Genomic DNA, 72,089 nt, shown 5'->3' with positions numbered 1-72,089 from the left:
GTTAAAAAAAAAAAAAATACAAATTACAAAATTAAAAGAAAATAAATATTAACCTACCCAACTTCATAATCCAGATCCCTCTGAACTTCGAATTGATCTTCCTGTCATCATATACGTCATAGAGATTACAAATTTGCTTGTACATCATGAACTTAAGTTAATCATAAATGCAAAACTTACAATTTTTTGGAAATTATCATGATGTGTATAAGTTGATGAATCCCAAGGAAACCCAGGATACTCGGGAGTGTGAAAAAAGTTGAAAAAGCTTTGCTGTTTGGTCAGGAATTCAGCATTCTTTGATCGCTTTCTTGGCTTCTTCAGAAGACTAGGTGTCAAGCTTTTGCCAGGATGCCAGTTGATGTTTGTCCTGCAAGGTCCCCCAGATTAAAAAGGAAAGTATAAAAGGGGAAGACCAGTACATCGATAGAAAATAGAAATTACCCAGTTGTCTTCTCTAACATTTGACTGTCACTACTCATATGATATGCTTTTGTCAGGACAGTGTTTTTAAAATATGGATTTGGATCAAAGAAGAACTCCAGCTTGAACCCCTTCGAATTGTCTATCCTACACCACTTGATCTCTTTGAGATATTTGAGAGCTCCGTCATCAGACTTTGTGACCTATCCAGATAACAGCAGATCATACTTCCATAATAAACCAAAAAAAAAAAAACGGAAAGCTCAGAAAAATGGCTTGTTAAATTTCCTACCTTCTGACCAAGTACTTCATCATTCTTCATTGCAGTAACCCAAAAGTAAGGCACTCCTTTCTCTACAGTACAAGGGATATTTCAACAGCAAACTAGAGTGTAGTACATGAGTAATTAGAATTTGACTTTTGACAGGTACCTTCTGTGGCTTTACCTCCTTCTTGGTCTACTGCAGTTTCACTTTTCGTTTCTTGAACTTCAGTTATACCATTAACAATCTCATATCTCTGCAATCAGCCATCACATTACCCAGAATACATTAAATATTGCACATCAATAGCACAGTAACGACAATTCAAGTGCACCAATTTTGGTCAACCTTTAACAATCAAGATCTAAACTATATGACAATGTGATGTTGTAATAGAGATATTGTAAGAAGTAGCTTCCTTCCTGTTGAGATTGTGCATACCTTTTCGTAGAGAGGTTCGTAAAGTTTCTGATATTTTCCTTCCAACACAGCTCTCTCTCCTAAAAATATTATTTCCAGTGGCTCCTGATGCCCTCCGTAGTTGTATGAATTATGAGAATTCTGGAAAGAAAACTTGATCATCAGGCTAATTTTTCTTGTAAGAATTTATCTCTAATATATTTACCCCAACGATTTAAGTTTATCAGGCAGTAGCTTTTGTACAAACCAAACTGAAATTTTAATCATGTAGTGATGACATCAGAACTAACAAAATATTACAAACAATCTCTCTTCTCGATGCTGGAAAAGTTTAATTGGTGAAAGAAACTTCCTTGAGACAAAAAAATAAAAAATAGCACTACGCCAAAGTATAAATCAGATGCATATATGTATTACCTTTTTCCCATTCACTTGGTGCCACTGCGGGATGATCTTATCTCGAATTGTTGAACTGTACATTGCACCAGAAACATGTCATTGGATTTATATTCGAAAGAGATGATATGTAGCTTCTCATGCATTATCAAATATGAACTACACATGTCATTAACATGACAGAATCTGATTGACATTTGTTTATACTCGATCTATGTTATTCTTATTCAAGCATTCTCTAATCAACGTTGGCCTTTTCATCTCTATAGACTCTAATTATGTTGGAGTACCTTTCCTGCACTCTCAATTACAACTTTACAAGTCCTAGACATAAATAAAGGCTGAATTTAGTGCACTCTAATATGTCTCATGAGTAGTTAGCAGTTCAGACCGTGCAAAATTCACAATTAACCAATACATTGAAATCATTGTTTCAAAAAACTCTACTTCCTTACAAAATGCCATAACTCCGGTGCATCTGACTTTGGACGTCTGCCGCCTGTCAACATACACATCAAAGATCAAGAAACTTGGTTATATCATCGTTGACCAAATTCAACATATGAAACCTCAAACGTACAAAAATTTTATTAAATTCCTTACAGACCTGGAGAGGTTGAAAGAAGTTGAAGAAGCTCCGACAGTTCTCAGCAAAGATTTTCCCTGGATACCACTTGATCTCCGTCCTACAAGTTAACCCAACTTGAGAAAAAACGGAGAGAAATGAAATAAATAAGTACAGCACAGAAGAATTAGAGATACCCAATCGCCTTCTCCAATATAGGCTTATTGTCATTAGTCATGTGGTATGTCTTTTTCAATACAGAATTTTCAAAGTAGGGGTTAGGATTAAAGATAAACTCCATCTTAAATCCATTAGAACTGCCTATCCTACAGCAGTTGATATCACTGAGATACTTGAAAGCCTCTTCATCATGCTCTGTGATCTATTCAAGGAAACAGATGATCATATATCCACAATACATTCAAAAAAGTGAGTACAGATATATGGCATATAATCAGTACCTCCTTAGCAAGCACTTCATTATTTTTCAGTGTATAAAGCCTAAAGTCATGCCCCTCTTCTGCATTAAAGACATAAGTCAACATAATGCTCTCAAGTATGGCTCCTGAGTTATTAAGATTCGACTTTGGAGGAGGTACCTTGGAAACGCTTCTGTTTAGCTTTCAGTGCAGCCCTCTCCTCAAAAAATTTTGTTTCCAGGTCCTTGAGTTGGCGCTGCAAAAAGAACAATGTGAATGGGTACTCCTAAGCTGTATGGATGATTTATTCTCAAAGGTGTTATATAAATTACACTTTTAAATTTAGAATTCAGAATAAACTGAAAGCTAAGAATTGAGAAGACCAACCTGTATTTCTGTCAAAGCCTCAATGCGCTTCTTCAGCTCAGGTGATTCCAATTTGTTAGAATGCTGCCCAACCAAGGTCTGAAGCATATGCGCACACCAAAAAAAAAAACAAAAAACTAAACAATAAAAACATTATCAACAAGAACATACACCAATGAAACATACAACCCGATAAGAAACACTCGTAAGGAACAACAATATAAAATAATGAGAGGCCCTGAAGAACTTCAAAAGCCCCACCGAAATTCCACTACCAAACAGGACCTTATTCATATGATGAAGCCAATCAAAAATAGGAATCATGTCTCCTTTTTACTACTAATTGAGTAACATTGGCATAACAAACTTTACCTCCAGAGCTTTAACAAGAGCAGCACGATCCTCCGCACTGAGAGCTATACACAAACAAAGAGTTCAAATTCAATTTACTTTACAGTAAAAATTCAAAAGTTTGGACTCAAAACAATTCCAAAAAGCCTCCATTTGTAGATAATCAAGTAAAATTAGAACAACAGCAATTGAAACAAAATCGCGAAAAGAAGTCCAGTACACAGGTATTACCAGCGGCTGCCGGAATGAGAGACACACTGCGTTCGAGTTTATCTCTGTAGTTGATCATTTTGCCTAGAAGATGCAAACCCTAGAGAGAGAGAGAGAGAGAGAGAGAGAGAGAGAGAGAGAGAGAGGAGTGTGTTGAAGAAGAAATGGAACGATTAACGAGGACGAGTAGCGTGTGAGAGAAGAGTAGTGGGGTACTGCGTTTTCCCTCCCTCTCCTTCTCTTTGTCAGAGTATTGCGGGTTACTTTACCCGACCCAACAGGTCGTATCTTCTCCTACAAGGAAGATGAAAGGTCACAACCTGAGAGGTCCATCACGATGACCAATCTCACGGCCCAATTTGTGTATTTCTGTTTTCTCGCTCTCAGGCCCAATTTATGTTGGTAACATGTGATGGGAGTTTGACCAAGTTTACATGTAGGAAATTTGTTCATTTTCTTGGGTGTGCAAAACACTGAAAATAATCAACTTTTCTTTCCCAACATTTCCATTCTGTAAACCAAACAAGGCCTGCGTAGACTACATTTGATACAAAAGTAGACTGGCTCCATATATTAATAGATTAGTTTGTGTTGATCTTGAATTAATTAGATTACTTTTATATCGAACTCTGTATCAAATTAGTGAGATACTGGATGAATTAATAAATTGTCATTCAATGATGTCGTGATTATTCTTATGTATATATAAACTATAATTTGTTTCAAAGTAGTTTGAACAAATATGACTTTATCTTTTGTGATGAGTATTTTTCTCCAGGATTAGCTCCTTAGTCGGCCGCTAACTATTGGGCATGGATGAGCTTCATAGCTTAACTTAGAGTCTCATTAATCATCAAATAGATTTCGCTATCGTGTTGAAAGAGCTTAGATTGACCCCCCGTGTTAAGCATTTCAACGAGTGCAGTGGCAATGCATATGATGGTGAGTGGTTTGGGTTTGGATTGGACTTGGCTTAGGCTGCACTGAGAGTACTAATTAGTTTAATTAGCTGCTATAGCTCTCTGCCCTCTAACTTTCAAACCAACCCCAAATTTCCCTTTCATCGCCATCAAGCAACATGGACACCAAGAGTCTCTGAAATATTCACTTTCGAAGGCTACCCTAGTCCCTAAACACAATCAAGGCGCGGCACAGCGAGCACTAGAACATCCCGAGGACTCTTGGCACAAGAATCGATTTTGGAGACAGCACCTCCGAGGACTATGAATGGCTAGAACTTGGGTGGATCATTGAGGAAAGGCACATGCCAGGAAGAAGGATTTACCGGGTAAGTAGATAATTTACCGGGCATGCCCTCACCAAGTATTGCCATCTATCTAAAATGAATTCACTCTAATGTTGATCTTATGCTAGGTGGATACGCAACTCAGAGAAGGAAAGCTAGCTACCTACCAAAGTGGTGGGGCTGGTTCCACTGGGGACGACAACTACCAGGGCGAGAGTAGTTGTCACGCCCCGAATTTTGAATAACTAATTCAAAATCCGAAACATGAATAACAATTACAATACATGCCACTCAAAATTCAAATCTCAAATTAATTGATACAACTCACTTATACAAAGTAAATTTGTAAAGCTCCAAGTGAGCATAACAAACCTCTCAATAGAAAATCAGAGTATCACATGCAGCTACTCTACACAGCTCGATCGCCTTCCTGATTCTTCTGTCCTGTAGGATTACCCGCTACACCGTTTGAATAGTGTACCGGGAATTGCAACAACACAAAACCCGGTAAGCTTTTTGCAAAGCTCGTATGAGTAAACAAGAAGGAACTATTGATTGATTAAATTACAATTCTTACAAATCAAGTAACATTTCAACAGTAATACGTCTGCAAAGAGACATCAAACCACTCATGGAAAATCACAAGGAATACATTTTCACAATCCTCAAATCACAATACACCACACTGGTCCTACAAAACTCAACTCACATAGCACCACTTTGGTCCAACTTGACCCTACGTTAGAGTTCTAACTACATTGTTGTCTGTCATCTCGGTTATTATTTAACCGGCGGTCTTCGGACTCTCCCTGTCCTCAGAGCACTACATCTCGGTTATTATTTAACCGGTGTTCTTCGGACTCTTCCGTCCTCAGAGCACTACATCTCGGTTATTATCTAACCGGCGTTCTTCGGACTCTTCCGTCCTCAGAGCTCTACATCTCGGTTATTATTTAACCGGCGTTCTTCGGACTCTCACGTCCTCAGAGCACTACATTTCTACCCTCTAATCAACTCAGAAGGTCAACATAATTATCACACACATTTATCGGTTAACATTATCATAAATAATCATGGCAATTTCCAAGACAATATCACATCACAACCAAATTATCGTAATTCCACATACACTTCAATGTCACACCATTCCAAATATATATTCACGTAAATATATATATACGTAATCATCCACTCAGGGATAATCACTAATACCAACTATAGTTCACGCATAAAAATCGTGAAATTCATTTTGTATAATAAAAAATCATTTTACTTACTTATGGACCGTAGCTGATCAAGTCCATGTGATTAAAAACAAATATTTATTCCATAAATATTTTTCAAACAATTACGACCAAATAAAGTAATTAAAGTAATCGGTTCGTAATATGAACCACGTGAGGTTTACTCACCTCTAATCCCACTGCGTCTTCAATTTCACAAAACACGCCAAAACCGCTCACCAAGGAAAACTGTCAATCACCTAAATCCAATATGATCATAACTTAGCCAACAACTCATAAATAAAAATAAAGACGATCCAACGGTCGGATCGAAATTATATGATGATCCAACAGTCGGATCCTCACGGATCGCCCTTAGGATCATCCTCCAAAATTATCACGAAGATCCAACGGTCGGGTCTTCCTGGATCGTCCTTATAAACATCTCCACAAAATTTCGTGAAAATCCGACGGTCGGATTTTCACAAATCACATTCATAAACACTGTTTTGAAATTATACGAAGATCCAACGGTCGGATCTTCGCCCGTGACCTCACAAGGTTACCGGGATAGTCATACGATCAATATATCAAAACTACAAGTCTATCAGACGGTCCGATCTTCTAAAATCAATATTTAAAACAAAAATCCATTCACTAATAATTCCCTTGAAGTCCTTAAAGTCCAACGAAAATTCCTTTTAACATAAAAAATCTACTATCCATTCCCAATAATGTCATTCACCACACTAATTTACTTGCCAAATTCATCTGAACCAAGATCAAGCAAACAAGCAATACATATTCTTCTTCTTCCTGATGTTCACTAAACACTATCTCCTTCCAGAGAGTATGTATACTGTGTTGGATCCCGGACACATTGAAACACAAAAACCATAAAAGCACTAACCAATCATAAACCATAAAGGCACTAACCAATTTCAATTGCTTAATTAAAATAGCAAATGAAAATTACCAAATTAATAATTTAAGCATGCATCACAGTTGCTTTATCGACGCCGTACAAGCCACCACTCCGAGTGGGTCGACCGTGCTCTTCCTTCAATTTCTCCGATCAAAACCTTTGGGAGGCTCTAGCTTTTGTGGAGGAGAACTCACACCCTCCAGTGGTGTCAGGACTTAGACTCCCACATCCACTTCCTCTCCCTTCCTTCACTCACCTCGCTGACTCACTCTTACTCTCTTCTCTCACTCACAATGAAGCTCACGAACTCAACCCGAACATTTACACCTCTCTGTGTTTAAAGAAAAGTGATGGTGGATCTTAAGAGGTGGTGGCTGGAGGTCATGATCTCCGTTTCTTGTTGAGTGCAGAGGTGATGGCTTCGCTCAATCGTGGCCCGAGGTACCCTAGCTTTGCAGAAGCCCAGATCGCCGGCGAAGGTGTATACGAAGTTCTCCGGCGTCGGGTCAGAGACGAGGCTTTGGAGTGTTGACGACCAGCTTTCCCTGAGCTCGTTGGTGGCGGCCATGATGATCGATAACGATCTTCTGATGGGTTGAGTTGCAGAGGTGGTGAGTTCACTGGGAACAGAAAGTCAGCTGAGAGCTTCGTGCTTGGACGACAAGAGGGAGTGGTACACCAATGATTCCTATTTTCTTTAAGAAAAAGAAGACCCTTGTTGGCCTTTGCTTTTTGACCGGCATCACCAAACAACAACATCACCAAACAACAACAGAGAAAAAAAAATAGAAAAAGGATAGGAAGGAAAAAGAAAGAAGAAAGAAAGAAAAAAAAAAATTCTTAATTAAAAAGAATCCCAATTTTTGAATAATCAAAACTTAATCATACGAGATTAGAAAATTGCATTCCACATATGCACGAGATCGTATTGACGAGCTCTACAACTTTCATGAAGGAAATTTTCCCAAATTCGGTACGTATAAAAAGTCACTTTTTGAGACCCCCTAAATCACATACGTTTTCGAAATAAAATCGATCGAACTAATTTCACAACTCTTCTAAGTTTCGTACTTTCGCCCATGGCCACAAGATCATTTCCAAAATGTCATCGGAAAATAATATGAATTTTCGGGGTATTACAATCTACCCTCCTTAAAGAAATTTCGTCCTGAAATTTAATTGCGAGTCCATTACTCCCGATTAAAGTTTTCTGTAGTTTATACAGAATAAACTGTAGAAAACTACAAGGATACGGCTCGACGTATAAAAATACATCCGTATACTGAGCGTATACATGATTCAAAAATAATTATAAGAGGTAAGGTTCGAACACCCGACGTCTAACACGAAAGGTTTGCTCCCACCCACTGAAGCAAGAGCTGCCTTCAATAATATATGCTCATGTGTTATATTTATTATGTCAGAAGCGACATAAATAAATAAAACGGGAGGCAAGGTTCGAAACCTTAACCTGTTGTACAAAAGCTTTGCCCCCAACCACTGGAGCACAAGCTGTGCTTAATATAATGTGTACAAATTTTATACTTACTATGTTATAAACGAACATAATAAAAATAAACGAGAGGCGAGAGGCGAGGTTCGAACCTCGGACCTCTTGTACACGAACTCCACACTCAACCACTCGAGCACAAGCTGCTCACGTTATTATCCATACCAATCCTTCTATTTAAACTCAACCGTTTTGGCAATCAGGCCCAAAATACCCAAAACTGTTGCAGAAATCCGGCCCATGAATTTCGCCAAAACTATTTCAGAAACTCGGCCCATCGGGCCTCCACCCACAGCTACAGTGAGGGCCTTGATCCGAGACAAGCCTAAGTACGGCCCACCTGCCGTGGCTTATCCCTTCCGTGAATTACGGAAATTAGAATCGCTTTCGGCTAAAGCTGTCTGCCACAGCGCCTCGAGATTCGTCCTGTCCCCCTACACGCTCTCCAAGCGCCAACAGCTTTTCCATGTTTTCGGGCGACTTTAATCCAACGTGTAGAATGAATCTCAGAGATCGTCCATCCAACGGTGGAGATCTGCTCACCTTGCTCTATAAATAGGTGCATTCTGAGAGGGCAACTGTTCACTCCAAAGGAAAGAAAAATTTCTCTCGAGTTCCAGCCCTTCTCTCCCAACCCTTCAGCCTTTCTTTCAAAACTCAAATCGTTTCTTCTTCGATTTCAATCCTTCTCCTCCCGATCTTCTCTCCCATCTAGTAGATTCAATCTCTTCTTTCCTCTGAACTTTCAGATCTCCAACACCCCTTCATCAACCTCAATCCTTCTAAGATCAATCTGCCAAAAACACTCAATCACGCTGTTCTTCACTTTTCACTTCCTCTCAACCCAACATCATGGAACCACGAACTCTGCAACTAATGGAGCTTCAAACCCAGCAACAAATGGAACTACAAGCCCAGCAACCCACCGAGGAGGGAGGAAGCAACCAAGCAGCCGGGAGTAGTGCCAACACGCCTATCAGGCCGACCAATAACCGGTGGACTCCCACACCAACTCAACTAAGAATCCTCCAGGAGCTTTACTATGACAAGGTGCTTAAAAAGCCAACTCCAGAGCAGATTCAAAAGATTTGCCTTCATTTGCAGCAATATGGGCAGATCGAGGACAAGAACGTCTTCTTTTAGTTCCAGAACCTCAAGGCCCGTGAGAGGCAGAAGTTGAAGGAAATTCGGAACGTTCGGGTTGGTGGATCTCTCAATCTCAAATTTGGATCCACAAGTTCTACAGATGATGGTAGGTCCACTGATCTCAACTTTGATTCCACTGGTTCTACTGATGATGATGGATCAATCGATCTAACTTTTGGGTCATGCGTCGGCTATGGTGTTGACCCATATTCCTCCTCACCCTTCAACACTAATACCCGTACTACCTCTTTTGGCACAACAGGAGGACAATCTCCCATGGAACAACAAGGAGGAGATCACCAGGAGGTCGAGACTCTTCCTCTGTTCCCTGAGCACGGTGAAGACATCCTTGGTAACCCGAAGACTACATCCGAGGAAGGTAGCGCATTTGGTTACTATTCCGGTGGCTCAGGCGGTTACAACAGTGGCTCTCCTGTTTCTCTTGAGCTCAGCCTCAACCCATCCGGAGCTGCTGACCTAGCTTAGAATAGTGTAGTTTCCCTTTTTTTTTTTTTTTTGTAAACTAAATCAATAAAATTGAATGCATGTCGTCTTTTCCTTTAAACAACCAACAACGACACCAAGGGTCGAACCTTGGCCACTCCTTGCTCTTTCAAAACCCTAGCCGACTCTGCTGCACACGTCGTTCATAATGATGTAACACAAACAATCATACAACCTAACAATCAGTTAAATCACACAGAGATCTAGCTAGCATCATCAGAGTCAAACCAAACACAAAAACAATTTCGTCGCTAAAATCAGGAACTAATAAAGCTAAACACTTCTTGAGTCGCTAAAACAATCTCCGTTTCTTGTTGAGTGCAGAGGTGATTTCTTCGCTCAATCGTGGCCGAAGGTACCCTAGCTTTGCAGAAGCCCAGATCGCCGGCGAAGGTGTATACGAAGTTCTCCGGCGTCGGGTTAGAGACGAGGCTTTGGAGTGTTGACGACCAGCTTTCCCTGAGCTCGTTGGTGGCGGCCATGATGATCGATAACGATCTTCTGATGGGTTGAGTTGCAGAGGTGGTGAGTTCACTGGGAATAGAAAGTGAGCTGAGAGCTTCGTGCTTGGACGACAAGAGGGAGTGGTGCACCAATGATTCCTATTTTCTTTAAGAAAAAGAAGACCCTTGTTGGCCTTTGCTTTTTGACCGGCATCACCAAACAACAACAGAGAAAAAAAATAGAAAAAGGATAGGAAGGAAAAAGAAAGAAGAAAGAAAGAAAGAAAAAAGATTCTTAATTAAAAAGAATCCCAATTTTCGAATAATCAAAACTTAATCATACGAGCTCAGAAAATTGCATTCCACATATGCACGAGATCGTATTGACGAGCTCTAAAACTTTCATGAAAGAAATTTTCCCATATTCGGTACGTATAAAAAGTCACTTTTTGAGACCCCCTAAATCGCATACGTTTTCGAAATAAAATCGATCGAACTAATTTCACAACTCTTCTAAGTTTCGTACTTTCGCCCATGGCCACAAGATCATTTCCAAAATGTCATCGGAAAATAATATTAATTTTTGGGGTATTACAGTAGTGTATTCCAGCGTTCTGAGTGGCACCGCGCCGAACTGCGTCGTGTGTAACAGAAAAGATGAAGGCTCTGACTGCTGATAGATCAGGCTGCTCCAACTGTCTGATGAGATTTATTTGGTTGCTGTTGGGGTTTAAACGTAGTAGGAAGAATGTTGCTACTACGTCCGGTTCCTCTTTTCAGCAAAGTTTGCAAATTCGCCTCCTAAAGTCTCTAGTTCTCTTTTACTTGTTATAGTCGAGTTATTTGCATTTCAATGTTTGTTAATGCACACTCCAACTCTAGGTTGTGGTCTTTGATCATGTTAATCGCAGCTCGTAGACGAGTTATCGGTCATCCACAATCCTAACCTAGGAGCAAAAGTACGTAAGCCTTGACAAATATATATATATATATATATATATATATATATCAACATTACGGATGTTTTCGGATTTTAGTATTAAGAAGCACATATGGGATGCTAAGGGATCTTTCTGTTATGTAACTTAATTGGTTTTCTTGTAAGCATTTATGCAACACCTTGTTTGTTCCTCCATGTATTCTTTTAGGAATGGTCTCCCTGGGGGGGGGGGGGGGGGGGGGGGGGGGGGGGGGGGGGGTGGTGGCGCTTGTCAATTAACTTGCAGGTACGAATAAGTTTAACGGCTTCCATCAGCTGCTTCCTTTCAACAAGAGTCCGGATAAACTCTGCTATATGTACGTACAACACAAAATGGAAGGATTCATCAAACTTCTCTAGAGAAGTGGAGTTCGACAATAATAATTCGTATGCTGGAAAGCAAACAACATTCATCAATTGCGTTAACATGCATGAAATTGTAGTTGGAGAGAGGATACTTGTTTCCAACAACCTATATATCAAACCAATCAGAAATTGACTGATCATCCTAGCCACACTTATAGATTGTAAATATGATAAATCCTTATAATTAAATCAGCCTATAACACAATATCTTACCAACTTAACTTCAATTTACATTTTAGTAACAACATTGGGTTACTCAAGCACTGATCGATATTCAACTCATTTGCTAATATTCAACTCAATTGCTAAAAAAATGCATTATATAACCAATACAAAGATAACCATTTCCCATGAAAAATGGACACAATAATGGCATATAGGACACGCATTCATAAGTACAAACAATACAATTTAAAAATCCAGTTGAAAGACAATGTCAAGAACTTACCGCCAATTTTATTTTCAAGACCAAGTGTCTGACATAATTCTAGAGCCTCTTTTTGCTGAGAAATCATCCAAATAAGCTTTAGAATTTTATCTGCATTTAGAGTATAACGCAACCCAAACATAGCTATGAAGTGCAAAAATCCAAAAATTTCCAAGAAATTCTCCATGTCAGCTTTGATATCTACTTTTCCTCAGACTGCCAACTTCACTGCACCATTGTCACGGGCCAACATTATACGTAGCGGAATTAGCCCGTGAGGCGCCAAAGTTCCACTGAACCGAGGCTAGCCTATCTTCCTTACTTCCTTGAAACTCCATTTTTCTTTTTCTTTCTGTGTGCTTCTCTTGTCAACTTGTCCCTTTCGACATCATCCCCTTACTTGTTGGGGCTTACCAACGAAAGCTACTCACACATGAGTCTCACATCTTGTGACTAATCGATCGCTTCCTTGTGTCATAGTTGTCTCCCAGGACACTTGCCCAACCGATAGGCTTTCATGTCATCCCGGCTTGAGCCAGCCCATTACTGACCCGCGTGCATCCCGCACGTCGAAAGCAAGTAGCATGACCGTGTACCGAGACTAAGTTGGCATTCACACTTCTTCCTTGAGTTATTCCTTAGTAGCTCGCACACCTTCCTCACTTCTTAGGCATCTCTCGCACCACACATCCAACTTCAAGACAACACATGTCTTGCATATTTCACCTCGTAGGCATCACTTATGCGACCCACTCAGTCTTCAGCTCAAGGACAACCCATGCCCGCGTACTTTGACCTTGTGCGCAACATTTACGCACCATACTTGACAGCACGTGCCCTCTTACTTCGTCTTGAGCATCACCGTCACAACCCTATGAACTCATAGGCAACACATGTTTTCATCCTGCACCTCATGAGCACCACTAGTGCAACTCACTCGGCTCCTGGACACCGCCTACCGTCTTATCTTGCCTCGTGAGTATCCTTTGTACAACCCACTTGGCTCTTAGGCAACACATGCCCTCATACTTCACCTCATGGACATCACCTAGATAGCCCATTCGGCTCCTGGGTAACACTTGCCTGTATACTCAACCCTTGAGTACCAGCCTGACCAGCCATCGAGGCCATATGGCCTGTTCCATCTAACAAGGCTACCGTGTTCTCTTTTTAATGACTATCTTGGCTCCCAAGCATAATCTAGCCCGTAGGCCAATCCCTAAAGATAGCATACCGTCTTGCTTGTTGGTACGCCACTTGAGTGAGCAACACATCGTTGATGCCCCTCTAAATCTTCCTTCAGTCTAGCACGGGGTCACCCCTCCCGTGCTTGCTGGCATCCCTTTGTTTTGGGTAAGGTCGAACCCTAACACATGCCCACGTCGCTTGCTCCGTGGCCAATGAGTACCACGAGGTCCCGACATATCTTCCGTAAGCCCACATGTTTGTCTAACACTGATGGAATAAGGATCGCCCTCATACGAACCTCGACCCCGACGTCGACCCGCAATATCAGCCTTTCGGCCAATACTGTCCACGAGACTTCCTGACTCGTGGAAACATATGCCGCCCCTTTCTGACGACATATGCCCGGTCTCCTAGGCCCCCACGGGTGCCCGGGAGAAGCTCACTTAGTGCCCCATGAAGGCCAGCACCGGGGGTGGTGGAGAGCTTGACACCATGCCTCCCCCTATAGAGCATATCTGGCTTACATGAAACATTTGGGAGGAAACATCAAAATAGCCGAGGAGACTAATTGTCCATAACTAATTCACAGAAAATCCAAATGACATACCGTCAAGTGCGTTGAACTCTTTTCGACGTTCCGGATATTTCTCGTGTTTTGAGTTTTTCCAAATTCCAAGCCGAAGTACCTCGAACCCGAACTTCCACTTAATTACGACAATGCCATTCATCCTCACTTTAGCTTCAAGCTCGCCCTTGGGCTTTCAAGGCTCGCACCCGCTCGGCATTTCCCTCACAAAGTGTCACGATAGCACTACTCTTAAGTGCGGCTCGTGACATCCTCCCCCACTTATAATGTCAATGCCCTCATTGACATGCGCTCCATCTTTTCTTCCAGATGCTCTATAGGCTTGCAAACACAGATGATTCATTCACTGACTATGTCCCTCCATTCTTGGAATCACATCTCGTGACGACCTTCTCGCGCTCCCACATGAACTTGGCAAATGGATTCTGTCACAACCTTCTCGCGCCCACTCATGAACTTGGCAGATGACACTCCCGTCACAACCTTCTCGCGCCCACTTGTGAACTTGGCAGATGACAGTCTTTCCATAACCTTCTCGCGCCCATTGGTGAACTTGGCCAGAGACAACAAACGCGCCGCTCGCGTGCTTCAACTTTTGCATCAGCCATCTAGAGTAAATATTCCACCACCGCACATGCTCTTACCTTCTTCCCTCATCATGCTGGCTCATCTCTCGGACTCCCAGCTCCTCTTTCTTACTTCTTCCCAAACTCCTCTTTGGCCAGACACCCTGCACTCTCTCGGTTGCATCTTGTGGGTTGTCTACCATCTCGACCCGTCTTCTGTTCCAGACCTCCTTGCACTCCCGCAGTTGCTCAGAGTCTGCTTCACTTCTTCCACACTTATCTTTGGTCAGACACCCTGCACTCTCTCGGTTTCACCTTGGGTTGTCAGCCGTTCCGAACCATCTTATGTTCCAGACCTCCTTGCACTCACGCAGTTGCTCAGAGTCTGCTTCACTTCCTGTCTTGTGGCCCTCGTGGCCTTGGTGGGCTCCCCCACTTTTCTTCGACCATCTCACAAACTTGGCCATCACGGCCTCTGATCCTCGCTTGCCTGACCCACTTTGGTCATTGTATAAGCTCACTGAAACTAGAAGAAAGGTTGCTTAATTCACTTTCTCTTGACTTGATAGCTGACAACTCATGTTAACCGTTGTGGCTTACATGAACTCGAACATCTCCGGAGCAACAATGAACTGCTTTAGCTTCCTTGGCGAAATGCGCTCCTCTCGCGGCTTACGATCTCAAGGATCCTTCGAGAAATGCGCTCATTTCGCGCCTTATAGTCTCGAGGAGAATGACGGCTTATAACTTTCCTTGGAGAAATGCGCTCCTCTTGGCGGCTTATAATCTCAAGGAGAATGCGTCTCTATCAACTGATTTGCTCCTTTGACTCTTCATTGGACACTGCACTAGTCCACCACAAGTGTCAACGACTTGATATGACTCTTCTTTCCTTCTTCCGGCACCCAGCTTGCTTCTTTCCCCAACATTTGGGCACTTCTCGGCCCTTTCTTCAACTTCAATTTAATGGAGCAAGGCTGCAACTCACGCCTGGTTGCTCAATGTATCCGCTTTAACTAGCTTGTTTGGCTTTCTTCACCGTTGTCCAATTGGTATGCACTTTGTAACACTCGGGATGAGATCGGGATCTCTACTCATGTCAAAGAAGGCCATTCTCAATGAATGAACCAGCCCTGCTTTGATACCAACTGTCACGGGCCGACTTTATACGCAGCGGAATTAGCCCGTGAGGCGCCAAAGTTCCACTGAACCGAGGCCAGCCTATCTTCCTTACTTCCTTGAAACTCCATTTTTCTTTTTCTTTATGTGTGCTTCTCTTGTCAACTTGTCCCTTTCGACATCATCCCCTTACTTGTTGGGGCTTACCAACGAAAGCTACTTACACATGAGTCTCACATCTTGTGACTAATCGATCGCTTCCTTGTGTCATGGTTGTCTCCCAGGACACTCACCCAACCGATAGGCTTTCATGTCATCCCGGCTTGAGCCAGCCCATTACTGACCCGCTTGCATCCCGCAGGTCGATAGCAAGTAGGATGACCGTGTACCGAGACTAAGTTGGCATTCATACTTTTTCCTTGAGTTATTCCTTAGTAGCTCGCACACCTTCCTCACTTCGTGGGCATCTCTCGCACCACACATCCAACTTCAAGACAACACATGTCTTGCATATTTCACCTCGTAGGCATCACTTATGCGACCCACTCAGTCTTCAGCTCAAGGACAACTCATGCCCGCGTACTTTGACCTTGTGCGCAACATTTACGCACCATACTTGACAGCACATGCCCGCTTACTTCGTCTTGAGCATCACCGGCACAACCCTATGAACTCATAGGCAACACATGTTTTCATCCTGCACCTCATGAGCACCACTAGTGCAACTCACTCGGCTCCTCGACACCGCCTGCCGTCGTATCTTGCCTCGTGAGTATCCTTTGTACAACCCACTTGGCTCTTAGGCAACACATGCCCTCATACTTCGCCTCATGGACATCACCTAGATAGCCCATTCGGCTCCTGGGTAACACTTGCCTGTATACTCAACCCTTGAGTACCAGCCTGACCAGCCATTGAGGCCATGTGGCCTGTCCCATCAAACAAGGCTACCGTGTTCTCTTCTTAATGACTGTCTTGGCTCCCAAGCATAATCTAGCCCGTAGGCCAATCCCCCAAGATAGCATACCGTCTTGCTTGTTGGCACGCCACTTGAGTGAGCAACACATCGTTGATGCCCCTCTAAATCTTCCTTCAGTCTAGCACGGGATCGCCCCTCCCGTGCTTGCTGGCATCCCTTTGTTTTGGGTAAGGTCGAACCCTAACACATGCCCACGTCGCTTGCTCCGTGGCCAATGAGTACCACGAGGTCCCGACATATCTTCCGTAAGCCCACATGTTTGTCTAACACTGATGGCATAAGGATCGCCCTCATACGAACCTCGACCCCGACGTCGACCCGCAATATCAGCCTTTCGGCCAATACTGTCCACGAGACTTCCTGACTCGTGGAAACATATGCCGCCCCTTTCTGACGACATATGCCCGGTCTCCTAGGCCCCCACGGGTGCCCGGGAGAAGCTCACTTAGTGCCCCATGAAGGCCAGCACCGGGGGTGGTGGAGAGCTTGACACCATGCCTCCCCCTATAGAGCATATCTGGCTTACATGAAACATTTGGGAGGAAACATCAAAATAGCCGAGGAGACTAATTGTCCATAACTAATTCACAGAAAATCCAAATGACATACCGTCAAGTGCGTTGAACTCTTTTCGACGTTCCGGATATTTCTCGTGTTTTGAGTTTTTCCAAATTCCAAGCCGAAGTACCTCGAACCCGAACTTCCACTTAATTACGACAATGCCACTCGTCCTCACTTTAGCTTCAAGCTCGCCCTTGGGCTTTCAAGGCTCGCACCCGCTCGGCATTTCCCTCACAAAGTGTCACGATAGCACTACTCTTAAGTGCGGATCGTGACAACCATCTTTCACCTGTTTTCCAGCATGTGGTGAGAGTCTCATTTACCTCACATTCTCTCTCTATCACACCAATCAACAATCGAGAACCTCTTCTCTAAAATCTCAAGTTCTTCTTCATTTTCTCTTATTAACAACGTGAGCGAATCTAAGTGACTGTTACATTTTATAGGTTATGTTTCTCGAGTCCTAGAAGCTCTGCCACTTTGTTCTCCCTCTTGACCTCCAAAACTTCCAGTTTCTTCATTTGATCACTGACTTGCCACTTATGATCCTCCAACTCTCCACATCGAACCTGGACTGAATTTCAGGTCGACCAAAATTTCTACTCCATGTTCTTCAAGCGTTTAATCAATTGTAGCATGATTTATGACACTTGTTGTTACTCTAATCTATGCTAATCCGATTGTCTCAACTCCGATGGATCATCTCCATTTCGAGCGTACGGACGATGTGGTGGAGGATTTGTTGAACTAAAGGGACGCCCTAAATTGGTAGAGGAGTGGTGGTTGAGGTGTGAATGGAAAATAATTTTGTGAATGAATAAGCGTTACATTGATAGAGAGGTTTGACGGTGTGACAAGATGGTTGAGGTCTAATAGTTAGAAAATCGACTCGTAAGTAGTGATGCCGCAAAGTTGCGCATGTTATCCCATTTCCACCCTTTTACAGCGTGGGCTATTGCAATTGCACATTTGACCAATGTTCCTTGTGTTTTCACTTAGAAATAATAACAATTTTGATTAGGAATTAAAAATGCATGCAACAATTTTTGGATTGAAATTGTGTGAAATACCATCTCATTTTTCTTTTATAATTTCCTTTCATTTGATTTTTATAGTTTACCCTAATATTATTTTTAGATACTTTTTTATGAACTGATTTCATTTTATTCAAAAGATATTTGTGTTAATTTAAAATTTAGTAAAGAATTTAACACCTCTGCATTCTCAGTGATAATTGAGTCGGCACTACACCAATTTTTCAATCAGATGACAGTTTTTCACTGTCGTCTGATTATAGGCATTGCTGTTGTCTATCTCAATGCCGTCTGATACATAATCAGACAATACCAGAAAACTGTCGTCTGATAAAGTTTAGTACAACAGCAACTACTATCATGTCTGTTGTCTGAATACCACGAAGAACAACAGCAGGTTATATACTTACTGTTGTCTAATAAAGTTTAGTACAACAGCAGCTACTATCATGTCTGTTGTCTGAATACCACGAAGAACAACAGCAGCTTATATACTTACTGTTGTCTGAAGGCTGTGGCAGACAACAGGGGCTTATATGCTTGCTGTTGTCTGAAGGCTTGATCAGACAATATGTACTTGCAAATCCCATTGTCTATCTATTATTGATACTATAGATTTCTAAAAAAAACCATTGTCTGTTGTTTTGCTGGACAATGGCTTTCTCGTTCTTTTAGTCCTTAAAGTATTATAGTTAGATGACTCATACAACAGTTTTTGTTAGGCATTTTATGATGATCAATTATTGAACAATAGTTTTTAGCTGGAATAGAATGGTCCGAGAGACATTCAAAAGACCTACATTCTGCATATATGGGATCCAAATGACAACCCAAAACACATTTATTTATGTAAAGATTCGATACATTCATCCATATATCCAACAAAGTCATTCTATCCCAACATTAACCCCCACGATACTAGCTTGTCCATAAATGTGATGCACATTAACCTTGCCTAAACCTCACAAATATGTGAAAACAATGCACCGACAGCTTTAAGTACATCTTTTTGTTTACCCTCAGTAAGAACCTGCATATAATAATGTAGAGATGAGTGAATACATTATATATTAGTATTATATATCTTAAAAAGCTGTAAAGAGATTGTAGAAATATTAGAGCTAAAGGCGTTCAATTAATCAAATGCAAATTACAGTTCTTACAAGAATTTACTCCGTTGTACCTGCTAAGATAGTCCTATTTACAACATCAACTAGCAAAGCATAAGTTTATGGAATTTAAATCTTCTTATGTACACTTTTAAATCTTCTTACTACTTTATAGTTCATTGTTTCTATATAGAGCACAGTATTTAACCGGACCAATCATACAAATGTGAAATGCCACAGACCAACAATGGTAGAACAGAACATACCAATAAATGTAAACCTACAGCTATTAAACACGTACATTTACAAATAGATAAACTGACCAGCCAAAAAGAGAGCATTTTAAGAAGCAAAAATTTCAAAGTCAATATTTAGGAAGGTCAAGATCAGTAGGCAATCATAGTACCTGATCACATAAAATAACTGTGCCAGGACCAAAACCCTCGTTTTTGAACTCATGGCCTCTGTAGACGTCAAAATCAATCGTATATGTTAGTGTAAACGCAAGAAATCTAAGCAAATCATGATAAAATCCTTGGCGATCAACCCATATCAAAAACAGTCAAAACTTGGTAATCCAACTATACTAAGCAATAGAAAACAAATCAAAAAATGAAATCTGAACCCAAAAACAACACAAGATAACGACAGACATAAACCCAGAACAAGAACAATCATATAGAAATGACACCCAACAAAGAGCACACAAGCAATCATAAGATTAGCCCAAATTTAGAGGTTAACAAACTATAAAGCATAAATCTTTAATACCCAGAAAGCAATTTCTGTTTGGAACCGAATCCGATCAAGAAAGCAGAACAGCAACAGGTCGAGAATTCAAGAATCAATAATGGGTATTGAGAAGAATAGGAGACCAAAGCATCTGAAACAAGAACTAGCTTTTTCTCCTCTATCGGCACATTAAAAGTAAATTTAGGTAGGCAAGCACCAAATTGAGGTGATAATATAAGAGAGAAACTAACAACAAACACAGAAATTACAAAAATCCCCAAGCCTTCAAAAATAACTATGAAATTATCATGCTGAGGCTTACAGTGAGACGTTGGAGTTTGCTAGTTCGACGAACCAATGAGTGTGAAAGATAAGTATAAGAGTAATATTCTGTAAAGAATTTTTCAACGGTTTCACTGCAGCTGCACGAACCAATACTGTGAACTGATTAGGCTGAGGTTTGGATGAATAGAAGTGAGCAATTCTTCTTGATGAGATATAATTGTACTCCTGCATAGTGATTAAGTTGAATACTGTTGATTCTATTGTTCTAAATGAACCACCATAGAAAAGAAACAAAATCTGATGAAACAAAGCCATAGAAAAGAAACTAAATCTAACTTACATTGTAAAGAAGATAGCAGACGACTGCACTGAAAATATATGCTGCACAAAAATGAACCCATAACCTCTGCACAAAAATGAACCCATAACCTTTGAAACCAAAATTAACAGTCAGGGTCTCCTCATAATAGGTTTTACCATATGCCTACCATAAATATGATAAACATAAATGAACTTGGAAATATCTGGCCACAACTCCATTAAGAGGAACACGCTGAAGTAAAGATTAAACTAATCTGCAAGCAGGCAATTCAATATCCTCCGAGTCTATGAATGTTCAGACACAATAGGTAAGTGAAAACTCTAAGTCAGGTGCCAAACACGGAGGAACAGATCCTATTTATATTAGCTATCATAATCTGCCAGGGGGAATTAGAATATTCACCACAGACCTAAACCCAAATCTCAACCAAAGATCAAGCTGCCCTCACCTCTCATTAATCAACCAACTCTAACTTAACCGAAGGACACACCGACTTGTACGGCTTATAAATGCCATAAATTTGATAAAATTGAAAGCAATAGAATGGAAACTGGGAAACAACGTGTGGAAATATGATAGATGTTATAAATGACCCTCAACCCAGTGCAGCTAATGACAACACCTAGTGTTTAACATTACAATTTCATCTCAGTATTTCCCACAATTTTCAACCACCCTCCCATAAGAACCACATACATACCAGTTTGAGCCATCATCCACATTCGAAATACTAAATGAGTCCAAAGACTTGTTGGGCAAATCCGAAAAATCCACCTCCAGCTGGGTCCCCAGAAAATTTATTGGTAGAAGAACAAAAACCCCAATAATCCCACCAAACCCAAACACCTTCAAACTGCACAAACAAAAAAACCCAACTTCAAAAATCAAACTCAAATCCAATATACCCTTTAACACTACTAGTCCATCCATCACTAACCTGAAGATGAAAATGCGCATAAACACCACGGCATCCAAACTGGCAAAATAGTTTGGAGAGAAAACTCACCAGTTGAAATTCACAGATTTAGTTTGAGGGCAAAGTCCAGAAAATGATCCTAAACTCAAAACTAAAACCAAAATTGCAGAAATAGCTTCCTTTCAAATTTTATCTTTTTCAATACTAAATGTTTAAAGTTCAAACAATTTTGACATCTTCTTTCATGTTACCAAAGATATACCCAAATTAAACACACAACTCTTCGAAAACCCAGCAACCTCTTCGAAGACAAACCCAAATTTTCCCCAAGCCTTCAGAAATTTCATTCTTTCTTTAATATATCAAATGGGTTTATCAAAAGCTAAGCATATAACTGAAAAATATGCAAAATTTGAATGACAGCAACCAAAGTTTCAATCTTTCTTCTAAAGTTTATCAAAAGCTTCAGACTTTAATCACACAAATGGCTATTCAGCAATACCCAGAGAGTAAAATCAAACAAAGTTGAGTACCTAAAGTTCAGAGGGAGCAGGGTGAATGAGTCGGACCAGATCGAGCTTGGGCAACCCAAAAAAAAAAACACATCCAACACTTCGCACTTCAAGCCTATTTGCCTGAAATCTCTTAACAACCTACTGGGACATGATATCGAACAGGATTTCAGGATTCACACTCATTTTTCTTCTCTTTTCTCATGGTTTCCCCATCATCCATACAATCCCTGACGAACTCCGGCGGGTTCCAAACCATGAAGCTGTTGTTGATGGAGGTTAAGTTTGAGAGGATCTGCCTTCAAACTGCTTAGTAGAGACGGGTTCGTGGTCTGAGAGAGGGCTGAGGGCGGGGCTGAGGGCGGGACTGAGAGCGGGACTAAGGGATGAGAGTGAGAGAGAGAGTGATTTTCAGCTGGAGGCGGACTGGGTGTTTTGCTCGATGGAATGGGGGCGGGGCTGATCGAGAGAGACGGGTTCGTGGTCTGAGAGTGGGCTGAGGGCGGGGCTGAGGGTTGGGCTGAGAGCGGGACTGAGGGATGAGAGTGAGAGAGAGTGATTTTCAGCTGGAGGCGGACTAGGTGTTTTGCTCGATGGAATGGAGAGGGAACGAGTTGAAAGAGTTTAAGTGTTAAAAGTATAAGTCAAACCCTAACTAAAGTCAGCTATTCATTGTATCCAAAAAAAAAGATCTAAAACTCAGACAACATCAAATAAAGTGCATTGTCTGAAACTCATGTAACAACAGACAAATTAAAAACCATTGTCTGAACCACTTAAATCAAACAACATCTTTCAGTAGCCATTGACTTACAAGATATCAGACAACAGACACCTAATAACAGTTGTGTGACTGAAAATAATCAGACAACAGCAAAAATCAACCATTGTATAAATGAACCTTGGATAACATCACATAATAACTGTTGTCTGAATTAATTCATTCAGACAACATCAAAAAAATAAACCATTGTCTGAAATGCTATTGCACAAGAGTCAAGAAAAAACTGTTGTCTAATTCAAAAACTCAGACGACACAATATTTCTTGCTGTCGTCTGATTAAATCAGACGACAGTTAAAATGTTTGCTGTCGTCTGATATGTGTTGTCTGATTCCGAAATTGGTGTAGTGCGGCCTCAAGGATCTCTCAAAGAAGAGGCTGCTGAAGGGGACAACTGAGTAGGGACTGTTTTTAAGTAGTATTTATGCAAAGGTATGGTGACGATGGTGAGGAGGAGAGTGGTAGTCAACTCGAGGATGGAACAAATGCGCTCCATCATTCTTCTAGTTGTAAATTTTATGATAGACTATTGGACATAAGGTTTGGGTTTTATATAGAGTAATATGAGGGTTAACATTGTATCAAATTCGGAACCTAATTTGACAATGCTTTTATAATTTTATTTGCTAACAGATAACGCGATTGCCATAAAGGGGAAACAAAAAGTATTAATGCTATTAACTATTAAGTAACAATATCTCTCATTTTGTGCTCAAATTAAAAAAATTCTTTATTTTTTTACCATTCACGGTAATGGTAAGGCTGTCAATGGGTCGTGTCGGGTTAGGTTCGTGTCTAGTCAAGATATTTGTAGTGTCGCAAAACACAAATCCAAACCCAATCTATTTAATAATCGTGTCAAAAATTCAAACAAAAACTCAACGTATTTATTAAACGGGTTACCCGTTTCCAACCCACATAACCAATTTAATAAATAGGTCATGCCGTGTTAGACAAAATGACCCCATAATTGATTAAATTCACTAAAAACTCTACAAAACGATAATATAAATAATTATATGTAATTCATAACTAATTAAATTCAATAATTGTAAAGAAAAATATTTTAAATTATCTAATCCTATGATCAAATACTCCTAACGTCCAATATTTCCAGAAGAAGTATAACATAATCGGGTTATACATGTTCACTTCGTGTTGGCGGGTTGACCCGTGGTCGATCCATGGCCGACCCACTTATTAATCGTGCAGGTTCAACCCACTTTATTTCATGCGGGTTTCGAGTCGTATTATCGGGTCGTGTCGGAATTGACAACCCTAGGTAATGGAACCATGAATGTCGATGTGTAAAACAAATATTTTCTTAATTTAATTTTTGAGATTCACTCTAGTAAAAAATGGGTGTTGACTTTGATACATTTCGTGTTTGTTACAATGTATATTGACCCAATTATTGAGGTGCTTCCATAGGGTTCGGGGCGCAATTGTTCAGGGTGGGTTTCTCTCTCTATATGCCAAGTACATAGCATGTAAGTCATCATAAAATAATAAAAAAATAAAAAAGTATTCCCTTCTACTTGATTACCTGATAAGTTACAAAACGTGGTAACTTATCGGTTAACAACTTACTGCAAACTTGGCCCAGTTTGTGACAACAACTTATCGGGACTAGAAACCTATATTTCTAGTTCCCTCAAACTGGGCCCTTCGGCGCATCCTGCAGTCTCAGTCATGGATTGGATAAGTACTATGTTGTCACAATACACAGGTGAACAATTTGAGTTATTCTTGATGTTTTTGTAGGCAGTGTGGTGTGAGAGAAACAACATAGTGTAGAAGCAAAGCTGTTTTGTCCCATAATGTGACTAAATGGGTTTGTAGTTTTTTGGAAGAATACAAGAAGTTCCATATTCGTGAAGGCAAGAGTTTCAAAAGACCGATTGCAAAATGGAAATGCCCACCTAGGGGAGGGCTGAAAGTAAATATAGATGGTAGTTTCAGACATGAGAAGGGTTGGTGGAGGTATTGGTGTCTTGTGAGGGATGAAACTGGCAAATGCATGGTTGCATTGGCTCGACGATTGCCTCATGTTTAATCCGCATGCTTTCCAAGCCGAGATAGAGTCTCTTCAAGTTGGGTTGCTAGTTGTTGTTCACCAAGGTTAGGATGAGGTGGAGTTTGAGACAGATTGTGTAGCTATTGTAAATGCCCTTTCAAGGGAGGAGGAAGATCTTTCTAAGGTAGGCTGCATTGTTGAAGATTGCAAAAGGTATGCTAACTCTTTTTTGTATTTTCAATGTCAACATACTTATAGAGAAGCAAATGATGTGGCCAATCAACTTGCACAACTTGCTAGTTGGAGTAAAGTTGATGATTTCTAGATTGATGAGATACCTATTATTATTCATGATATTCTCTATGAGGGTCAATGTAATGCTTTAAGGGTTTTAGGTTTCGTTTCATGTCCCCCCCCCCCCCTGTCTTATTAATAATAATCTAAGTGAGGCACCTAGCTAATAAGACTAGGTACTTTGCCATTATCAAAAAAAAAAAAAAACCCTATGTTTTTGTTGTGAATAGCCTTTTTATTTTAAGACCAAAATCCATGTGTGAAACTGGTTTATTGTTTCTTAGAATCGAGTGATCTTGTTTTTGTTTTCAAAACTACGGCATCATCCATTTTTTTGTTTTCAAAACTGTCAATCTAGAACCATTTGTTAATGTATTAGTACAGTGAAAATCTAAGGAAAAATTGAAAGAAGAAGGAAAGTCGATCACGTGTGTCTAAACTGTGTATGTCATGTATAGTGTGAAATGTTTTCATTTTTAATTTATTTTAAGATACAAATTAGTCACACGAAGACCATATATGAAAGAGGTTTGTTGTTTTTCAGACCACGTGATCCCACTGTTTTTCAAAACAATGGTATAGTCCATTGTTTTTGTTTTCAAAACCATCAATCTAGAACTAACCACCGACCTATAAAAAGTGGCTAAGGACTTGTGGGTTATGCACTCAAGTATTTACTTCTCATGGTCTAGCTAATTACTTGGTTAAGTTTCATTTTTCAAAACAAAAATGATGATAGTCAATGTTTTTAAAACAATTGGATGCCAAGATGAAGAGGAAGATAGTGTAGTTAAGAATATTTGTTATAGTAGCTAAATTACTCATCAAATCAACGATTTACCAGATTAAGAGGTATAGTATACATCTTATTTGAAATAAGTTATAACATCTTACATTATATAATTTTCTCTTTATTCTTTTTTATGGACACTAACTCATCTTACAACGTAGAGGTCAAGCCATATATTGTGTCATCTTGGCCTTCCAATCACTCGCCAACATCATCGCTTCTTCTCTCAACCTAGGCTTGATTTTCGGTGTGATTTTCTTCAACTCCTCTAACAGAGAAATGCAACTTATTCGGATGATGACGGTTGTATCAAAATCAGCCTCATTGCCATTGCCAAGAGAATTTGAAGGGCCAAACCCTTTCAGTACATCCAAATCCAATTATGTTGGGTCTTCTATGCTCAAACAACAGTTGAGACTTCGCTTACGATGAGATCGTGTCTCATCAACTGATAACTCATCAACAACTGGAAGTCTCTAGTAGTGGCATCTTCCAATTGCTCATTCTCCAGTCAAAAATCATGCATGTTAGTCTACTTCGTTGGTTTCAACTGAATCGAGTCCATGTGACTTTTGCCTCTTACAGCTTCCCCTTATCTCTCCTCATTCAACTTCTATTATGACAAGATATTGTATTATGAGTAATATTAAATTCTAACCAAATCGCAGGTTAGTAGTCCACCTCTGTAACATCCCGAACCTAAATTTACCGGTTTTCTAGTCTTTAGGACGGTAAATGATATTTACTTGTACTTTTTAACTCCGTTTAGATCTTTTAGGGGGCCCTAAAAGTTAACTTTTTGTTCGGGTTAAATTTTGAGAAAATTTTATTCATGGAAGTTATAGAGGGCGTTAAACTGAGTCCGTGAATATGTGGCACATAAAAATTAGAGTTCGTATACGAAAGTTACTATACATGATAACTTTCTATTTATATGGAAATTTACTGTAGTAAGTTTTCATTTTCAGAAACTTACCGAGCTCTCTCTCTCTCCTCCCTCTTTCTCTCTCCCCGACTCTCCCTCTCTCCCTGACCTCTTCACCTTCTTCTGGTCATATCTCCTCTATCCGGCAACGGATTTTGACGCATAAGGTACCGTTAGAAAGCTCTCTTCCTCCTCTTCAATTATATGGTGGTTTGGTGATTTATTTTGGACTCCGCAAGGTGAATCAAGGAGGATGATAGGAGCATTTTAATGCGACGTTTTAATAATTATTTCCTCATATTTTACTTAGTTATTTCCTTAAATAAATAAATTTTAATTTAATTTTAATTTTCTAGGTGCATTGGAATAAATGGAGACGAAATGAGCTTAAAGGAAGAAATGGAGTTTTCCTGGTCTGACTAGGAATCCCAGTCAACGCAGGAATCCTGATGAGGCTAGGAAACCTGAAGACATTAGGAGACCACATGATGACGTGGGAGATATTATGGGAGATTAAATCTGATTTTTGCATGGGAAATCATGGAGATAATGTGGAAATTATGGGGTTAATGTCAAAAATCAAGAGATGATCAAGGATAATGATGCCAGGGAGAGATTTAAGGGAGAAAAACTCCAAAACAAGTCCAGATTCATTCCTATTTTCACTCAAGAGTATTTTGGCCGAAAATTAAGAGAAAAATCAGATTAAATCTTGGGAAAATCAGCAATAATATATTTGGAAAGATTATGGATTTATTTTGGAGCTTTTTGATTGGTTGAGTGACATGGCAGAGCTGACATAGCATTCTGTGATTGGTCGAAGCTGTGTGGCATGATTGGATAGTTATTTGAGGAGATAAATCAGAAAATAATCATGCAATTAATTCAAAAATAATCTCCCTAAATCAAGGTGTTAAATTGGAGGTTTCTTATTGGTTGGATGACATAACAGAGCTGACGTGGCGTTATCTGATTGGCTAATGCTGTGTGGATCAATCTTGAAGACTTGGAGACTAAGTTGTCATCCTCCTATAAATAGGAGCATTCTCTACACAATTCTACAGACCATCACACAACATCACACCAACACAACACAACACATTAGAAAAATTCTCTCCATCCTCTAAAGCAAGCCACGGGATTCAAGCAAGGCTGAAGCAAGAGAAGAAGGAGTCGTGACCTTTTCCTCCACCATCCACCATTGAAGACTTGCTTTCAAGCTTCAAGGATCGCAACGTCAATCACCCATCCTCATCTTCCATCCACGGTGTAATTCGACCTTTACTTTGTAACCTTTGCTTTGAATTTCGTTGGTTTTGTTTTAGTTGACATTCATGATTGAACAAAATTATTATTTCTGAAATTTTTATGATTAAATGAGAATTTCGACTCTTATATTGTAATTCGAGAGTTGCTTATGTGAGTTTGTTTAATTAAATTTGCTTTATAGATATCTTTTGTATTTTAATCTTATGTGGTTCGAAACACGTACTTAGGGTTTTGATATGAATGGTGCTAGATTTAAGAACATGAAATCAACTTTTTGTTTTGTGTAACTTGAATCGAAGTAGTAAAGTTTTGGACAAAAACCGAATTTAATTAAAGAGGATTGCAATTAGGTGGACTTTTTCATACTAAGTTGCACACTTGAGTTGATAGCATTTCCATGTGTTTCATGCGTTAAACATGTCATGATTGACTAGCTTTCTAGGGCTTGATTACATGTTTGATAGGATTAATCTTTGTGCTTTCACTTAGGTTAATAGCATTGAAAAGTAAAAAATGGGAAATTATTTGCTTTTGAATATTTCACATGATCAACTCCTTTCTCATGACTTAAATGAACAATATTAGGGTTTAATCGAATTTGATCATAGTTTCGGTTTTGATCTTTGTTCACTCATTCCACCCGTGTATATATGTTTTTACATTTTCTTTATTTTAGTTTTTAATTTAATAATCCTAAAACCCCATTTTGTGTTCATTTGTATATATTTTTATTCTTTGTTTTATTTTTGTAAGTAATACTTTTTACTTTTATTAATTTGTTTTTACAATTACAGGTATACCCTCAATCCCCGAAATAGAACGATCTTTATTTACTATATACTAACGATGACATTTTAGGGTTAAATTATGCGTTTGCTTTTAGCGTATCAGAGGAGAAGGGACTGCAGCACCGTTTTCTTCAGGTATTCTGATTTTTCAGCGATTCATCGCCGTCCGGCCACCAAATGGTGAGCCACTAGTCTTGTTGGAACCACGACCTCCTCCTCTGAAAGTTGTGGCTATGGGTTATGGTATTGTGGCTGGAGAAGAGAGAATCAAAGCCATGAAGTTTACTGTAGCAGTTTGAGGTCAACGTCGATTTCTCCCAATTTCGGCCATCTTCGACCACCAAACCAAGACCTATAGGAGCGCCTGGATTCATACAACACTTTCCCTCAAGCTTCTAGCTCCAATTTGCAGTGTAGAGGAAGAATCAAGGAAAAACCTGATCCTAGGGTTTGAAAATTTCTGAAAAATTTTCACCGGCCAATCTCGAACACTTCAAGGTAAAATTGGAATTTGTTGTAGTTGAGAAAAGTCTTGGGCTTGTTGAGTAGGTGTTGCTGCCAAAATTTGGTGGTCATCGGAGGTGGTGGCAGGCGGCGCGTGGGGCTTACGCGCTGCTACTGTAGATGCGCATAGAGGCTTGTAGGGCAGGAATTTAATTATTATTTTTAGCCAGTTATATATATATATATATATATATATATATATATATATATTGTAGATGTGATTTTGGTGGAAATCGGAGAAGTTTGATATTGATTTTGAATTTCTGATTATCGATATTTTGATTATCGATTTACGAGAATCCGACCGTCGGATTTCTATAGACTCTGCCATAGAACCTGTAAAGTAATGGAGTGGTGAAGTTTGGGTTGAATCCAAGAAGAAATGAAAATGTTGATTTACGAGGATTTGATTTTGGGAATCATATTTAATTGTCGAGTTGTTATTCACATAATATAATTGTGTACATGGCGATGTACTGAGCTACTGCTCGACGAAGAAAACAGTATGGGTGGTCGCCTAAATAGTACTGTGAGTGGACATTTGATTTTAAATAATTATGCTTGTAGTATTTGATTTATTTTATTATGTTTCGGTTGAGATTTAGTATTTTTTTTTTTTGAGTAAAATGAGGTCAGCCCTTTATTGAAATTGAAAGATTACAACGAAACCAAGCCAATAGGCATAAAAAAGAAAATAAACAATGAGAAAAGAAAAGATGCAAAAATTGCATCAGAAATACAAAGAATTAAAAATGCAAGAGCAGCAGCGCTGATTTTACACTACGGATTGCAGCCGTGTAGTGATTTGAGATTTAGTATATGATTTTATAATAGAATGATTTCCCTTAATTGTTGATTTATCGGAACCTCATAAATTATGTTTAGTGGCATGCTGATAATATTTGAGTATTTGATTTATCATGATTTATTGAAATATGTTTCCGGTGATTATTGAGGATTTATGGAATTAATATTGAGTTTTCTTTTTTGGAAGCATTTAGTTTGAAGAGGTTGATTCAAGATTATTGAGGAGGTAAATAAGTCAGCACATGCATGCATTACTTGGTCGGCAGTCCCCTCCAGGTAATAGTCTGGTCGGCAGTCCCCTCCAGACAATATTCTGGTCGGTAGTCCCCTCCAGAATATTCCGGTCACCAATCCCCTCTGATGCGTCATCTAGTCGGCAGTCCCCTCCAAGTAGCATGAGATAGTTAGTCAGCAGTTCTTTCTAACTATCTATTGTTAGTCGGCAGTCTCCTCTAATCATCACCTCCTCGTCCAGTCGGCAGTCCCCTCTGATGTGTCTCTGCTAGTCGGCAATCCCCTCCAGGTGTCATGAGATGACTAGTCGGATGTTCCCCCTAGTCATCACCTATTTTTAAGATACGAAGTTTTAAAGAGATTTTGAGACGGCTTTTGAAATGTTTTACCATACGTATTTGAGATTTCAGTAAAGAGAAGGATTAAGAGTGGTTTTTAAGATTTTACTGCATGCGAGGTTTTTAAGAGAATAAATTGGGAAAGCTTTAAGTTTCACTTGTTCATTTGAAATTACTTATTTTTCCGTCCACTCACCCTAACGGTTTTCAAATGCTTTTCCCATGGGCCGTTTGGTTTCAAATGCCCAGTTTGTAGACTAGATTAGCTTGAGGTCTAGCGTACATGAAGTTGAGGCATAGCTATCATAGCTTCCGCTTGTAAAATGTATCGATCCTTTATGTCTCTCAATGTTCTAAAAAACGGTCTAGGCTGCAATCTAGGAGGCTCCTAAGCGCTAGGAGTCTCGTCACCGACCTGATTTTTCCCTAGGCAATTAAATTAGGAGTGAGGCTGCTCGGCGACCGCCTAGGCGGTCTGGTTGGTGGCTAGGCGATTTGGGAGCTGGGCGGGCGATGAATTTTTTTTTTTTTTCAGTCAAAGACAACAATTTCTCACTTTTCATTCTGTCACTGTTGGACAAACCAAAACTAAAAACCAAGACCTCTCTCTCGACCATTGACAGTAGCGACAACCTAGTTCCTGAATGAGAACTGGGTCTTATGGATTTGAATAAAGTACTGGTTTTGATAGAGTTGATGTTGCCTATAGTTGATTGAGCGGTGATTTGTTGCGAAATGGAGCGGAGGCGAGGTGGGAGAAAGGTCGTCCGGGCGTTGAAAAGGGCGAAGCCGGTGAGGACGGTCGAGGCAATGGAGCTTAGAGGCTAAATCCATGGTGGGTCTATGAGGAAAAGGGAAATCGAGAATTCTTCTCCCTCAAGAAAGGTGAAGTCTTTTTCGGTGGGTATGAATACGGGATGGATTTAGAAAAAAGGTATTTAATATTATGGGATGAATCTAGGAAAAGGTGTTTGGCACCTTTAATTATAGGATTTTTTTTTTTTGCTTAGTTGGCTGCTAAAATAGACGAACCAAGGTCTAAGTTCAATTACTAATATATGAATGATATTTTATGTCCTGAATAATCTCATCAATGATCAAGTCATCGAGAACACAACCTAAGCCTAAATAACTCTTGAGAAACTACACTTTATAGGTAATGAATATGAGAAACTACTCTTTATATGTTATAAAAATAAAATTAAAATTTAAAATTAAAAACCGCCTAGTCCCGCCTAGGCCTCTAGGCACTAGGATTCGGACTACCGCCTGATTACCACCTAGCATTTTTTAGAATCATGATCTATCAGCCCATCTTTTGGTATACCTTATGCATTAGATTGCTCTGATAACTCGTGTGATTAATATTCTTAAGTTGAGAATTGTTTGTAAAATGGGAGATGTTGTGATTTAAGGAGCAGGGTGGCTCCAGAAGAATAAGGGTGCATTGGTTTAGAAGTGTATTGTCTTTCTACAGGCTTTTGAGTAGGTCAATTTTTAGGAGAAATTCCGTTAAATTTTTTGTAGAATTTCTTCTGTGTTGAGCCCCGCAGGGCGACTTCAGATTTCATGGTGAAATCCAAGGCGGGTCCTGTCAACCTAGCTACCAAATTCATAGTCATAGGTTAGGTGGAATACTAGATATGAAATAATATTCGAAATAAAATTTACTTTCACACTAATGTAATGTGCAAGTGAAATTGGCGAGTATGGTAAAATATCTTGCACATACATTTTTGGAAATCAAGTGATAATTTTTTAATTACTGAATCCAATATCAACATTCTCTATTTAAATTGAAACGGTAAAACAATTTGGTCTAAAAAGAAATAAGGGGACCAATATCTAAAACTGTTTATCAAAAACAAGAATTTTGTTTTGGTAACAAGAGGGCCAAAATGCCCCAAAGAAAATGATTACGCAGGAATTGCTCATGGTCTAGCCCAGTTCCAAACCAAGTCATGTAATTAACAAGAGTTACTCACAACAAGGAGCCGCTAAAGAATGCCAGAGCTCCGAATTACGATTTTTTCTCAACATCCGTTCCTTCATTCCTTCTTTCCTCACTTTGTATTTTCTTGATTTTGAATGGTGTACTTTCTTCTCTTGCCAAGACCTTCTAAGTAAAGAAGGGAATTGAGTAAGTGTATGATATTTTGGCATAAAGACAAGTGAATTACCTAGTTTCAAGGTATGAAAATATATGTAATTAATGAGTTATTTGGTCGTTAGTATTGACACGTGGCAAATAAAATCTCAACCGAGATAGAGATAAGATATCATATCCTAAATAGTGTTGACATATGGCACGAATATACATGATTCCCAAAATTTAATATTTTAAAATTACAATTAATGACGATATATTATATAAAATAATTAGGGAAAATCGTCCGTACAGTACCTGACCTTTTGTCCATTCTAAACTTCAGTACCTCAAGTTTAGAAAATATCAGAACGGTACATGAGGTTTTGACCTCGACTGAAGATTGGTACCTGATGCCGTTAGCTCCGTTACGGAACCTGACAACTGAAGGATATTTTCATCTTTTCATGTCTTAATCCATTATTCTTTTATCTAAACATTTTTTTTCTTCTATTTTTCTCTCTCTCCCTACTGTTCCTCTCTCTCGTCCCCTCTGGTCCATTCAAGTTTGGAGTCTTTGGACTAACTACTCCGTTATCAGTTTCCTCTATTTCTCTTCCCTCAATCAATGAATCTGTATCAGTTATCTCTCCTATCTATTTATTTCACACAAAAATCAAAATCCAAAGCATATTCTTATTCAAGAACACAGTAGCCCAACAAATCACAGTACCCAAATCTATCAATTATACACTGAAACAATCAAAACCCAAAAAGCATAATCTTCAAAAGACAATAATTGCAAGCAAACTAAAACAGATTGGTCGGCCAGAAGCTTGGAAACTTGCCGGAAATCCCAAAATTATTCTCCCCTTCGATTCTCTCTCTTGTCTTATCATCTGGACAAACCAACACTATGGATGGGTCGAATAGGTCAAAAGGAAGCTTCTGACACCAGTGAGACGCTATGACCAAGCCGGAATAGGAAAACCCGCTGATGAACTCGAGAAGTTTTCGGGCTTCTTCCTGCCTCCATCGCCTGTCGTTCGGAGCAGGGACAACCGAGCTCCAGTTCGCGATGCTGAGAGGAGTTGAACGACACCTGTCTGATGTTTGGTGTTGGCCAGAAAGTGGAGATACCATCAGTCTGGGCTGTAATCTGGTGCTCCTCAAGCTGGTTCAACTTATATATACTCAAATTCAACGATTGAGATCAAACAGTGATTAAAATGGACGCTCCAGATTAAACCGCCTCTAGTTTATATTTTTAATTATATTTTTGGATATTACCAACTTCCAAAAATTATTAAAAATAGCTCGGGTGTACGAAAAAATCCTCCGAAAATTCTATAATCTTGAAATGACACCTAGTTTAATCCTACGGGCTCGAAAGATAAAATTTGACAAACCAAAAATTTAAATAATTTTTTTAAACTAAAGGGTAAATTAGTCATTTAATGATCAAAATATGCCAGCTATCAATTTTTGTAACGGTGCTAACAGCATCAGGTACCAATCTTCTATGGGGGTCAAAACCTCAGGTACCATTCTAATATTTTCTGAACTTGAGTTACTGAAGTTTAGAATGGGGAAAAGGTCAGGTACTGTACGGACGATTTTCCCAAATAATTATGTATGATATATGAATTCATATTGTAGTTAAATGATTGTTTTAAACTAATTAAAATAAATATAGGTCTAATAGGTTGGAGATGCAAAATCTGAATGAATAGTAATGAAACTAGGGGTGTCAAATTTTGAAATGGCTATGACTTTTGACATCATGGGCTGGAGATGCCCTTACATTTGAAGAATTGCCATTGAAGATGTCGATGAATTCTCGCTCCACTTGTTTCCAAATGTTAACTCCCTTTTGGTCTATATCGTAGAATTTTCAGAGACTTTCATATATGTAATACAAAGAGCTTCATCTTTTTTCTTTGTCCAATTCACATCTTTGAGAGGAGTGGACATGTTTTTAAATAAGTATAGGTACTAATAGAGGAGGAGGTAGAAAATGTGAGAAATTAGGGAGATAAAATGTATGTATATAAAGGTAGAATGAAAAGAAAAAGGAACCCTTTTTTTTTATTGATAACACAAAAATGTCCATTATTAATACATAAAAAAAAAAACAACGGCTAGCTAGCCGCATCTAGTCACTTAATTGATATCAGAGTCATCCACTGTCGGATTGTAACGGTAATGTAATATGACCCATTGATTTTTTTTTTTTTGCCAAATCAATGCATGCATGCATGCAAAAGTAGCCAACATTTAAATCTATTGGGTTTTGGTTGTGAGTCTCTTCAAAAGCCCAAGAGTGACCTTTTGGGCTACAGTCGGTCATCCTCCTCCCTTTGGACCGAGCCCCACTTTCTAGCCCTATGGCTATTGCTTGTTGGAGTCCAAAATTTTCTCAAAATGGCTACAAAGCCTAGTTCGGCTCTTCTACTGGAGATGACCTAATGGTGTATAAGTTGAAGAAAAATATTTTGCTATAAAATATTGAAGTATAAACACTGATAGTGTGTCACTGTTATTAATCCACACTGTCACTGTGTCTAGTCTAAGCTAGGCAATTGCAGAGCCACGTTGGGGCCACTGACTTTTTATTTTTTATTTTTTTTATTCTGAAGTATGTATGTTACTAACGTACATATATATATTTTGGTTCGGATATGTCACACCCCGAATTTTGAATATCAAATTCAAATCCGAAACATGAATAATAACAAATACAAATGACGTTCTGAATTTTTTTCTCAGAAACAACCACGCCTCACACTACTCAATATTACATAAACCAAATCCTCAAGTTACTTATTACAGCACACTCTCACCAATTAAAATTTTAAAGCTCAAAATGAGCACAACAAAGCTCACAATAGAAGGAAAATAAAGTAAATACTGCAACACTTAACCAGCTCGGTCTCCACCCTGATTAACCTGATCTGCATGATTATCCGCTACACCATTTGAATAGTGTACCGGGATTGCAACAACACAAAACCCGGTAAGATTTTTGAAAGCTCATATGAGTAAATTTAGAAATTGCACAATTTAAGCTAACAATAACCACTCAAGTATTAATAGCACAATTCATACATTCAATCTCAATTTCTAAACCATTTTCAAAACAAAGACTCACCCTCGACACTCTCTCAATAACGATTGAACTTGAAAACTCCCCTTAAAAAAAAAACAATGTGTATTCAAAGGCCTCATGTAACCCTTATCTGTTACTCCCATGAAACACAATGGCAGACAAACTCTGCGTTCAAATGCCTCATGTAACCCTTTTCTGTTACTCTCCTGAAACACAATGACAGACAGACTAGAGCTCTAACTAAATCATAACCTGGCACCTTGGCCAAGGTGCAGTCATACAATAATATTGCCTCAGTCACTACTGTGATATGATCCGTAGATCAAAACATATAAAAGTCGTCCTATATGACTCAAATATTTTACTTTGACTCCCTTACACTTCCTCACAAAAATATCAACAATTACATGACATAATGTAAGTACTCAAGATAATAAATCATCATTATCATCAATTAATTCATTCACTGTCACACCATCCAAATATATATTCCACGTAAATATATATATATATATACACACACACACACACATAATCATTCACTCAGGAATGACCACTAATACCAACTATAGTTCACATGCATTAAAATAAGAAATTCATTTTATACTTAAATTTATTTTCCTTACCTGTGAGCCGCAACCCTATGAACCGTAGTCGATCAAGTTTATATTATTTCAAACAAATCTTTATTTTCTTAAAACAATTTCCACACATTCATAATTCAATATAAATCACTAATTTCGGTTCGTAAATGAACCATGTGCAATTTACTCACCTAAAATCCTGTTGCGTTTTCTAAAAAGCCAAATATAATAATCCGAATCATCCACCAACTAGATCCGTCAGTCACCTAATCAGATATGATCTTTACTTAGCAAACCATTCATAAACCACACTTATACGACAATCCAACGGTCGGATTCTAAATTAATGATGATCCAACGGTCGGATCTTCACTGGTCACCCTTAGGATCATCCTCCAAAATTATCACTAAGAGCTAACGATCGGATCTTCCTGAATCATCCTTACAAACATCTCCACAAATTTATACAAAAATCTGACGGTCGGATTCTCACGAAACGCCTTCCGAATCACTATTTCACAATTATACGAAGTTCCAACAGTCGGATCTTCGCCCATGACCCTACAAAGTCACTGGGAACGTCATACGATCATTATATCAAAACTACAAGTCCATCGAACGGTCCGATCTTCACAGATCACAAATCGAACGATCAAAATCGTAAAAATTCATAACTTAATCATACGATATCAAAAAATTGAGTATAATATACCGAAATGATCGTATCCAAATGAAGAATCTAATTGAGCAGAAACTTCCCTTGAGTTAGCCGGAAGTGGCCGGAAAAGCCTGTTACAGACGGCGGCAGAGCCACCGTCAACCACCTCCAATAGCGGTGAAACGAGGCTGCAATTCTTCGTCTCAACATGTTGAATATTTTTCATAACTAGCTCGAGGTCAGAACATAACGGAAAGAGGTCGAAAATTATTGAAAACAGTCGCGGGTGGCCGGAATTTTTCCAGAATCCGGTAGGTGCTCTGTTCGACGTCAAAACCTCCACCACTCAGCTTGATCCCTTCGTAAAACTTGTTCAGAAACTCAATTCCAGTTCATCAAGACAAGAATCACAAGAAATGGTGGCCTGTAGCTCGAGATATCGAGATTGAAAGGTTGTTTTCGATCCAAATCGGGGCGAGCTCCGACGAATTGGTGCTTGTTCAGAAAGTTGAGAAGAGTCTAATGAGCCAAGAATCTCTAGTTTTGGTGGCCGGTAGCTCGAGATATTAGGATCGACTTCAAATCGGCCTCAAAATGAAACAGGCTTTCCGCCGCCGCTGTCGGCAGTGCCGCAGCTCAAGGCTCCACTGGAAGCTACGCAAGGTCTAGGCGAGCACGAGGGAAGTAGTCTGCGTCGTGAGGTGGCCGGAGGAGGGAGAGCTTAGTCGACAAAGCTTGCTTTGTTTTTTTTTTTTTTTTTCTGGGCTCGGACGCACGAGAGGGAGAGAAAGAGAGAAATTGTCTGAGGCTACCACATCACTGTTTCACCATTTCATGTACGATCTAAAAAAAAAAAAACAAAGCTGTAGCACTACTTCCCACTGAAAAAAGTAAAGGTGTAACACTACTTCCCACTGCTGCTCGAAACACGGAACTCACTATTATTTTAATTAAAAGTATTCACCACCACTCTTTGTGTTAATTCCAAAAAATAAGGCAATTTGATTATATTTTTAGTAAGTGGCAATTTGATTATTCTTTGCTCTACGATTGGTGGCATGCTGCTGCACACATACATATTTGAACAATCAAACTTTATTCTTTTTGTCTTCTTGTTCATCACTTCTAATAGACCACCGTATGCAATTGATAATCATGTCAATTATATATATTTGAAGGCTCCAAGTTTAAAGTCTTTGTCTCCTTGTTGCATGTTTAAACAATTAAGATTTGACATCATCTTGTCCTCCACCAAATCGAAATGATTGCTTCACTAATTAAAACTGCCACCAAGTTTTGCTTTGATTGAAAATCGAGGTTATTACAGGATAACTCTCATATGTCTTGTGTAGGATAGTGAGTTCCATTGTAGTCCACAACAGTGTAGTCTTGGGTTTGAAACTTACTAGTTGCTTTTGTTTTTTTTTTTTTTTAGACTGAGTATTTGTATTCATATATATAATACATATTATTTTTTAGATATGAACTCTATTAGTTCTTCTTTTGAATTAATTTTTCAAAACTTTAATACAGTTATTAGGCTATTAGCTTATTGCTTTAGACAATTTACACCAACTCACTTTGGTTGTCTTTATTTTTATATAATTTTTTTAATGAAGTATTGATATTTTGTAAGTGTCTCACTTAAAATTAAATCATGGCTCCGCCACTGAAGCTACGTATGCAAATGCGAAATACAAATGTATAATTAGCCTAGTGTTTCAGAGAAACTGAAGAGTGAATTGGTGAGTATTCATCTCCTAATGAGGGGGTTTATATAGGGTTACAAAGTAGTGTAAATTGCCCTACATACATTAGTATATTTGTTACCCAATTTCTCCACCTCTCAAGGTGCATACCATACAAACCACACATTCTCCACTTCTTAAGTGCATACTCCATGATATAGACACTTACCTATTTACTACAACACTCCCCCTTGGATATTTCATGTCAGTAGTATTGTCTTGGAGGTGCGCTTCTAAGTTGCCTCGTTAAAAACCTTACCAAGTAATAAAACCCTGTGGGAAAAAACAACCTTGGTCGAAGGAGAAAAAGAGCACAACGCGAGTTGAGTGTGGAGTCTGTTTCTGGATAACGTGGTGCTTCTCTCGTTGCCTCATTAAAAACCTTACCGAGTAACAAAAACCCAGTGGGATAAAAATAACCTCGGTTGAAAGGGAAAAAGAGCACAACACACCCTTCACGCTTTTGAGACGAACATGTAGACATCTCCCCCTGATGTCTGTGCCTCCCCTTGATGACAACGATCATGGGAGTTCAGATAATTTCCGCAAGCCAATTCTTGCCACATGTTTCTCGAACGTGGATTTGGACAATGACTTAGTGAACAAGTCTGCCACATTGTCCTCAGATCGAACCTGGTTCACTTTGATCTTGAGGAGCTTCTGTTGTTGCTGATTGTAGAAGAATTTGGGCGATATGTGCTTGGTGTTGTCGCCTTTGATGTAACCTTGCTTCATTTGTTCAATGCAAGCAGCATTATCTTCATAAATACTAGTTGGCTCATCTGTGGTAGACTTCAAATCACAATTGCTTCAAACATGCGTAACTATGGATCGAAGCCATATACATTCACGAACTGCTTCGTGAAGAGCAATGATCTCTGCATGATTTGAAGAGGTAGCGACTAGGGTCTGCTTTGTAGACCTCCAAGATATCGCGGTTTTTCCCATGGTGAAAACATAACCAGTTTGGGAGCGACCTTTGTGTGGGTCAGAGAGGTACCCAGCATCAGCAAAACCTTCCAAAACACTTATATCGTTTTGGGATGGGGAGAGGGAACGCAGTCCACCATGTGTGGCGTTCCTGACACTTGATGGGTCCGAATCCATCTTCTTTCTGTAGGGATAGAACAAGCCTATATCGATCGTACTACTTAGGTATCGAAAGATATCTTTGACACCAGTCCAATGGCGTCGTGTTGGCGCAGAGCTATATCTAGCTAGCAAGTTCACAGCGAATGAGATGTCTGGTCTCGTGCATTGTGCTAAGTACAATAATGCACCTATTGCACTTAGGTAGGGTACTTCTGCCTCTAGCACTTCTTCATCGTCATCTTTTGGACGAAATGGATCCTTCTTTGGATCAAGACTACGGACGACCATTGGGGTGCTTGAAGGCTTAATTTTGTCAGTGTTGAAACGCCTAAGCATCTTTTGGGTATAAGTTGATTGATGAATCAGGATACCATCTCTACGGTGCTCAAGTTCTAAACCGAGGAAAAACCGTGTTTTCCCAAGATCTTTCATCTCAAACTCGGATTTCAAGTGTTCAGCGGTTTCCCTTAACTCTTTAAGGGTGCCAATTATGTTCATGTCATCGACATAAACCGCTACTATTGAAAATCCTGAACTTGTCCTTTTTATGAACACACATGGGCATAGTTCGTTATTGACATATCCCTTACCAATCAAGTAGTCACTTAGACGGTTATACCACATCCGTCCGGATTGTTTTAATCCATATAGTAAGCGTTTCAATCTAATTGCAAACGCGCTCCGTGGATTAGAGCCACTTGATTTGGGTAATTGAATTCCATCTGGAATATTCATGTATATCTCCGTATCTAGATCCCCATATAGATATGCAGTAACCACATCCATAAGCTGCATGTTCAGTTTTTCGGAAACTACCAAACTGACAAGGTAGCGGAACGTAATAACGTCCATTACGGGAGAGTAGGTCTCCTCGTAGTCGATTCCAGGGCGTTGTGAGAAGCCTTGCGCCACAAGACGAGCTGTGTATCTTACAATCTCGTTTTTCTCATTACGCTTTCTAACGAATACCCATTTGTGACCAACTGGTTTGGTGTTGGGTGGTATTGGTACAATTTTGCCAAATACCTTTCTTTTCGTTAGAGAATCAAGTTATGCCTGGATCGCATCTTTCCATTTTGGCCAATTAGCTCTACGTTGACATTCATCAACGGAGCGTGGTTCGATGTCATCGGTTTCAATAATCTCACGCGCCACTGAATACGCGAATACATCATCAATGATGATGGAGTTTCTTTCCCACGTCCCATGTACACTAGTGTAATTTACAGAGATCTCTATGTTCTCATGGATAGGTTCTGACACTGAGGCGTCCCCCAATGATGTCTCTTGGACATAACCATAATCCGGAACATTCTCATGGGACGGATTTTGAGTATCGATGATCAAAGGATTTATTTGTGCCTCATTCGCTCTTTTTCTAGGGCGAGTATCCTTCGAACCAATCGGTCTACCGCGCTATCTTGCGGGACCTACAGCCATAGATGCCACATTATTGCCATGTTGAGCAATGGTGCCATCTCCTGGCGTTATAGGAGTGGTGTTATGTCCATTATTCGGGATATCAATTCTTGCAGGCACGTTTGCAGCAGGTATGTGTGATCTCGTCACTTTAGCAACATCAGAAAACGCATCAGGCAGAGTGTCTGCTACGTTCTGGAGTTCGATTATTCTTCGCACTTCAAGTTCGGACTGTGCGGTATGGGGATCGAGATGAGACATAGTGGGGACAGACCACGACAATTCCTGTCGTTCCTGTTGAACATTTGTGTTCTTATCTCCCCCTAATGATGGGAAGACTGTCTCATCAAAGTGACAATCCGCAAATCTAGCGGTAAAGAGATCACCTGTCAAGGGTTCAAGATAGCAGACGATAGTTGGAGATTCATATCCAACATAAATGCTCATTCGTCGTTGTGGACCCATCTTAGTACGCTGTGGCGGCGTAATAGGCACATAAATAGTACACCCAAAAATGCGTAAGTGTGAGATATCAGGCTCGTACCCAGTAACTAGCTGTAACGCAGAGTAAGATTGGGTTGCAGTGGGTCGTAGACGAATTAGTGTCGCTGCATGTAATATTGCATATCCCCAAGCAGAAACAGGAAGATTAGTGTGCATTACCAATGTCCGTACTATCATTTGTAGTCGTTTGATAGCAGCTTCTGCGAGACCATTTTGGGTATGAACATGGGGAACTGGATGCTCTACATCAATCCCCAGTGACATGCAATAGTCATCGAATGTTTTCGATGTAAACTCCCCAGCATTATCAAGTCGAATTGACTTAATTGGATGGTCAGGGTAGTGAGCCCGTAGACGGATAATCTGGGCGAGGAGTTTAGCATAAGCAGCATTTCGAGTGGACAACAGCGCGACATGTGACCAGCGTGTCGACGCATCAACCAATACCATAAAGTATTTGAAAGGTCCGCATGATGGTTGAATTGGTCCACAGATATCCCCTTGGATTCTCTGTAAGAACGGAATGAGTATTTTAGGATCCTTTGCGTAGGATGGTCTCGGTCCTAATTTCCCGAAGGAACAGGCTTTGCAAAATGAGCGAGGGCCTTAGAAGCAACCAATGAGGATTTTGGTTGGGCCTGAGCGTCTGTAGCGCTATTAGAAGCAAAATGTGTGACTACATCTCCTTCTATGGCATTGTAGCCATTGGGAGGGACAATCATGGCGTTATGCTCATGGTTGGTGTCATTACATGGGACTTGGGCAGCCCTATGGCGCCCCAAGACGGCTGCAGCACCAGATGCTGCAATTGTTGCGGTCTTGTTAAGTCCAGGAATCAATTCTCGATTCTTGCTTCTTCTCACTCTGAAGAATGGATGTCCGTGTGAAGTCTTTAGTATACGGAGCATCATATCACGACCAGGGTGCCCTAGTCGGTCATGCCAAAGCCAATATGTGTCAGAATCCAAGAGATCTTCTCTTATGACATTATTGGATTCAATTGGTCGAATTGTAGTGACATAAAGTCCACTAGATTGACACATAAGTTTCTCTAAGATGCGCTTTCGTCCGCAATCATTAGAGGTAATGCAAAGGAACTCTTTTCCGTTCTCAGTATGCGTTTCCGCATGGAATCCGTTGGCTCTTAAATCTTTAAAACTCAACAAGGTTCGATTTGCCTTAGGAGGATAGAGAGCTTCAGTGACTTTAATCAAGGTGCCATTTGGCAATAGGAATTGGGCCATTCCATGTCCTTGAACTAAACCTGATGGCCCAGCCATCGTAGTCACAGTGGAATATGTAGGCAACATCTCCAAGAATAATTGTCTATGTCGTAGAATGGTGTGCGTAGTCGCACTATTTGCGAGACATTGTAGTTCATCCATTCCTTAAGAGAAAAGCTCGTAATTAAAAAGGAGTCATAAAGGAAAGAACTCAACTTTTATTAATAAGCCAAACGGAATTACATCATCATTTATTTCATCAAAGAAAGCGTAATCCAATAAACTTAGTTAATGCAAAGCAATGGTAGTCGTCTAACTCCTTTCGGTAATTCCAATGCAAAGGTGACCAGGTGAGTAGAGAGATGTTGGTGGAGCAAAGGCTCGCTTAAGTACCAATTATCTCAAAACCTTCCTAGACATCACAATTACATTGAGTACGCCTACTTTGAAGAAAGATTAATCCCATTGGCATCTACTATAGGATAATGTGGCGATTGCCTACATCTCTTGGAAAATGAAAAGACTTAATCAAAATCGCCAGTTTCTGGGTTTTGATTTTTGTCGTCTTCCATCCTTAGATCGAGATTGCCATCTTGATCTTCTTGTTCCATGTAATTTGCCTCCCTTGCTTCACGATACATTTTGTACGCGTTTGCAACATTCTGGGATGCTTTACATGCCCTTGCCCAATGTCCAGGTAGTCCACATCGGAGACAAGCATCATTATGGTCAGGTTCCCTTGATCGAGGTGCTTTCGGAGCACTTTGAAAACGGTTGTTTCCATTGGTGGTGTTACCACCATAACCGGAGGCTTGGCCTCGCTCTCTCTTCACACGTTTACCTCCACGGTTCCGTGCACGCCTATCTTGGCGGTTTCCTTCCTCTTTAGGGCGAAAATATGGGCCTGAACGTCCATAATTATCCCTTCTTTTAGGGTTTCGCTCCTTGCGTCCTCCCTTGGAGGTGCGACTATAATTAGACTCCGGAATTGACTTGGTTCCCACGGGTCTAGAGTTATAGTTCTTCACAAGTATGTTGTCGTGCTTTTCAGCTACGTTCATGACACCAATTAGCTCATGAAATCTTGTGATGCGTCTAGCATTGATATCAATTCGATAGTTCTTAGCTATCATTAATGCAGAGACAGGGAAGGTAGAGAGAGTTTTCTCGATCAACATCGTATCAGTGATTTGCTGTCCACATAATTCCATCATAGACTTGATACGAAGTGCTTCCGAATTGTAGTCAAGAACTGTCTTGAAATCACAGAAGCGGAGGCTTTGCCATCTCTCTTCTAAGTCGGGAAGCAGGGAATCACGGACGTTGCCAAAACGCTGCTCGAGTTCTACCCATAGCTTTCTTGGGTCTTCCTCATTGAGGTACTCATTTTGGAGCGCATCATTCATGTGCCTTGTCATGAGAATGATGGCTTTTGCTTCATTAGCCTCTCTCTTTGCTCTATTTGCTTCAAAAGCAAGAGCTTGTTGAGGAGTAAGCACGTCCTGACTTGGCTCTTGGATCGTACTCAGGATCCCATCAGCCTTAAGATGCTGGCGCACATCACGGATCCACTTGTGGTATCCTGCGCCTGTTGTCCCTAGTGGGTTGAAGCTCAACTTGTTCAGGTTACTCATCCTGAAGAACAACAAGAAAATAGGGTTAGTCTCGGAGCGAAAAAGGCTACCACGAAAAACTATAAACTTTCTGAGCGTTTCAAGAAATTAGGGATTTTCTGAGCGTAGTCGCTTCTAGGTCTCGGCAGCGGTTCAGGAATTCCGGAGGCCGGTTCAGGCTGTTTTTGGCCGGTTTTGGAGGTTCTGAGACCGGTTCTGAGCTTCTGGGATCAAGGGCTTTGATATGTGATAGGATTTGGGGGTTTCTTGTAAAGTTGGTAAAATGACCTTGTTCGGATCATGAACTTTCTCTATTCTTATCAATTTCGATTCTAATTCTAGAGCAATTTCGTGCTGATAACGTGTTTCAGAGAAACTGAAGAGTGAATTGGTGAGTATTCATCTCCTAATGAGGGGGTTTATATAGGGTTACAAAGTAGTGTAAATTGCCCTACATACATTAGTATATTTGTTACCCAATTTCTCCACCTCTCAAGGTGCATACCATACAAACCACACATTCTCCACTTCTTAAGTGCATACTCCATGATATAGACACTTACCTATTTACTACAACACCTAGTCTATTATAATCATTCAAACACAGTAACAATGACAATGTGACACTGTACACTGTCACTGTACTTATTTCACACTGTCACTGTTCTTATTTCACACTCTCACTGTGTCACTATGTAATACCCCCTTTTTATAATTAAGATTCTTTGTTTTTTTTTCTTTCTTTCTTCTTTCTCTTTCCCTTCTGTTCGTTTTCTATATTTTTCCTTGTTGTTGTTGGTTGTGTCGGCCAAGTAAAGTAAAGGCCACTAGGCCAACAGGAGAATTCCTTTTCTTAAAAGGGAAGATTCTCTTGGTCTCCATCATATCTCTCTCTCTCCTTCGTCTCTGCCATCAAAAGAAAAATCAAGGTTCTAAAAATCGGCCTAGGCGGCCGACTAGGCGGCGCCTAGGCGCTGGGCGTGGCTTCACCGTTCTGATTAGAGGCTAGGCGATCATTCTGGGCGTTTGGCTTCTCGGCGGCCGCCTAGGTAGGCATTAGGCGCTGGGCGCTTTGCCTTTTTTTTTTTTTTTTTTTCTTTCAGACTTCAACTTCGACTTAGTATAGGAATCTCAGACTACTCTCTCTCTCTGACTCTCAGTTTCAGAGTTTCTAACTCTCTCCGGCAACTGCATGGTAGGCCAAAACTCAGAAAATAAAATTGAAGAAGCAATGAAGAAGAAAGGTACTGTCTTGATCAACCAATGTGAGAGAGAGAGAGAGAGAGAGAGAGATTAGAGCTTGAGCTTGATGGTGGTGGGTATGATTGAATCTCATCGGAAGCGAAGAGCCCAGGCTACACTGGTTTGCTTTTTTCTTTTTCTTTTTATGCTTATCTAAATATGCTTTGGAGTTTGGAGATAAGGTCAACACTAGTTGGATGAAGATCATGTTGGTTTCAAATACAAAGAATAAAAAATATATTATGTTATAGTATATAAGAGGAGAAGAAGTATCTGACGTTTCCTTTAAACCAAAGAAATATTGATTTGGTGGGGAGAGATAGTGGAGACGATTAAGACCAAAACAAAAAAGGAAAGTTTTTAAAGGAAAAAAAAACACACTCACACTAATTAACACTTATTTATTTATATAATTATATGTTTGTAAAAATAAAATTAATAAAAAAAGAAAACCGCCTAGTCCCCGCCTAGGCGGGCGCAAGGCCCCGGACTACCGCCCGACTAGCGCCTAGCGTTTTTTAGAACTTTGAGAAAAATATGCCCAGCTTTATGCCATGATTATGGACTTATGGTCATCTTCTGTGGAACTGATGAAATCAGAAAAGCCACTGTTCGGGCTATTTATGCTAACCTCCTGAACAAAGATATAAGCTCTCTCATGCTTGTACCATCAAATGATCCTAAGATCGGAAGAATGGACGGGGAGACTATCTATCCAAGAGATCCGATGAGACCCAGAGTATCACCAAGCTAGCAATGACCCGATTTGAAAGAGTCGGTGAGAATATAAAAAATAGGTGAGTGAAGAAGAAGCTCATCAAGGAAGGTGAAGGAAGAAGAAACTCAATCCATTGGTCTCTCTGCAACCGGTTCTATCACCAAACTTCCGACCAACCCAAAAAAAAAATGTCGCCGGGCATCGTCAAGGAGGAGCTTGTCGGAGAGGTTCTGTCCACCGAAAATCCCTCAAGAATGGCCTTCAGAACAAGGAAGAAGATGAAGTCGTGGTGGCGGATGTGACGAAGAAGCTCGATGAGGATGATGATGATTGGATTTGAAAGACTTGATTTTTGGAGGTTTTATGGGTATTGGGTCAGTATATTGTTCTTGCCGGGCTTGTTCTGTTTAATCTCCGGAGTTGAATTGTAAAGGGTAGGGTAAGTGTTTGAAGCCTTCACAGCTTTTTGACAAACCCAAAGATGACTCTCTTATTGGTTTTTTTGTTTTGTTTGGTGGCCTTGGTTTTTGCTAAATGATTATGGGTCCTCATTTGTGGTTTGATTGTGTATGGCCTTCATAATTTTTATACCAGCTGCTTTCAAATGAGATTTTAGTTTGAGGTTTTCAGCCATTACAATTTGACCTTGTTTGTGGCGGAACCAATCTTCGAAATTTACCAATAAATGGGTTTTTGATCAATCGTTCTCTTATCGTAGTTGTTTCACCTAACATATATAGTTGGAAATTCAGTCATTCACTCTTTTAGTGCTGGAAAAGAAACATATTTTCTTATAATGTTCAATAACTGCCAAATCCAAAGGGATCAATCTTTCAATCTTTACCTCAGCAGTGTGTGTTTTCTCATTTTGTACGTTGTTTTAGTTTCATTGATATATCTAGTATTGCTGGGCTTTAGGTACAAACGACAGTGCCAATAGCATAACTATGTCATAAAATTCAATTGTATTCTCTTTCTGCCAATTATGCATTTAAGACCATATTGTTCTGAACTAAAAGATTTCAAATTTGGGGCCTTATATGTGGTTCATTTGTTTACTTCAAATTGGTGTTCAATTACAAACTTATGCTAAATGGATTTTCATGAAATTTTGTGGAGAGGTTTATAAGGACGATTCAGGAAGATCCGACCGTTGGATTTTCGTGATAATTTTGGGGGATGATCCTAAGGGCGATCCGTGAGGATCCGACCGTTGGATCATCATATAATTTCGATCCGACCGTTGGATCGCCTTAATTTTCGATCCGACCGTTGGATTGTCATTTATGTTATTTTGTGAGTTGTTGGCTAAACTCAAGTATGATTAGGTGTTTGACGGTTTGACTTGGCGGACGAATTGTGATTCTTATTCGAGTTATAAGAAGACGCAGCGGGATTAGAGGTGAGTAAACCTCACGTGGTTCTTATTACGAATCGAGTACCTTTAATTAATTTATTTTCTGTGGTAATCGTGTGAAAATATTTATGGAATAAATATTTGTTTTAAAGCATATGGACTTGATCACCTACGGTCCATAGGTAAGTAAAATGATTTATTTATACAAAATGAATTTCCCGATTTTCTTGTGTGAACAATAGTTGGTATTAGTGGTCACTTCTGAGTGGGTGATTACGTATATATATATTTACTTGATTATATACGAAATTGGTGTGACATTGTAGAATGTGAAATTGTGATGATTTAATTATTCTGGATTGAGATGTGACGTACCATATTTATATTTGATGAACTTGATTGATGAGTTCTTGTTAATATTCATGATTTATATTGGAGGAAGAATGAGTGGAGAATGTAGGGTTCTGAGGACGAGGATGTCCGAAGAGCGACGGTTTATTTTTAACCGGAGTGTTTGTGTTCTGAGGGCGGGGATGTCCGAAGAGCGACGGTTTATTATTAACCGCAGTACGTCGCATTACTTAAGCCTAGGCCAAGGTGACAGGTAGCGATATAGTTAGAGCTCTAACGTATGGTCAAGATGGACCAAAGTGGTGTTATGGGGGTTGGGTGTTGTAGGACCAGTGTGGTGTACTGTGATTTGATGATTGTGAAAATGTATTCCTTGTGGTTTTCCATGAGTGGTTTGATGTCTCTTTGCAGACGTATTACTGTTGGATTTTTTACTTGATTTGTAAGAATTATAATTTAATAAATCAACAGTTCCTTCTTGTTTACTCATACGGGCTGTCATGGCTTACCGGGTTTGGTGTTGTTGCAATCCCGGTACACTATTCAAATTGTGTAGCGGGAAATCCTGCAGGTCAGGAGAATCAAGGAGGTGATCGTACGGAATAGAATCTTGTTTTTGGCTTGATTGCGTTTTTAGTAAATTGTGAGTTTAGTTATATTTGTTTCGAACCACATAATTTGGATTTTGTGAGAGTGTGTTGTAATAAGAATTGATGAGTTGGGTTTTGTAATATTGAGTGGAGTGTGGTGTCACTGTGTGTTACTCTGAAAGTAAAAAAAATAGACTGGTATTTGTATTTGTAATAATTCATGTTTCGAATTTGGAATACGTGTTTTCAAAATTCGGGGCGTGACACTATTTGTCGCACTGTCATTGTGTATAGTCTAAGCCGGGGCAGATCTACATACATGGTGTTTGGCTCCAGTTTTGTTGCAGCTGGTCAATAGTAAAGAGTCAAACTAAGTGTCAGTAAATCTTGATTAAATTGCCTTAAATCTCAGAAAAGAATAGATTATTGGCGCATGGGGGAACGAACGAATACAATTATATTTTCTTATCCTGGTATTCAAATATCCGTGAGGAGCCAATAATTGTGTCTTGCAATGCCCCAAATATAGGCCCTCATAGTTGTATATTGAAAATAATATACTTGAGCCACTGACATTGGCTCAATTTCTCCAAAACATGCCTTGTCAGGCCAAAATGCTCATTTTGGGTTCAAACACATGGTGAGGAGGACTCAAGCCCACCCGAGATTTCTAGTATAAATTATTGAGTATGTGTAACACTTACATATATAGAGACTTGCAAGCTTGGTTTAGTGGTTTAACTAATTCTAAGTCCAACTAATTAAATCACATCAATAGCAATCCCACTAATTTTTTTTTCTTTCTCCCACCATGCATACTGGGCTCGAAGTTGGAAACCCAATAAACTTTCTATTTTCTTGAATTCTTCGAAGGGAGATTCTAGTTGGACCTCCAAATCTGCTTTTTGGACCTCCATCTTTTTTTAGTTTTTCTTTGACTTTGTCAACTCATATGAAAAGACAAATAAGGACAAAGAAATAGAGGGAAAAAAAAAATTCCTACTTCCACGTTAAAATCAATGAACCCTAAAATCAATGGCTATCTCCTTTAACGTTAAACTATAAGATAACATTCAAATTCAAAACCCTAAACAAACATTCTACGTTAAACCCTATGGAAGAAAGTGAAGATGCAGTAGTGGAGAGTCAAATTATCATGACTGAGCCTCAAGATAAGGTATGGGCTAAGAATTTTCAGTTTCTTCTTCCTTCTCCTATATAAATAACTGAGGGGAGATGAGTATATGATTTATGATTTATTGGTATGCAGGATCAACATCAAGATGATAATGAATCTACTCAATATAGTGGGGTTGAATTGGAAAGCAGGGAAGATTATACAGATCAATTCACGCCAAGCGGGGTAACAATTGTTTATTATCTTTTCTTGTCTTGCAAATTGTAGATAGTACATCTTCTTGGTAGGTATAGATAGATAACTTCTTGTTTCACTAAAGTCATAGATGCTTATGATCGATTATAGATAGATGGATATAGGGACAGAAGCCAAGCATATTTTTCGTTTAGGGTACAGTGATTAGACACCATTTTATGGTCAGCCATTCTATTTCTTTAAGATCGATCACTTGGCTGGCTGCATGTGTTTACCACGTTTATTTGAGAAGGAATAACATCCAATTTAGCCCCTTCTGATCATGGCTATTATAATTCAAGAAAGCACCATGCTACATGATGTTAGTTTCTCATTAAATGTTGATCCTGCTAGTTAAACTCTAACTACTATTTGCTCTGTAAACGGTCCTTAAGCGGATACAAATCCTAAAAACATTGTCATCTGCTTTAATTCTATCACCAACTGATGTAGAGACATGCATTTGTGAGAATATAACAAGCCAATTCTAATCTTCCTCACCAACACAGGTTAAATACGTAAGAAGAGATTGTGGATGAATGTACAATTCCACATTCTGCAGCTTAAACACAAGGCCATAAATCATTTGAATTCCCTACCAAAAACAAAACTAGAAGCAATTGTAACTGTTTTTTTTTTTTTCTTTTTTCTTTTTTTTACTTCTCTCCACATTTGATCACAGTTATGCTTACAAATTATAATTGTCTCTACTTTCGAATCAGCATTGTAAGTTGATTATGACATTAGCTTACACCAAAATTCAACGTGAAATCTCTTAAATCTTAGCTAATGGAAATCCAATATATTTCTGACAATATATTTATCATTCCATTTATTCAGTGGTATGGTTTTTTCAGGTCTTTGAAAGTAAAGATGCAGTTATTGAGTGGGTTCGTGCTGTTGGAAGAAAGAACAATATAGTGATTATCATTCGAAGGTCTAATTCAGGAATTGTTGGTAATAAAAAAAAAAAGACCAAAGATAAAGTTTTGTTGCGAGCGTGGTGGTGACTACAGGCGTGTTTTAAAGTTTGATGCTCAAAAGTCTTATGCAAAGAGTCAGAAACAAACTGATGGAGACGGTAAAAAGAAAAAGCGTCCTAAGGCTAGTGGTACGAAGAAATGTGGGTGTCCATTCGCATTGAGGGGGATTAACACTGTTGGGAATGAATGGACATTGGAGGTTATATGTGGTGTACATAACCATCCTCCTTCTCAATCCCTTCACGGTCACTCATATGCCGGACGCTTATCTAAGAAAGAATATGCAATGTTAGTGGATATGTCAACTAGTTTGATGAGACCCCAAGGATATTCTGATCTGCTCTCAAGAAACGGGATAAAGAAAACGTAACAATTATGAAGACAATATATAATGCCAGAAGAGTACATCGGACGAAGGTTATGGCTGGGAGATCACAAATGCAATGTTTGCTACATAAGTTGAGGGAACACAATTATATTGAGCATCACAGGAGTGAAGGTGATATTATCACTGACTTGTTTTGGTGTCATCCTTATTGTCTTCAAATTTTACGTACATTTCCACATGTTCTTATCATGGACTGCACGTACAAGACAAATAGATATTGTTTTCCTCTATTCGAGATTGTCGGGGTGACATCTACCGAGAAGACCTTTAATATTGCATTTGTTTATATGTCAAGAGAGGCGGAAGACAATTACACATGGGCTTTGAGTAGGTTGAAAACTCTTTTGCGTGATGACTATACTCCAGGTGTTATTGTGACTGATCGAGAATTAGCACTAATGAATAGCATTAGAGAATTATTTCCGAGTTCTCGACATCTCTTGTGTAAATGGCATATCAATAAGAACGTGATGAAAGAGTGTAAGAAAAAGTTTAGAACGAAAGAGGGGTGGGATGCATTTAATGGTGCTTGGAACACTGTTGTTAGTTCTACAACTGAGGGTGAGTATTGGAAAAATCTCAAGGAATTGGAGTCTAAGTTTAGTACATATCCCAATGAACGTATGTGAAGAGCAATTGGTTGGACAACTACAAAGAACGATTTGTGGTTGCATGGACAAATACTTGCATGCACATTGGTACCACTACTTCAAATCGGTAATCTTTAAGCTCTATTTCATTTTCCCTATATTATAAATAATGTATGTTACATGATGTAAACTTACATATATTTTTTTTTTTTTTTGAGTAGGGTGGAAAGTGAGAACAACACATGAGAACAACACATGCCAGACTACCAAAAGTTAAATGCACCTGACAAAACATATTGCATTCCAACATACACTGGAAACCTCATCTTGCTGTAACATTGTGTATCTTAATGCAGCTCTCATTTCAGAAATTACACAAAATTATATCAATACTTGTGCCCAACCTCTGGTTCCTGACACAATAGCTAGGCCTTACTTGCAACGTGATTTAATTGATTGGTTTTCTCATATATGGCTCGAATTGTAGGAATTAGGATGCGCTCAGCTCACCATTGAGAGACTGAAATGCAGAGATTCTAACTCGGGATATTGATTGTAACACCAAGATAAAGTTCATTGCATACTCAAGGTACCCAGAACATGTATTCAAAAGAACCCAATCTTAATTGAAATCGATTGCTAAAATTCGAAATTCCAAATTGAGAGATAGATGGAAACCTGTATTCCTTGTCGCGATCAAAGGAGTCGCCAACCTGGCCATGAGTTTTATTAGCGGCCATATCCGAGAACAAAATCAAGCACGGCAACAACTCGATACCCTGAAATCCTAGCGCCGCCATCTTCACCACAAGGTCCCTCCTTAGGGGCTGCCTTGCCGTCCTCCATCTCTCAACCCAAACCTTGGACATCCTACGCTAAACGCGAAGATACTATCTATGTTCAAGGACATTTTAGTAAAAATAAGGAGGTCTACTTAGCTTTTCTAATATTCTAAAAAGTAGATCGGATGTGTACTAAGTAGCTGAGGTCCAAATAGCAAATTTGGAGGTCCAACTAGAATCTCCCTTCTTCGAAATGTTTTGTTTTTCTTTCTCCCAATGCATATTGGATTCGAAGTTGGACATTGGATCTATTTGGTCTCCCTTGTGTGTGGCATTAGATCTATTTGGTCTTTAAGGCCCCCATTATGTGTGGATTTAGATTTATTTGGTATAGATTTGTACGTTTTGTTTTATGTTTGGGCTTCCATTTTTTTGTAGATGTTAGGTCTTTTTTTTTTCCTTGCATTAGTTAAGTTATTTTTTCAATCACATGGTTACTTTATTTAGTAAAAAATGATTCTAAAAAAAAATATTTTCAGTAATCTATTAAATAGTAGTTTTGGATGGGTTTTTATTTTTTTCATATTAATAAAATATATATCTAATTTTCCTATCACTTCAGTCAAAAAAAAAAAATTCAAGCCCACCCCGATTTTGAATCCTGGATTCACACTGGTCTAAGCTAGGTATGCAAATGCGAAATAGAAATGCATAGTCTAAGCTAGGTATGCAAATGCGAAATAGAAATGCATAATTGACCTAGTCTACTATAATCATTCAATTGCATGATCAATACGTGTATGTAGCAAATAATGCGTGAGACTTTTTCTATATTTATGATTTATTCGAACTGGACCATACTCATATATGGATTTTGTGTTGTTTGCAATTGAATTGAAACTGAGGTCTTGATCAAGACTTGGTAACAACTGAGACTAATGGATCTGGTCGATATGCAATTATATGGTGAACAATTACCACTTACTATCTCAATCCATCTTCATCTTGATCCTAATCAATATACTTTAATTTTCTAGTGTGACACATGCATGCATCCTCCTCTTGTAGATAAAAACAAGGTTCAATATCTAAAACTAGTTTCAACCTAGCTATGAAAAATTAGCAAACTGACAAAATAAGCAATTTATTTTGTGTGAAATTGATCAAGTAGGACAAATATAGGTCCATCCAACATCTTGTGTTATATCAAACTTTGCATCAAAGTAGTGAGGAATGAGACCCACTATTTAAAGTGAAACTTTAGCTGAGGCTGTAAGTATCAGTCTTAGTTTTTAGGGATTTCTATGAAATATGATTGTAGTTATAATAGTGTTAGTTTTTTAAGCTAGGAAAGTAAAAATTAGCTGGCTGCACTGCATTGACTGTTTGAGTGTGTCAAATTACTCGGCATGGTTTCAAAGTGTATGAGTGGACGAAAAAGAATTGTCACTGTAAAAAATTGAGAGGGAGAGAATGTTATATAGTTCAATCATGATTCAACTCCATGACAAGAAATATAAGAGCTATATTTATTCATCTCCCTTCGTAATGACAAAGATTTTTGGAATTCTTACGTTTCTCCATCTTCCTCCCTCCAAACTTATTTATTGGAAAAATTGTGATTATTTATCTTATTACTTTGGGTATTTGATCTTCAAATTACTTGGCAGAAAATTGATATCTTACAGCCCAATAATAATTCTACTGACGAAAATTTCGTATCTGTTCTCTCAAATGTATTAAGGTCATCTCCAACCGAAAGAGCTAAAAATAGCCATGGGGCTAAATTTTAGCCTTGAATACTGTACTATTCATTGATGTGACATCAACTATCTCCAACCCGTCAAGGTTAAATTATAGCCCTAAAACATATTTTAACATTTTGAATATATATATTCTTATTTTTTTATCAGATTTTTACTTATAGCAAGCCAAAAAAATTTTATGATAAAAAAATATTTTTCTGGTTGTATTTTTTTTTTTTAAGATAATCAAAAATATCTTTAGTTGATTTTATGTGAGGAAGAGAAGGAATATGTAAAAAGAAGGTTGAGGTGATATGTACTTAGTGTAAAAGTAAAAAAAAAAAAAACAAACAAACAAACAAACCAAAGGCTATAAAAAAAATATATAAAAAAAAAAAACCAACTGCTAGCTGACGTCAGCAACTAGCCGATGCTAACGTCATGCTTAGGTCACAGTTCACTACAACCCGTGGGCCTCCATTTCTGATCCCTTTTGTTTAAAGGGCTAAAAAACTAACTTTAGGGCTAGATTTAACCCTTTGGGTTGCCCTTTAGCCCTAGCTTTTGGCACTTTAACCCTTAGTTGGGTGGGTTGGAGACCATTTGGGCTAAAAAATGGCCTTTTAGCATTTTGGTTTAGGGGGTTGGAGAAGGCTTACGATCATGAACTTCATAAAAATATTCCAAAGATGGATAAATACTACTTGCCCGTTGAAACTTGGTACATGATAGAGGTTTGCTGAGATTACATAACACAGTTTCATTGTCAAAATATAAAAACATAAGCCTATGACACCCGCCCTTGGCTTCATAGTTCACTTCAGAAAACCTATTGGTTCTCCTTCGGAACCTCTTCTTCCCTCAGGAGTGAAGTCGTTCTTGATGTTGAAAGTCTTGTGAATCTCTCTAGGAATCATTCCCTTGATCATGTTCGCCACAGTCTGACATGTCAAATCCAGCAGCCCAGCATTGCTAAGATAGTTTGCTTCCAAGATGAGAGCAAATCAGCAAAACAGTTAGTTATGGTCCACCTTTATGTAATTGGTGTCCCAAGTCTTAGGATCACCCTCCTTGTCATCTATGTGCTTCTTGCAGTACTTGAGAACCTTGCCTAGAACGCTGCTGGCCAAGATCAGCAAAGAAATTGCATTCTCAGCGCAACCATCTTCCACCATTTGCTTAATTGTCTGCAATTCCGGGGCCACTGCCTCCTCAATCTCGAACTTGTCTAGCTCCGTCAAAGCTCTATCTCGTTATCATTTTCTTCTCAACCGACATCTTTTCGTTTATGGGGTTTCAAGCTTTAGATTTCAATTTCTTCTGCAACTTCGAGATTTGAAGAACGTATCAAGCCCTTGCCCACATGTCCCATAGGAAAAGGATTCATATTTAAGGCATGATCATCCAGCCATTTGCTGAATATACTGCAACAAAAGAGGAATATAATCAGGCATTTGTTTCTACATGAAATTGTAATGGTACCAAACTGAAGTAATAAGTGATGCTAAGAAATGCAATGCATACTTCATTTTAACTGATTATGAAATAACTTGTCTTGTTTATGATCATATCTATCAAATTCCCTTTCTGTCTCTGAATGGCCCAGTCAGTATTTTAGAGCAAATGAATGTTTTTACCAACTATCAATGAATTTTCCTTCTTTAGAAACTGCAATTATTTGTGCAAGAAAGTTGGCAAATTATGTTTATGAAAGTATGAAACTAACTGATTAAGAGCTGGAACCTGTTGAACCGCTCATTGCATTGCAGTAATATTGCCCATACTTCTTCCTTACCTGGCAACCAACAAAAGCGGAGGTCCTGTTAGCACTATACAACCATGATCACATTATCTTTGAAAAATAACGAAAAGACCACCATATTAATCAATGATTAAAAGAATTATCAATCCACTAAGAATTCTACCTACCAAAGGATTCATACCAGACGCAACTAGCAGAAACAAGACCACAGTCACATCTGAGAGCTGAGGATGGATTTATCAAGTCAGAAAATAAGAGATATCCTAATTAGTTAATAATATATCAACCATTATATCATGACTGTGGCAAATCAACTTCTGTAATAGCACTAGCCTACCTCAACTGACAGTCACTTGTGAAGAAAGATGATTGTCTTCCTCTATCTTTCTCTGTCTTCCACTTCTTGATGTTGAGGCTTATCATCTTCAACTAATGACCGTAAAGCAAGTGTAGCTTCAGATATTCTTCCTCCATGGAACTGTGCATCTATTATATGCGAGTATTTGACAGCAGTTTGGAGTTCTTTTTCCTTCAAGTTAAAATAAATGATATTCTTCCAGTCCTTTGATCTTCCTCCCAAGAAAAGACCATGTAGCACAGCCGCAAAAGAAACAGAATCTAGATCAATACCTTTACTTCTAAACTTACTGTTAAACTGTAATGCAGCTTCAACCATTCCATACTGACAAAGACAAATGAGAATGGAATTATAGACAGCAGACTTCTGAAACCATCCATCGGCTATCATCCTTTTATAGAAATCAAGAAAAATAGATTTCTCATTTTCTTGAGATTCATTCACTTCCTTTGAAATTGCAGCTGGTGCAATGTTTGTAAACCCATTTAGCAAATAATGGATAGTGACATCATTAGGACTGCACTTTTTCCTCAGCATTAGTTCAAAAAAGGAGGCTGCTTTTGCAAGTTTACCTTCCTTGCAAAAGTTTCCAATAAGTATGGTGTACGTGACTATATTTGGCTCCACACCACGAGATTGCATCTCTACAAAAGTTTTTACAGCTCCATCAGAATCTCCTTTGCGGCAAAACCCATTGATCAAGGAGGTGTACGTAATGACATTTGGCCTGCATCTCTGTTTCACCATCTGTTTAAACATTTCTAGTGCAGCATCCAAATTATGCTGCTTGACATACCCATCAATTATTGTGGAGTAAGTAAACCCATCAGGATGATGATTCCTTTTCTTCATCTTTTCGAGGAATGACAGAGCATCATTCATTGTTCCAAATTTGCAGAAACCCTTGATCATAGCATTGTACCCCACAACACCAGGATCTAGGCCCTTTTCAATTGTTAACTCGAATATATTTTTAGCCTCCTCAAGGTTCCCATTTCTGATTAACCCATCTACCAATGTGGCGTAGACAAATGCATCAGGTAGTACATTTTGGTCAAGCATCTGACCAAGCAGCAGTTTGGCAGTAGGAAGCCTCCCTTTCTTGCAAAGGCCACTCATCAACACATTGTAAATGCAAGCATCGGGGAGTATTCCATTTTCTATCATTCTGTCCCGGACTGTCAATGCATAATCAACTTCCCCAGAAACAACATGTCCATGAATCAAAGCTCCAAAGGCAACCAAATCAGGTTTGTGACCTCTTTTTGTCATCTCAACAAGCAAATCCAGGGCCCTACAGTGTTCCCCTCGTCTGCAATAGACTTGAAAAACAGGAGTATAACTAAACTCATTCGGAACCAATCCCCTCTTCATTGCATGCTGTAGAAACTCCTCCGCTTCCTCAACCTTCCCTTTCTTACATGAACTATTAATCAAACTATTATAGGTTGTAATATCCGGCTCACAACCACTCTCAATCATCCTTGCTACAGTATCAACCGCGGTTGCACAGCTATCGTGCTTACATCTAGCCTCAACTATAGTATTATGTACCTGTACATTGACCCTCAAACCTCTCTCCTTCATTTCCATCAAAAGCCTATCAATCGCTACAAAGTTCCCTACTTTGCAATACCCATTAATCAAAGCTCCATAGGTTTGCAATGTAGGCAGAAACCCCTTCAATTTCAACTCCTTAAACATGCCATTAGCATTTTCAACCTCACCTCTCTTACAATATCCATCAATAAGCGTATTGTAGAACACAACATTCGGCACACAATTCTCTCCCCACCTCTCCTCAATCAACCTTCTCCCTTCTTCAACCTTCCCTTCCTTACACAACCCCCTCACCATGATACAAGTACTGTAGTTATCTATACACACATGCTCACCATCACCGCCACCTTTCTCAGACATTTCATCATACACCTGGCGTGCGACATCAACTCTGCCAATCTTCACAAGCGTGTTAAGCAAGGAATTGCATGCGAAAACACTCGGAACAAAACCACACACCTTGACCCCAAAACTATACAATTCAAGAGCCTTATCGACGAACCCAGAATCGGCGTAAACTCGAATCACAAAGCTCAAAGCATCCTTACTCGGCTCTACTTGTTCCAACTTCATGCTCTGCAGCACCAACTCAATCTCCGCAACCACTCCAAACCTCGCCAAAAGCTTCAAGAGAGAAGAATACGCCAACCCATTTGGAGAGCAGCAATAGGGTCGCCGGAAAGCCCAGTCAAAGAACTTCAACCCCAACTCTGCACTGGGTATTCTGTCCAAAACGAAATGGGCAACTTCAGAAACAAGCGTTTCGGTTTCGGAGAATTCGGTTTCGAGGGACTGCTCCCATTTATCATCTGTTGTGAGAATCCGGATGGTGTCATAGACTAGCTTCTTGACGTGGGGCGGTGAATAGGAAGATGGACAAGTGGGTTTGCGGCTGTGAAGGGGTTTGATGCGAGAGAGAAGAGTCTTTGACATGGGAGAGAGAGTCTCAACAGGTCTGAGGGTTTAGGGTTTTAGAGTTGGTGTTGGAATGGATTGCAGTCTCTTCACGCATTTTGCTTGACATTAGAAGAAGCACTAAAACTGATTTCAGATTTCAAATGTTTATGCTCCCTCCTCGCTTTATGAATTTGCCAAATGCATCATTCCCGACGGCATTGTTCTCTTGTCGTTTTGGGTCTAAACGACCCCACGCCTCTCGGAGTCTTCGGTTAATGCCCTTTTGTTTCGTGAATCTCATGTAGGGGTTGAGAATAGATATTATTGCAAGAACAAAAGTGTAACTCTCTCTTGAACAAAAGCACATAAGAAGGGATCCATACATATTCAATTTCAGTTGGGTGCTGTTACAGGAAAAGGAAGAGCACTCGATGCAATTCAAAAGTCTAGATAACAGAGTCGATGATTTCGAAGAAGAAAACGATTCATTTCTACTTCTTGTAAACAAGTTGGAATGAGGGAGAATTTCCTTCGGCCAAGAAGTAAAATTTACAATTGGGGGTAACTAAAGAAAGGGGGGTGCAGCCCGCCTACATGGGAAAGCATACAATATGAATGCTATCGTAGATAAACAGCTACCGAACATTGGGAGTCAATGCCAGCATAATAACAAAAGAAGACAAGCCGCCAGTTGCAATCTGTTCTGGCATATGACCGAATCTGCAGCGATGACTGAATCTCCTCTGTCACTGAATATAGAGAGCTGAAGAAAGATCTGTGATTTAATGTGCAGCATATAAGCGATGTAAGGCAACTCAGCTTCTTCAGACTTTCAAATTTTCATTTCCTTTTTTGAATGGCACCAAATCAGGTATACGAAGCGACTCCTCAGCTTGCTACAGTTCCTTAAACAGAACAATTCAAGCCAACATTATGATCAAATACATAATCTACTCTACCAAAAATGTAAAAAAAAACCCGTCTACTGATCAATTTGCTGTTTACAGATGTAACCAATTTGCAATTCTAATGACAGACTTAATAAAAATTCTCTTAAAGCTTTTCGCTTAGAAATTTTGACATCCAGAAAAACAGACACAAAATATCAAATCAAAATAGAGAGGGAAAAAAAAAAAAAAGTAAACACAGAGATAGTCATGCTACCTATTATAAAGAAAGTTCTTGCTGTTTGCAACTAACAGAATTATTTTCCCCCTATGTGAAGAACATTTTTGTAAATTTTTCTGTGATACAATAGATGAATAATATTGATTAAGAAGAGGAATAGATTACAGTATGAGAAATCTCACTTAATATACAACAAAAAGATGATCAAGTTAACCTATGGGTACATATCAAAACAAAAGCAACATTACTTATGCTTTTATCAGGTTTTTTTTATATTTATCTTTCTTTTTGTATAAAATTTTAACCAGTTCCTCCAATGAAAAACAAAACTGTGGTTAACCCTTTCAAAAAAAAAACTAAATCAATATATCAACCTTTTTCTAGGTACTAACCTAAAAGCCTACACAAGAACTTGGATATAAAGACTACAGAAAATCCCTATAGCTCAGTAGAGAGACATGCTCTTCACGAGTCAACAATTTACATGGACCCCAAATCCTCAGGCTCAGGCCTCAAGATTATGCAAACCATGTAAGTACCTCACGTGCATTATACATAGCCTGCATAATAGAAAAAATTCTCCCCACAAAACCAGAATTTCAAATAATGTTGAAAAGCTTTTTGGTTGATAGACGGGTGCCACAATGAACCTCTGGGGCTGGAGGTAAGCAGGGAGGGGCAGGTGCATAGGTAAGAGGAGTAGAAAATATATTATTCTTGAAACTGTGTATTTTGACTATTAGAAGGGTGAAGTGACGCTTAAAATTTTATTAGGAAAATGGTGGTGGTGTGGAGTAACTTTCGGAATTCAGATAAAACTGCTCTCTTCTTTTCCTTTGTATTACACATACATTATGGACACCAGCATATTACATACACCAATCGCATGTATATCTCTAAGTGTGGAACAAACATTCGAGTAAAGTATGCGTCCATGAGTATGTAAATATCATATAGCTGGTGTTACTCCTTCCTAGTTCATGCTGCTCTCAAGCAACCCAACAGTCAGATAATAACTTACCATTTTTTGCATTTCTGCTGATAAAATAAATTACCTTTTTTGAGATTTAAAAAATATATATATTAAAAAAAAAATTACCTAAACTCCATTCTATGCTTTGTTAATTATCAGAAAAACTGTAAAAAAAAAATTATGCAAAAGATTCCATAATGTAATCCCTATATGCTTCTGACCTTATTACTGAACATTAAGAAATTGGAAAAATTATAAAAAATATATAAAATTTTTTGTCAAATCTGCCAAGTTTGGGACATTGGAACAGCATTACCAGCGATTAATAGTTCAAAACCAACCACGATTATTAGGACAAACTTACTGCCAATCATCTAAAACAAAAAGAAATAAACCATTATTCTGATCATCGGCTATCTTTTACCCTTGTATTATTTCTGAGTAGCAATTTCATATTTAAATATAAGGCGCTATAATCATAATTAAAAACTAAGAATTTATGGATAATAAAGACTACTTCTTTCATCACAATTCCAAATATTTGAAATTACCAATATATGCTTTGTGTGGTATCTTATTGGGGTGACTTTGCTATTGTTTCCTGACCATTCTGTTCTTCACCACTAAAGCTGAAAACATTGAACAAACAATCAAAAAATAGAAGCACCCAAAAGTTTGAAAGAAAGAACTTGTAAAGCATTAGGGGAAAGCCATTGACAACGAACTTACAGCAAATTGAGCTCCCATGTCCATTCAGAACTCCATTTCTTTTTCTATGAGCAAAATTTTGAAACTCCATTATATCATGAACTTTATTGAGGCAGCAATACAACAAAATATTGAAGATTATGGGAGTGTCCCTTTCGTATGATTAAAAAATTTGAGTCCAATTAGTTCTGCAAATTTACAGAGTTGAGTAAAATAGAGTACCAGCTCTTGTTGAGCTGACCAGTTATACAATCAACCACTTTTCAGTCCCTCGTCTTATCTTCATTCAACTCTTGGTTAGTATGGATTGCAAAGAACTCAACTGTTTTGAAGGAAATGGAGGCACCCTTCTACGAACCAATGTCATGATAGCCTTAGCCTTGCCAAGCTGACTTTTCATCCGCAGGCCTTTTAGCAATGTATGAATGGTATCCACATTTGGATACCAATTTTTCAGCATGGAATCTCTACACAATGTATATGCCAGATCGAAATCCCTTTCTCTACAAAGATAATGAATCATGGTCTGATAAATTTTAACATTGGGCGTGTATCCCTTGTCATGTAGAGCAGAATATACCCTTTTTGCCATTTCAAGTTTCCCAGCCTGGCAAAACCCTTTGATCACCAAATTAAATGTAACTTCATCAGGTGCTATCCCAATGTTCTGCATCATCTTCAAAACTCTATTAGCTTCCCAAGCTCGCTTTGTATTAACCAAAAATTGGATTCGAACATTGAAAGTTGCAAGATTAGGTAAACACCTCTTCAGGACCATAAGATTCCATAACCCATTAGCAATCTCCCACCGCCTATGTTTATAAAATGCTGATATCAGAGTTGTATACGTAATGACATCCGGTCTTATTCCCAACTTTTCCATCTCTACCATGATCACATATGCTTTCGTCAAAATCCCCATTTCACAAAAAGCCTTGATAACAATATTAACTGAATATATGTCCAACTGAATGTCAAATTGCTGTGGAATATCACTCACAAATGCCTCAATTGCTCTTAAATCACGAGTTTGAGTCAAAACCTTGAGTGTAGCATTGTATGACTTAACAGTCCTAGAACAACCATATAAATGCATATCACAAAAAGTATCAATAGCATGCTTAGTCATCCCAGCCTTACCATACAATGTTATAATCCTCATAATGAACCCTTCTCGCCGACCTTGAGGAAGAGTCTTCTGATGCTCAAGCAAATGCTCAATGTAATCAAACCGGCGAGCTCCAGCTAACCGAGCCACCGTGTCTTCAAATGCAAACCGATTCTCAATGACAAGCCGATTGTGGGCATTGGCCTTAAATAGCTGGAATAGCTTCTCGGGGTCCCTCTCTGCTTTAAGCTTAACCAGGGCAGGTTCTTTCAAGGCCTTTGTATTGCAAACCAAATTGGGCACAGCAGCAGCACAATCATTCATAGCTACTACCTTAGCTGCCACATGACAAAATCTGCGACTGGTTCGCAGAGAGAGCATGTTTTAGGTGTTTCCTCAAATTGAAACATACCCATCCATCAAAATCAAGATTCTACACAACCCATTACCCTAAAAACTTCAGAAACAGAAAACCCAGAAATATAAAAGCTTCAGACTTTATCAGAGTATAGGCGCCAACCTGAGAAAAGCTTCACCACCCATGTGCCAAAACAAAAACCCAGAACCCTAAACACCAAAATGAATCATATATGGTTGTTTACACATTGATAGCTATTTGTGGATTGGTGGAGACTGTTGAGCAAGAATGAAGGCTCAGATTATAGGTTACAGAGAGAAAGGAGATTGGAACAGAGGGGAAATTACCAACGTGGATCTGAGAGGGGTCTCATTTGTTCCGTGATAATAGTTGGTTTTTTTGGCTCTGTGGGGTTTTGGGGGTTTAGGTTTTGGTTTCGTTTGTGGACTCTGATGGTACAGCGTCCGGGTCCATTGTAAAGAACCGTGGACTGCTCAAGGGTTTCTTTCAAGCTATAAGAAAAGTGGTAAGCTTCGAGTCCTTTTCACCGTTACATCTTTGAGAGAGGTTTGGGTATACACGGCGTGAAAATACGCACGCACCACAGAGGTTAGACAGTTTTGAGTGATAAATAACGGACCCCGGACACCACATATAGACAGCTGAGATTGCATAATTAGTATACTAGCCTCTTAACACACACTTACGCGTGTGTCAATTGACTTTTTTTTAATATTTTTTTGTACCAAAAAATTGGTTTTACATAATTTATTTCTTCATCAAACTGCAATAAAAAATAATGAATAATACAATTTCTGAACTTGTGGTAAATAACAATTGGTGATTCATTGCTCAGACGTCTAGTAAAAGCCCACCCACATTGAGATTAACAGTTTCTTCTCTCTCTTCTTTCTTTTTCTCTTTTCCTGTTTTTCTTTTTCCTATTTTTAACTTACTGTTTTATCTATTATCTATTAAAGTTTATAGTCTTAGAGTTTTAATTAATCAAGGGCAATGGTAGGATTATTGAAAATTTAACCTTAAGCCTTATTGGTTTAATTAATACTGATATGTAGACTTGCACCACTGTGTATAAAAGAATTTTCGTTGTTTTTTTGGCCTTTGGTTTTGTTGATGGCAAAATGGTCGAATCACTAACCGGTATCATTTGATCTAATAACATCAATTTCGACTTGTGGCAAATTAATAGTTGTGGATCAAATTTGTTTAACTTCATCCAAAACGTTCATTAAGCTCGCCGCATGCCCTCATGTGCCTATAGGCTGTAGCACTTGATCCCCGATGCTCAAGTGACTTCAATCGTGCAGAGCCCCCTTTCTCCAACAGTTCTCCAGTTTTGGTGCTCTGGATGGATTCGAAGCCAAGCTTATATGTTAGTAGGCCTATTTTTGGCCACATTCTCCGCCAAATTTTGGTACGTTTGGGAAAAAGAAAAGAATTAAAAAAAATCATCTTGGCCGAGTTTGGTTCACAAAGAGCCCTTAAAGTAAAGTTCAAACATAACCAACTATTTTTGCTATGATTTATCATATAAACTAATGTCGTTTACAATGAAAAATGTAGTAGCTTCACAGCGAGGATGACAGCCGCTGGGCGCTGGCAATGGCAAACAGTTCCTTCAGGCCCAGAATTTGCTTAGGGTTAGTCCTTTGAAGTTATAACAAGCAACCCCAATGCGCCAATGAGAATATACTGGACAAAAGACACAAAAGAGAAACAAACCCTTTGTTAGGAATAAATAGTTCAGGTATGTGCACGTTTTATCAAACCATTTGTCAGGGGAAGAAACAAACCTTAATAATTGGCTTTTCAGTCATGATAATTGTCACCCAGCCAACATAGGGTAAGAACCTGAAAATGATACCAGCGTGAACAAATTTGTGACAACAGGCATGCAACTTCAAAATGACTCCCTTGTCAATGCATCAAAAGAAGCAATACAGTAACATTATGCAGCTACAGCTACAGTATTGAGGAAGAAACAGAAACAAGAAAGGAAACTTTCAAAATCTCGGTTCACCTAATATGTCATCAAAATTAACCTATATCTAGAATACTTTGACCCAGCAGCACAATATGATAAGTTGCCCGTGTTACAGAGGTGGAATATACACAGCAATAAAGAGTAGGAAAATGCTAGAGTTCTTACCCCACAGCTCTACCCATAATATGGTGCCGTTGGAGCCACAACTGACCCTGAGCATACAGAAGTCTGTCATCCCCATAATTGTTATCTCCTGAGAAATATACAGAAGGGGTGAATAGTGTGGTAAAGTAAGCGTAGCAGGAAACCAATACAAAGATGAATGTTCTGAAACAGCAGGGACCCATGAGCTAAAAGAAATATAAGCTATGAGCCTATGAGTACAGCATAAGTTCCAGATTTTTATTAATTAAGCCTCTGGAGGATTTAAAACCATGCAAAAAAGCGATTGTTCTGGTGTATTGAAGAAACTGGCACCTTTTGTGAGGACATCTACTTCTCCAGTATCTTCTCTTTCATGAACCTGCAAACATCAATAATCATTAATACTTACGGGACAATACGTGTTGATAATGAACTGTGTATGGGAAAAAGGTGAAGAAAAGAGAAAAGGCAGGTGAACTTGGCAACCACATACGATAACATCTACATCGGTAATGTAAGTGAAACTAATCTTTATCTTCTATTGAGGACACCTCAACCTCTTTTAAGTTCCTCACCCAGTATGCCCAAGGTGTGCCAGGAGGGACTCAGAATACAGGTGTATAATGAACTATCTAAAAGATAATGGAGGGGAGGAATAACCTGATCTATGGGTTCTTTCTTCTTCTTTATTTATTTATTTTTTTTAATCCACACAAATTTCCTTGGAGATCTAGTATCATAAGCTTAAAAAAAAAAAAAAAAAAAAAAAGAACTAAACCTTTTCTCAGAATCTAAACCAGAGTCCCATATTTTCCCAGCAGAATTAATTGTTCCTTTCATGAAGATCAAAAGTAGAACACAGCACCATCTATTTCAGAAACCGCTAGGCAATATGATTTTGAGAACAGTAAAACTGCACTATTTACCTTAATGACGCGATGGACGATTGGAATCTCACGGCCCTGAAAAACAAAATAGATAATGGAAAAGGAAGCATATTAGTATTAACCAAAAAACAGAACATTCCTATTGAATACTTCACTCCAGTATTGATATCTTAAGTTTATTTATCATATGCATGCTTAGTCAATAAGAGATAGAAGATGACCTACTAGTGCTACTGAAACTGTATATCACTAACCACCAACCGGATACAAACGATTGATATATAATTTTGTACAAGCTTGAGATCAAAATTAACGGAAAGAGAAGAGGTCCAATACTTGCTCTTGAGTCACAACTGAAATTTTTACCCCTTTGTACAAATAACTTGAAGGTTCTCTTTTTAGTTTTTAATTCCCAATTATAGCTCGAATGAGACCTTAAAACTCTAGAATTGTTAATTTTACAGACTACATTTTCTCCATTATAAGCAAAGTTGGGTACATGCTTATTGATTAGTAAGCACTAAGCACCAAAATCAGAAAGTAATGTATTTAACCTTCCAATGTTAAAGAACTAAAGGGTTATGGTAACCACATAAACAGAGAGAAAAGCTGAAGAATACTAAAGTTCATCTAATAATAAAAATATTGAAGGAAACAAATCACAATGAGTAGTGAAACAGGGCTGACAATTACATAACATAAAAGGCTACACTACAATAGAACTGAACAAAGAAAAGTAGTGTGTAGGAAAAAAAATCCTTACGTCAACATTAAAGACAACAATTTCTCCTGCACGAATGGGTTCTTTACTCATGTGCAAGAACAAAATGTCCCCCTGCAAAGCATATCAGTTACATTATTAGTTAAGCAGCCAAGAAACATTAACACAGAAAAAAAAAACTGTCAAAGAATTAAGAGAATCGATTTTTCTAGTAAAAGACCTTAGACAGAAGATCCAATTAAAAGGCACCAAAATTTCACTTACAGATACAACGGAACACAATTCATATATTCTTTCATTAGAAAGCAAACTGCTCCCAAACATTATTAGCCAAATTAAGACACATTAACTGATGAATGTTCCAAGTACTGCATTCAGGTCATAGCAGTACTCAAAAAGAAGAGCCAATTCTTAAACACCATGGATCTTCAAGACTAACTGTATGCTTTCAATGTGAAACAGCATGGAAATTTAAGTAAACTATAAGGCAAGCATGCCCATTCTTAGAAAGCAGGCCTCCCTCCCACATAAATTCAGACAATTTCTGGTAAGAAGTAGGAGGATTATAGAGATGTAACAAGCAAGGTTAACCCCAAGAGACAAGGAAGATTGCTTCGTCATGTTAGGAATGCAAAACTGCAGAAGAGGCAGCAGAACATCCCTTACGAAGGAATACAAGTTGTTTCAATGCAGTACATTACAAATAAAAACCAATTTGGTGAAAAGAATCAAGCAACTTTTCCTCAAATCTGGATACTTTAAAATAACAAAAAGGAAAATGTTATTCCATCTTTCTATTTGATACTGTAGAGTCCCCCAATGCCTCTTTTCTGAAGTAGCTCTACATATGAAATAAACTAGCCAAGTCGATTTTAAACCACTTATTCCTGACTTAAAATCAGAAGACATGCCAAAATACTCTGATGATAACTATTGATAATACCACAAAAAAACTGAAACAATTATGCATCATACTATCTTACCCTCCTGAAGCCCGGTTCCATACTTCCAGATAAAACAACAACAACAGGAGATTCACTGCCGGTAGCGCACATCAATGCCTTCCATATTATAAGTGCAGATGTAACAATCATACCTGAAACAGAAATAACACCAAACCACAACATTGATCACATTTCCAAAATCCAGGTACGACAACAAAGTTATAATTTTTTCGAAAAATCGAAAAAACCTCCAATTCAAAAATCTGGAACCAACAATTAAATTGAACCCAATAGTAAAAACAGGAAAATCAAATGCAGAATATAAATGCATTCACATTAAAGTGTCAGCCTTTACTCCACTACACCCAACAAGACAAAGTAAACATTGGAAACATCAGACTGTGATGAAAACCCACATTGAGATTAATAGAAAGCATGAGAATTTGTGAGATTAAGACCCAGAAGGAGAAAATTGGAGGGAGAAACAGAGAGAGAGAGAGAGAGAGAGAGAGGGGGGAGGGTTTAAGGGTTTACAAACCGAGACTGACGGCCTGGGTGAGGACCTGCCGGATCTGCAGGGATTTGACGGAGTCCACTGTCTCGCCGATCCAACCCATTCTTCTTCTTCTCTTTCTCTTACGGCGTTTTCTGCCTCCGCTTTGTCTGAGAGAGCTACAAAAAGCCGGAGTAAAAGGGTCGTTTCTTCCTCTTCGGCACAAGCCGTTTCTTTTCTTCTCTGTTTTTCGTGTCCTTTTTTTATGATGCCTAATTTTGATTAGTTACATCTTTTTTATTGGACCAATCTGCACGAGCCGTGTCAGCAAAACGATGTGGCAAGTTCACACACGTGATCAGCACGTGATGTAGTGTTTCTTTGGGGCTGTTGGTAACTTGGTGGCGGTGTAATATGAGTGCGACATTGCATCAGTTTTCTCTCAAAGTCATGAGGTTATAGATAGAAAAATTTCCTCTTTTCAGAAGAGAAGAAAAAGAAAAAGAAAAAAAAAGGGTGATTTGGGAATTATTTAGAGGTGCAAAATGTGGAGACAGAGAATCACATAACTTCAGCTTGTTGTTATTAGTGTTTGCCTCTGTTCTTGGCTTAATCCTTCAGCTAGGACTGTTTAGTCAGACTAGCTAGGTAACTTTGGTAGATAATCGTCGTAGAAGGATAGTCATTATTCAAACTGTAGACGTATGTGGCACATCACTCAGTCAAATGACAAAGGATCACTTAATTTCAGTTATCGTCGTTGGATTGGTTGCCCTTGTTTTCCAGTTAATGCTTCAGCTAGTGGGGTTCAGTCAGACTGTAGTGGAAGTATAAGTGTTCTGACTATACAGCTTTGTTGCACATCAGTGAAATTTCATGCTTTGTTACCCTGTTTGCCTAAATTTCCCAGTTAAAAATGGAACTAAATGAATTTGTATACTCCTGTGAATAGTTAACTTCCCCTTAAGAAACCTTGTGTTTGTATCTAAAGAGTATACCTTGATATCCCAGGTACATGCAAGTGTGCAATGTTGTTCTTTGTGGGTGGGCCGGGTGGGTTGCATAAATGGTTGCAAACTTGCAAAGATTTTGGAAAAATGTTTTTGCGTTTTAACTTCTTAACATAAAATCTGAAATCGCGGTATATTGTTAATCTTACACCACGATTTCACATTTTTACTTCTTATATTGAGGCCCTGCTGCATATTATGCCTAAACATATATAAGATGCTATTTAATTCTTTTGATTTCTATGCAATGTCTTAATCTATACTCATATAAGTTTCAGTCTTGTTCATTATCTGCCTAACTATTGGTAACTATCGTAGTTATAGACTTATAGGCATTATCACAGTCATTTGTTTTTTCTTCAGAAATCAGTCAAAGATTTAGGAAGGAGTGCACTTGTTTTAACAGTACTGTACTTGGAATCAAGCAAATTCATGAGATAGAGATATTAGAACAGGGGGGACACAAACCATTTGGTTTGCACAAAACAAGCTTGAACCAATTACGCTGTATCTGCAAGATTTTTTTTTTTTTGATCAAATTTGAGACATACCAATAGTATGCTCCGTTCATAGATTAAGAAATAGTACAAAAGACTACTCCAATAAAACATTTATGCTATGAGTAGTTTATGCCACATACAAACGCCTCGCCTTGCAGTCAATCTATTCTACTTAGTCTCACACGCCTAGCACGCAATTGTGGTACGTTAAAACCAAGTACTTCCACAAGACTCATAGAGGTATCTCTACCAGCATAGACAATAGTAACTAGGATCAACATATCAAACAACTATTGGTTCCTTACCCAATGATGGGTTGGAACCATGAACTGCCTCCACCACGGTGAATTCCGGTAATCCATTCACCAATTTCTCCTCCTTCCTAAGAGGTTTGAGTTTCTTTGCCGATGACTTATCCCAAAATAGCCTAGAACTTGAGACCAAGCCCAAAGAACCTTGTTCCAGGCCCAAGTCAAGCCCAAAAATTAGCAGCCACACTCCAAGCCCAACTAACAGCCCAAGAGACCCATATAGAGAAAACCCTAGCTGCACCTCAATTAGCCACCAAAGCAGTCGCGCCTTCACCTGAGATACCAACTCCGGCCGACCCAGTAGACTTCCGACCAGCCTTAACCCACTCACCGGCCACCACGCCGACGCCGCCATCTCTGAACAATGGGAGGTCCATAAACGATCTTCCCCATTGATTCCCACTGTTCCGCCGTCCCACAGAACTGCTCATTCTCCGTCGTCCTCTAGATGATCAGTGAACGGAGGGCCTTCTCCTAGGCTTGACCGAGGAAAATCCCCATCACAATCACAAACACCGTTGTCACTCCTCTGCGTCACTAGCACCCCCATCACAGTCACCCTGCCTTCACAGACGCTACCAACAGCCTTGCCGTAAGCCCGACCACCCTGGAACCGCATATAGGTCACTTCACCATCGCCTACTTAACAAGGCAGACGCACAACAGGAGGAATCCATGTCTCCTTGACCAACAAATCAGCAGCAACAGTTTGGAAAGCTCATATATCAATCGAAGTCAAGATTTGGAGAAACAGCCCTAGCAAAGCCATAGAGAGAAGACCAGCACAGGGATGCGCCTGGCGCTTCACACGAGGGCGGGGATGACCGCCGTCATCATGCTCTGCTGCACGGGTGGACGTCGGCGCCGCTAGGGTTTCAATAAGAAAAGCTCGATGAAAGAGACTCATGCTTGTGATCAATGTCCACGCTCGCTATATCAGCAAGATTGTTTCATGTACACACTCAAATAGTCAAATTTATTTACTTCTACAATATAGTAGGTCTGGGCTTGGGTCAAGCCGGTCCCCAAATTTGCAAGATTGAAACCAAGCCCGAAGTAATCGATCTAGGCCGATTCGGATTTCTTGAAAAGTGATAACTGACAAAAAACCGAACTGAAAAATTAAGATTTGGGCTTTTTGGGCCCAAAACCCAGCTTTGTACTTTATATAACCCAAGTTTTTTTCTTGTTTTTCAAATGCATATGTTTTGGCAGTTTTGCCACTAATT

The 72,089-nt window shown here is 39.1% G+C and overlaps 4 protein-coding genes and 1 long non-coding RNA gene across 6 annotated transcripts in view; 1 reads left to right on the top strand and 4 right to left on the bottom strand.

Annotated features, from left to right (window-relative positions):
• Positions 1-3,607, bottom strand: part of LOC112188551 (nucleosome assembly protein 1;4) — a 4,305-nt gene extending 698 nt beyond the window's left edge. The window contains exons 1-15 of the mRNA XM_024327689.2: positions 3,435-3,607; positions 3,225-3,268; positions 2,874-2,951; positions 2,667-2,742; positions 2,529-2,587; positions 2,265-2,449; positions 2,110-2,188; positions 1,958-2,001; positions 1,524-1,578; positions 1,128-1,247; positions 855-942; positions 716-777; positions 445-626; positions 181-370; positions 58-101 (exon numbers count right to left, since the gene is read on the bottom strand). Of these exons, the coding sequence (XP_024183457.1) occupies positions 58-101; positions 181-370; positions 445-626; positions 716-777; positions 855-942; positions 1,128-1,247; positions 1,524-1,578; positions 1,958-2,001; positions 2,110-2,188; positions 2,265-2,449; positions 2,529-2,587; positions 2,667-2,742; positions 2,874-2,951; positions 3,225-3,268; positions 3,435-3,492 (1,364 nt within the window). The 5' untranslated portion in view covers positions 3,493-3,607. The remainder of the gene's footprint in view (positions 1-57; positions 102-180; positions 371-444; positions 627-715; positions 778-854; positions 943-1,127; positions 1,248-1,523; positions 1,579-1,957; positions 2,002-2,109; positions 2,189-2,264; positions 2,450-2,528; positions 2,588-2,666; positions 2,743-2,873; positions 2,952-3,224; positions 3,269-3,434) is intronic.
• A 46,581-nt stretch (positions 3,608-50,188) lies between these two features.
• LOC112186288 lies at positions 50,189-51,430 on the top strand. Its single transcript, XR_005806326.1, has 3 exons — positions 50,189-50,310; positions 50,404-50,496; positions 51,363-51,430. It is a non-coding gene; the product is annotated as an uncharacterized LOC112186288 (long non-coding RNA).
• Positions 51,431-55,588: 4,158 nt separating this feature from the next.
• On the bottom strand, positions 55,589-59,805 carry LOC112187664 (pentatricopeptide repeat-containing protein At1g52620). Its single transcript, XM_040514660.1, has 4 exons — positions 57,093-59,805; positions 56,923-56,979; positions 56,737-56,788; positions 55,589-56,417 (listed from the first exon to the last, which is right to left on the bottom strand). The coding sequence occupies exon 1, from the start codon at positions 59,604-59,606 to the stop codon at positions 57,135-57,137; it is 2,472 nt and encodes an 823-aa protein (XP_040370594.1). The 5' UTR covers positions 59,607-59,805; the 3' UTR covers positions 55,589-56,417; positions 56,737-56,788; positions 56,923-56,979; positions 57,093-57,134.
• An 86-nt stretch (positions 59,806-59,891) lies between these two features.
• Positions 59,892-64,341, bottom strand: LOC112187665 (pentatricopeptide repeat-containing protein At1g80150, mitochondrial). Of its 2 annotated transcripts, none has more exons than XM_040514661.1 (4): positions 64,008-64,341; positions 62,401-63,848; positions 62,223-62,300; positions 59,892-60,475 (listed from the first exon to the last, which is right to left on the bottom strand). In XM_040514661.1, exons 1-2 carry the CDS (start codon positions 64,028-64,030, stop codon positions 62,666-62,668), a joined length of 1,206 nt encoding a protein of 401 aa, XP_040370595.1. In that variant the 5' UTR covers positions 64,031-64,341; the 3' UTR covers positions 59,892-60,475; positions 62,223-62,300; positions 62,401-62,665. The 2 variants fall into 2 exon arrangements, with proteins under 2 accessions (XP_040370595.1, XP_024182322.1); XM_024326554.2 differs by having other exon boundaries at positions 62,401-63,920; positions 64,008-64,340.
• A 963-nt stretch (positions 64,342-65,304) lies between these two features.
• Positions 65,305-69,303, bottom strand: LOC112185384 (signal peptidase complex catalytic subunit SEC11A). The gene is made up of 8 exons (XM_024323621.2): positions 69,085-69,303; positions 68,586-68,698; positions 67,645-67,716; positions 66,921-66,956; positions 66,328-66,373; positions 66,016-66,103; positions 65,660-65,717; positions 65,305-65,558 (listed from the first exon to the last, which is right to left on the bottom strand). The coding sequence occupies exons 1-8, from the start codon at positions 69,161-69,163 to the stop codon at positions 65,508-65,510; spliced, it is 543 nt and encodes a 180-aa protein (XP_024179389.1). The 5' UTR covers positions 69,164-69,303; the 3' UTR covers positions 65,305-65,507.
• Positions 69,304-72,089: the final 2,786 nt, after the last annotated feature.

This window comes from Rosa chinensis, chromosome 2 (genome assembly GCF_002994745.2).
Source record: "Rosa chinensis cultivar Old Blush chromosome 2, RchiOBHm-V2, whole genome shotgun sequence".
Classification (NCBI taxonomy): domain Eukaryota; kingdom Viridiplantae; phylum Streptophyta; class Magnoliopsida; order Rosales; family Rosaceae; genus Rosa; species Rosa chinensis.
Note: the sequence above shows the minus strand (reverse complement) of the source record. Positions and strands in the feature narration are given on the sequence as shown.

What these genes read in the sequence shown, in the direction of transcription:
- LOC112187664 (XM_040514660.1), bottom strand. Translation starts at nt 59,606, where the DNA reads ATGTCAAAGACTCTTCTCTCTCGCATCAAACCCCTTCACAGCCGCAAA.
- LOC112187665 (XM_040514661.1), bottom strand. Translation starts at nt 64,030, where the DNA reads ATGGGTGGTGAAGCTTTTCTCAG. An exon ending in GGTGGTGAAGCTTTTCTCAG is followed by an intron (nt 63,849 to 64,007) that starts GTTGGCGCCTAT and finishes TCTGCGAACCAG; the next exon opens with TCGCAGATTTTGTCATGTGG.
- LOC112185384 (XM_024323621.2), bottom strand. Translation starts at nt 69,163, where the DNA reads ATGGGTTGGATCGGCGAGACAGTGGACTCCGTCAAATCCCTGCAGATC. An exon ending in CACCCAGGCCGTCAGTCTCG is followed by an intron (nt 68,699 to 69,084) that starts GTTTGTAAACCC and finishes TTTCTGTTTCAG; the next exon opens with GTATGATTGTTACATCTGCA. An exon ending in TTGTTGTCTTTAATGTTGAC is followed by an intron (nt 66,957 to 67,644) that starts GTAAGGATTTTT and finishes TTTGTTTTTCAG; the next exon opens with GGCCGTGAGATTCCAATCGT.